Genomic DNA, 51,581 nt, shown 5'->3' on the forward strand with positions numbered 1-51,581 from the left:
ACATGGTGAATTGTGGTCTACACTAAAGTCGCACTCCTGTTTATTGGGTAAATGTCAGTATCTATAGTAGTCTGCACTTCTATTTTTCTATTTTTGCAAAATTATAAACAAATGGACATTTTGTGGAGTAAGGGTCAGAATTTAGCCATTTACTTAAAACTTCCTAAAATAAAGTAATTTAATAGCTTTACAATGGGCGGCCAACTTCTAATGCTTTAGGGAATCTGGCCCAATTTTAGTCTAGACTTCTCATAAATTTTTTTTTATTGGGAAATTCTGAGTAATGGCTACGTACCTGACACATGAAAAATGATCAAAGACTTTATAATTTATACAGATGGTCGAATTTGGATTTTTGAAAATTATGGAAGGTGTAATTTCATCCATTGTCCCTGGGCTCATGCTACTTGCATCATTTGACAATTTTATCTCTCCATGTCTAATTAGGATTTAACTCTTTTGCCAATCAATCTTATTTGCCGTCATCCTATCTTACTAATCTTCTATTCCATTGCATGGATCTTCTAGCTAATCTTCGTCGTGCATCAATCTTGTTTTTCATGGAAATTCCTCTAAAATGAGTTAAATCCTAATCAATGCTGAGTAAGGCGGTGTTGACCTTACCTGAAGTTACAAAGTATCACATTAGAGTGAATTTGATGGCGGTGAGTGAGAATGAGCAGAAGAAGGATAATGTCGGTTGTTGATCAGTCCTTCCGACCATGACGTAACACCGATAAATAATACCGTTGGCCACTATGTAGAAGACAAATAGTGTACCAATGATCTCCAATATCTAGGCTATGCGCAGTCCGCTCTTTTTTAAAAAGCAGATCTACTTTTGATTTTCTTCCTACTGCAAAGTGTGTATGTCACTCAAATCATGCGGATGCAAATTCACAAACTCTGTAGTAACTCTGTAATGGGGAGCATAAACCCATTCTAGATGCACCAACATATGTGTTCTTCAAAAAAATGGAAAAAGCATAAGAGAGTGACAGTCTTTGTAAACTCAACAGAGATACTATAATTGGACGCACATTCGATTGATGCTATTTGTAATGACCATAGGCAAGCGACAACAAACAATGATAAGTAAATGTAAGAAAACAATATTAAGCATGAACAACAGGAGATATCGTAGTCCACATGACATAATTGATTACATTTCGAAGAAGCATGAAATCACTCATTAAGGGAGTCACCTGAACAGTCGTATGCTCTCATCCCATCTTTTGCAGTCAGGTTGATCAAGAAAAATCTAGATACTTACTCTATCTTATCCCATCTTTTGCAGTCAGTTTGATCAAGAAAAATCAAATACTTACCTATCTTTATTCTTTATTCTGCCTTTTTCCATCCTATTTTTTTTTTTACTCATTTTCTATTTTTAAAGTATTCATTTAACATATTTTATTTTTGAAAATTTAAAATTCTGCCTTTTCCCATCCTATTTTTTTTTTACTCATTGCCTTTTTTAAAGTATTCATTTAACATATTTTATTTTTGACAATTTAATATATTTTATTTTTGAAATTTTAAAATCAACATGGGTGGGATGAAATTTGAACCCATTTTAAAGTATTCATTTAACCTATTTTATTTTTGAAAATTTAACGTATTTTATTTTTGAAATTTTAAAATCAACCTGTGGACTTTGGCACATGTAATTTGAACCCACGACTTTGGCACGGACATAAGTGACTTTCCCCGATCCAGTTCTGCTTTTTATATATAGTTCTGCCTTATATATATATATATATATATATTTTTTAATATGACATATGAGAGAGAAATTCAAATTCACATCTTTTGGCTAAACATAAATGTGTTAAGCTGTATTATTGGCTGTATTATTGATTCGATGAACGTAAATGCATTAACTCGTTGAACTGTATTATTGATGTAATGAATCCTGTTTAGTGATGCGAAGTTGGAAGTAGCCAAATTCTAAGGTCGACCATCAGTTTACGTTCAATATTTTGACTGATGGACGACGTGAAGTAAAACATTGATGAACAAGAACAAGCATTCGAAAAACTAGATCAAAGATTTCTATGTTAAAAGCCGACTCGAACTGCTAAGAAACCTCCTAGACTTGTTTAACTTCATAAAACCAAAGCTCTTCCAAAATGGTGAGAAACGAAACCAGAGCAGATGTGGGCATTTCCTAAGAATAGGAACTCTTTTATTGAGGCATAGTGATAATACAGTGTTTTATTTAGGCATAGGAAAATAGCAACCAAATTCCCATGCTTAGGATTTGTAAGCCCCCAGTATTTTCATAACTTGGGATCAAAACATCTCCTGCTTCAGTTCAAGCAGCATTCACCTTCAGCGCCCACCCAGCAATTACATGTTCCGGGGCAGCCTTCGTCTTCACGAAGGATTCTCGTGCGAAAAGCAACTGCAAAATCAACATTCACCCTTCACTGTCATTGAACAAATATGGATCCTGATTCGTCTCCTAACTAGATGAACTCATGTCCCACTCGTCGGGGTGACGATGAACCCATCTACACTTAAAAAAGAACAAATTTTATCCTGGCATTCTCCATCAGTTAACCCCGTTATCGGAGATTTGAGTTTAGCTGAGCAGAAACCAACCAGCACATTAGATTTCAAACTGCAAGTAATCTAAGAAGCCAGCAAAGTCTAAGCAGATAGAGAGCAACGAAAATGAAACTGATAACAAATAGAAACCTCATACTGGCTTAAAAAGATCTGATTGAACTAAAAGATGCAACTGCAAGCTATACAACGTCGGTGCAACTACATCGTACCTTTTTGTAGGCAGACAAACTGGCTAAGTTTTCAGGGAAAGTCCACTTCTTGAAGTGGCCAAGAGCAACATCAATTTGGTACAACTTTGGTGCCAGACTCAAATCAGCAGCAGTTACCTTCTCTCCAGCAACATAAGGACCCTAGGCACCATGAGACATTGCCAAAAATGAGGAGAGCAAAATCATAAACACTTTAAAATCGCTGTTCGATACATTATGCACGGCGCACATACATGAGCCTTAAGATGCTCGTCCAACGCCTTCAACTCTTCAAGCAATGCCTGCTCCGAACCATCATTCGAGTCTTTGCTCATCAAGAATTTTACAAAAGCACCGTTTATCTTTGATCCCCTATGAACCAAAGTACAGAGAGGACAGTTTTATTCAGAACCAAAGCATAGTTTATAATTTGAGGAAAGCCGAGGCAATTACAATCTTGGATGATGCCTAACGAGAGTACTGAACTAGACCAAATTAAGACACTTTCTCCGTGGATTAAAAGGTAGAGAAACAAGAAGTTTGTACAACTCGTAGAAGGAATAATTATGAAATTAATTCTTTATCCAAACCAGTAAAGAGATCAAGTTGTCTTCATCTAGATCTAATGCCTTAAATGCAATACAATCAATATTCAGCCACCATCACAAGACAAACTTAGCTACAACAGAACCAAACATCTTGCCAAACTAGAAGTCAGTGAGACTTGAAAACAATGGACACATCAAACAAACACAAAGACATGTGGTTACAATTCATGCAATCATCCCAACTCCACAGTAATAGTCACACAACTCAAGAAATAGAAACTTCAAGTCTGAACTGTTGAAAACATTGATCAACGAAGAAGAACAGCAAACAGTGAATAGAAAAATTCAGGAGGTAAAGGAGCTTACACAGAAGAAAATTCAGGAGGAGTAACGAGAGAAGGCTCTGGATACTTCTCCTCAAGAATCCCCACAATTACATCGGAGTCAGGAACCCATTTGTCATCGAACTTCACCACCGGAACTTTCCCTTCTGGGCTCACTTCCAAGAACCTGCCAAAATCATTAACAATCCACACAACCCCATTTGCTTAAAAACCCTCTTAAAGTAGCACAACCCGAAATGAAACTGAAATAGAAGCAAAATTTCGAGATATTACCAACTGGGTTTGTCGGAGAGATTGATTAGATGCAGTTTGTAAGGAATTTTCTTCTCCTCCAAAGTTAAGAGAACCCTCTGGGTGAAAGGGCCTGCAGGAGAGAGAGAGAAAAAACACCCCAAAGTCAAAATTAAGAGAAACTCAAACAAATTTCCGGTGGGAAAGAAGAACATACAGTCTCCGATAACATCGGGTGCACCAACGGCAGCCTTGGCAGCAACCTCGAGGTCCATTTTCCGATAACGTTGAAGCTGGGAATCACGGAAGAAACTGAGGATGCGAACGGCGAGGGCGCGTGGAATTGTGGGGTATATATTGAAGTTCTGTGCTGTGCTGTGCTGTTGATTTTCATGACGGGTGGATGAAATTACTGGAAGAGGACAAGAAGGTCCAGAACATTCAGGCGAGGATTTGGTATCTCGAGAGAGGTCAGAGCATTTCTGACATCGATTGAGATTCTTTTTCAGGAAAAAGAATACAAAAAAGAAAGTTTCGATATGGGTAATTGAATATGAATATGATCCGAATATTTGCCCACATCCATAAAGCTTAATTAAAGTGGAGATCACCGATGAGTGATGGGTGGGATGACAAGATGGCTTCAGTTAAATAACATTTCGAGCGATATCTGAAAAAAAGTGGAAAATCCAATTGACTAAAAAAAAAACAAAAAGAATTCAAGTGATTTCGTTGATCCCTCCTGATCCTTTTGATTTGAGAATCAAGTTTTTCTTTGTAAGAATGAAAATTTGAAAGGAAAATCACGTCTTGGATATTTATGTGAAAAAAGTCGAATTCTTGCAGACCTTAAGAAAACAAAATTTTCTGAACACATTTATTTAACTTCACTGGCAATGTACATTGGGCAGTTCCCACCTACTGTTGTACATTTTTAAGAATTTTTTTTATTGATTTCTTTTTAAATTATATCGAAAAGTTTGTTAAAAATTTAATACAATCCCTTTCAAATTTAAATCTTGAATTGCATCCATTTGAGTATGGACATTTCAGGGAAAAATATAAGGTTTGGAAAGTCATTTTAATGTCAATATAAACCTAATTCAGCGATAATTAACATATATCTCTGGTCAAAATCATTCTCTAGCAAGAAGATGGTAAGGAAGTCGCTTTTAGTTCCACTTGTCGTAAAAGAAAAAAAAAATCGTTTTCAGTGATATAAGTATGTTGGAGTTGCCAACTCTGAGTATAACATATATTCTCAAGAAGATTATAAATGCGAACATCCACCTTAACGTATTATTTAACTGAAAAAACAGAGTGGTTTCAAAAATCGGCAAACAAGAATGAGCATCAGAGAAACTAGATCAAAGAATTCTAGAGCTGAATGCAGACTCGAAAATTCCATCAAAACCTGGTAAAAATTGGGTCAGTGCTTTGTCTTACATTCATATAACCAAAGCTCTGCAAAAATGGTGGGAAAATAAACAGAGAAGAAGAAGAAGAAGAAACACAGCTTTTCTAAACATTGGCATTCTTAAAGATGTGGCATAGTGATATACACTAATTTATTGATGCCAAATGAAAATACAAGACACAGGAAAGTAGCTCCTGGCAACCAGTCTCATTCTTAGGAATAAACCCCCAATACTTCATAACTTGGGAAGAAAACAAATCCTGATTCAGGCTGGAGGATTCACCTTGGGCTCCCATCCAGCAATTACATTCTCCGGGGAAGCCTTCGTCTTCACGAAAGATTCTCGAGCGAAAAGCAACTGCAAAATCAACAATCCGACGGCCAACAATTCATCAGAGCATCATATAATAAAACACCCTTCATTACCATTGAACAAACATCAATCCCGATCGTTTCGACTCTAAGTAAATAGATGAACCAACATGACTTGTGCATAACAAGCTAAATTGAATGAGATGATAACATTGAACCCGTCTACTCTTAAAGGAAGAACAAAGTTTATCCTAGGATTCCCCATCCGTTAGACGCACACGCCCGATTACTGCAGGTTCGAGTTTAGTTGAGCAGAAATCAACCAGAACAGAAGATTTCAAACGGCAGGCATTCTAAGAAGCTAGCAAGATCTGATTGATTTTAAAAGTTACAGCAATATAATGCCTTTGCAACTACATCGTACCTCTTTGTAGGCGGTTAAACTGGCTAAGTTTTTGGGGATGGCCCACTTCTTGAAATGGCCAAGAGCAACATCAAGATGGTACAACTTTGGAGCCAGACTCAAATCAACAGCAGTTACCTTCTTTCCAGCAACATAAGGACCCTGCACCATGTGACATTGCCAAAAAATGAGAACGGAAAATCATACACTTTAAAATAGCTGTTTGATATATTTCACACACATACGTGAGCCTTAAGATGCTCGTCCAACGTCTTCAACTCGACAAGCAAAGCCTGCTCTGAACCATCATTCGGATCCTTGCTCTTCAAAAACTTGACAAAAGCACCAAATATATTTGATCCCCTATGAGAGAGGACAACTATTTTTTCAGAACCAAAACATGGCTTATGATTTAGTTAAAGATGCGTTTGGGAGTGCATGCTTATAATAAGTCACAAGTGTTTCTCCAATAGTATTTTAATTAAGATGTGTTTGGAAGTGCTAATAATAATTGTTTCTTGCAATAGTACTTTAACGATAAGTATTATAGTAAAATTTGCTTTGAAGTTCTTTCCAATCAAACACTTTTTTAAATAACCCACAACCGAGGGCCCCACACTATCTGGAGTACTCGTGCTTGTCCCAAGATTTGGACTTATGTCAAAAATTTTCTTTATTAAACTCACTTGGGGATTCAAATACATGACTTCTGGGTAGGTGTTATTAAGTGACTACATGCCTTTGCTAGTGAACAAGCACTTTGACCAAGAAAACACAAGGTGCTTACTTACCCACTATTTTAAAGTATTTTGGACTTTTCAAAAGAAACTTTTATCTTATATGATGATTTTGAGTGGGAAATGTTTTTGGTGCCTAAGTTGTTTTCATTTGGATTATGTTTATCTATATTTTAAACCTACAATCACAACCCTCCAAAAGAAAATATTCAGCTAACTCAGAAAAAAAGACACTATTGGTTTAGATCATCGGATGAAAGAAACAACTGGATCTTTCAAGATGAGGCTAGGGGCAGGGATATGGAAACAATTTTTGGAATTTGGTGTTTTGGCACACTTTTCCTCCAGGTGGATTTTTTTAAAATATATTTTTTTAATCCTTGGAACCCTCTGTACATAGTGTTTCTATCAATGAAGTTATAGTTCCCTTATCCCAACCAAAAAACAAAAGAAATTCAGCTGCCTAACTGGCTGACCCCATAAGAAACATAGCTTTCACAAATCACAAGACAAAATTAGCTGCAACAGAACCAAACATTCAGCTAAAATAAGGGTCAAACCAGAAGTCAGTGAGACATGGAACATGGCTTTCACAAATCACAGGACAAAATCAGCTACAACAAAACCAAACATTCTGCTACAACAAAGTCAAACTACAAGTCAGCGGAGACATGGAAAAAATGGACCCATAAAGCAAACACAAAGACATATGGTTACAATCCTCCCAACTCCACAAACAGAAACATCAAATCTGAAATGTTGAAAACATAAGTCAACAAAAAAGCACAGCAAACAGTGAATAGAAAGAAAACCCAAAAAGGTAGAGAAAGTAAAGAAGGCTCACACAGAAGAAAATTCAGGAGTAACAAGAGAAGGCTCAGGGTGCTTCTCCTCTAGAATCCCCACAATGACATCGGAATCAGGAACCCATTTGTCATCAAACTTCACCACCGGCACCTTCCCTTCCGGGCTCACTTCCAAGAACCTGCAGCAGATCACCAACAAGAACCCACATAACCCCATTTCCCCAAAACCCCTCTTTCTCTTGCAACTGAAATAGAACCCAAATCTCGAGATATTACCAACTGGGTTTGTCGGAGAGGTTGATGAGATGCAATTTGTACGAAAGCTTCTTCTCCTCCAAAGTTAAGAGAGCCCTCTGGCTGAAAGGACCTGCAAACGCAAAATCGACAAAAGATCAAAAAAATTTCTGCTGAGGAGATGAGAGGGAAAGAAGAACATACAGTCTCCGATGACATCGGGGGCGCCAACGGCAGCCTTGACCGCAGCCTCGAGAACCATTTTGTGATCGAGTGGGCAGTGGATGAAGGGGAGTGAAATTGCAGAAGAAACTCAGGATGCGAATGGCGAGAGAGAGTGGGAATGGTGGGTATATATTGAAATTCTGTGAGAGTAGGTGAAATTATTGGAGGGGGCCAGCCACGGATTTGATACGTGAAGAGAAATTAAAGCATTTCTGAGATCGATCAGTACGATAGAAATTATTTCTCGAAAAGAAAAGGCAGAGAAAATGAAAAAGTTTCTTTCATCTGCAAAAGAAAAAGATACTGAATATAATCCGTCCATTTGTCCACATTCGTCAAGCTTAAGGTCTTCTTCAATTTATGAAGCTCGTTTCCCCCTCGCCTGATATTTTGAGGGACACATCTCTCAGAAGTTGTCCACAATTTTCTCAACAAAAATTAAAAGTAGTTTGGACTGTCGTTCAAATTCTGTTTCTTATTTTCCAATTTACTATTCAATCAATATGGACAAACTTTAATATATATATATATATGTTACAGACTCATTTCGTTTTTGTTAAATTACCATAACTACACTAATTTACAAAAATAAATAAATAAATAACTTTCTACAATTCAAATTCACAACTAGATATATTCCAATTACCGCTGAGTTATACTTGTTCGCGAAAAAAATAATACCTGATTTGTATTTATTATGGAAAAATTTTGTATTTTTATGTAAGCTTTGTGAAATATATTGGTATCTTTTTCTAATAAAAATTTCCGAGGCCTTTCAAAGTCCTATTAGCATCATTTAAAGATGATACGTAACAATATCTAAGAATTGTTTATCAATAATTGATGAAATATAGAATATGTATGCTATAGTACTATAAATATTTTTGGTTAAAAAATATTTTTAATCTAACTACTTTTGCTGAAGTAATAATTTAATTCATGAAATTTAATTTGTAACGATTTAGTCCCTGTATTTTCAAATTGATAACAATTTAGTCCTTGTAATTTAAAGTTGGTAACGATTTTGTCCTTATCATGATTTTTTTTATTAAGTTTCTTATATATATAGATTATTGATAAACTATAGAGGGACCAAACATGTTTATAACTTAAAAGATTAAATTGTAATATGATAAAATTTGACACTTAATTTTAATAAAAATTTTTACGATATGAACTAAATCATTACAAACTAAAATTTAAGAACTAGATTGTTATTTTAGTGAAAGTACGTTGGACTAAATTATTATGTATGGAGACTAATGTGTTTTTTAACCTTAAATTTATTTATATAACTTAGACCTATGAATTTGAATCCCGATTTACATTACACCGTTTTAAAATTTTTTTAATTGATAAAAAATGTATTTATTAATATTCAATTATTTGTGTGGATAGATAATACAGTATCATCTGTTTTGGAATTTAATTGAAGGTGACGATGGAAGTTTTAACCAAAATAATAAATAGAATTACAAGAGAAGATTTTGAGTAAATAAAAGTATCTCTGGAGTCACTGCCATAATGTGATAAAAGAAAACAAATATTTTTCGTTAATTATTATTGACAATAGTCAAATCCATGTTTAAAAAATGAATGAAAATGTAAATAATAATTGAGAAGGACCCAACCAATAAATTAAATATCAATAACAAAGACAAAAAACATGTCAAAATCTCGTTTATAATAATACTAATAATAATAAAGTATTATGAACAACTTTACACGTTGATAATTTTATTTAGACTAAGAGATAAAAAAGGATAGGTAAAGATGTCACAAACTAGTAAATTTTTATCATTAATATCTTATTTATGTGGATCGCATTTGTATAAAACTTTTTAATATATCTCTTAATATTTTTATATTTTAAAAGTCTTACAAAACTATTGACGTTGATATTGATTTTTCACTAATCAGCTTATAAAAAGATCTTATACGCAAGTAGATATTTTTATTTTGTGGTTAAAATTGGAAGGAAATTAAACAGATAAATTAAGGAATTAAAATATTTTAAAAGATAATATCTTACGTCTTGCTATAGTACTCGAACCTACCTTACACGTCATTCTTCCATTTGTACCATTGGCCTGAGGATGAGGCTTGGCTCCAACTAAGGTGGCTTATGATTGGGCTAATAAAATTACTTTTTACCTTCATTTGATTGTATCACTATGATGTAACATCATGATGTCGTCTTGTAACAATAAGATGTATGGTCGATAAAAAGATACATGCAGTGTTAATTAAGTATGATCACATAAATCTGGTTACATTATCAAATACGAGTCTAAGGACTTTTTTTTTTCTTTTTTTGCAGGTGTTTAATTTTTCAGAATTAATTTTGTTTGATCTATCCAAAAAAAAATTACTTTGTTGGTATATATTCAAATTGCCCATTAGTAAAAAGTTATAACAATTAACAATATAACTTATTTCTCAAAAATAAATAAATAAATAAAACAACTAACGACCTAACTTTGAGGATTTCATAATTTTATGCGAATAATTAAAGTTCAAGAATGTGATTACAAGAATTTCATATATTCTCAAAATAAAAAATCGAAGTTTTATAGTTTTAGTTTGTTTTATGGTACAGTTTTGTTTTTATTTTTTATTTTTTAAAGTAAGAGAAACCAATAGAAAAAAGGTTATGAAATAAATCTTATAAAAATAGATTTTTGAAATAACAGTTTTTAGGTATGGTTTGCCCAACACTAATTTCAGTGTTGATCATCATTTTAATTATTTTTATAAATAATTCTCTATTTTAACATTTAAGTTTCTTATTTATCAACAATTTAATGAAGTATTTTCCTTTTTAAAATGATGAGTTTTGAAAATGGCAGTAGTGTAAAACTTTGTGAAGAGTAGTTATGAACTATTTCATTATAATGTTTGAAATTTAAGAGCCTTGTATAAATATTGATTTTGAACCGATCAATCAATGAAAATTAAGTAGATATTTTTATTTAGTAGGTTAAAATTGGGGAAGAATTAAAAAGGTATATTAAAGTAATAAAAAATAATACCATCCTTTAGTCTTCATTACTTTGTTTACATCAAGAACAAATTTGAAGCTCCTTTTACATGTTTAATGTTTTGAAGATTGATTTTGTTCATAATAACATAATATCAACGATTTCATGAATTTATTTCATATCAATCTTTATAGTTAATTGAGGATTTTTGCAGGGTACCCTTTTTTTTAATATATATATATATATATATAGCTTGAAACTTGAAACGTAAAACAAACTTAAAAAGAAAAAAACAAATAAAAAAATAAAAGGAAAATATATTCATATTTTTTTAATGATGGAATTTTGAAAAGTGCACGTGTGAAAATTCATGAAGAATAATTATGGACCATTTCATATCATAATGTTTTGGAATAGTCTTGTCCTTAGTGCCCAAACAGTTAACCACAAATGTGATAATTCATATGATACCAACCCTCTTGTCCACATCTCCAAAAAAGTTTGGTTTTTTTTCCCTCCACTTTTGCATTATTATTATTATTATTATTTTAATAAGATAATTAAACAGCATGGAAAGATTCGAATTTATGACATCTTGATTATCGCTCGATTACCATTGGACTAAACTTATGTTGGACACTTTTACTTTTATATTGTAGTAGCACGGTGTATCATTTATTTTTCGTAAATAAGTTAAATATATGTTTTAGTTCATAATATATAAATATTTTTCTAAATCTAGTTCATGCCATTTGAAAAGCTTTTATGTTTCAACATTTTTCGATTTAGTTCTTTATAATTGGTAAATGTTAAAATTGATTAATGATGAAATTAATTGAGGGTTAACCTTTTCAAAAATTTAGAGTAGAAAAATGATCATCAGGAGAAGAAAATTTGAACTTTTTATCAATATTTGAAGGGTTTGAAATTTTGGAGGAAGAATAAGAAACTCCCTCTCTAGATTATCTTCTTTCTCCTATAAATGTATGTTAATTTACTAAGCATCATGCTATATAAGTTTATACTATTTAATGATGAGAGACTAAATTTAAAACGTAAATAACTTAGTTGAAACTTTTTAAGAACTAAATTTTAAAAAACATTCAAACAAAACATATATTTAGTCTTTTAGACCTCATCATGGGTGACTCATTGGTCTAAAAAAACTAGGATTAATTAAGAGTGAATAAGTTCGAGCCTTATAATGAGTACCTACTTTAGAAATTAGTAATTCTTATGTATTTCTCGACACGTTGTCTCGTGAGATTAGTCGAGATGCACGTAAGCTAAAACGTAGGTTGGTACTAAATTTGTGTCGTAAAATTGGAAATAAGTAATCACTATTTGTTTTTATTATCCATACGATCATTTTCTTAAAAAAAAAAATCATGGTTTTTATCTCTCTACATTTGTCCTTTTAAATCGATTGAAGTTTTAATATCTTTTTATTTATATTTATTTAAATTTTAGACAGAAATATCCTTTTTCATCATTAATTTAAATTTTATATAGTTTTCACCATAGCTAAACTTTGATTAAATTTTCTCATTATTTGGTATTCAATAGAAAAATCTGATTATTTTACCATCCGACAAGCGCATCTGAGGAAAGATTTTGTCTCCTGTCAAAATTCGAAAATAATGTTATTTGGAATAAAGTCGGACACGTGCACAAGAGGGAGATAATTGCTTTTATTATTACTTTTCTCATTTTTATGTTTTGAAAAAGTAAATAAAAATAAAAATAAATAATAAAAATGGTAGGTCAAGTAATATAAATCTAATACACATCGTATTTGCTTAATCTCATAATTTTAAAAATTATAGTTTAGCCTTTATAGTTTTAAGTTTAGTTTCAACCTAGAATTTTTTAATATGTTTTTATGTTTTAAGCATTATTCTTTAAATTTGAAAGGTTAATATTAAGCTTGATACTATGTGAATAATATTTCAACGTTGTTGCAAACAAGTTTGATGTCCTCACGATCACATGTCTTGGTTTTTTTTATTTTTTCTCAAATCAAAGGGATAGAAAAGGAGGGAGGGCTGGTCAAAAATTAAAAAAAAAAAAAGAAAAAAGAAAAACGAGGTTAAACCAAACCGAACCAACCTTTTTTTCACCCCTAGGTAAATCAAACAAATTATTCATAAACCATTTTTTTACCGACTACAAAATCTACTTATTTTTTTTTCCATTCTTTACCCAAATTTAATTTAAATCAGAATGCAGATAGCTAGATAGTTAACTGAATTAGAAAACATGTTTTATATTCAATATAATTACAATAGAAAAAATTCATGAAGTTGACCAAATTATTGGAAATAAATTAAAATTTTTAAAACTACTAAAAATTCAACCGAACCAATCAAGTGAAAACTTTTGAAACTATAAAAATTCAAATTTTAATACAACATGTTGGGGAAGGAATTCGAACTCAAAATCTTATGCTTACAAGTATATGTCAATTACTATTGAGCTATGCTCGCTTTGACAACAGATTTGTAATTTAACTATAAATGTTTCACTTTAATTTTAAAAACACATACATTTTTTTCCTTTTGCTTTTGATTTTAATATATGTTCTTAAATTATGAATATATAGAGTGAAGTGTCTCTCGTTACGAATCTATCTCTCCACCATTGTAATGGTGTATACTTTAAAGAAATTATCTCATCATTTTTATTTATTTATCAACTAAATAATATTCAAACGGCGAACTTCAACCTAACAACGGATCAAGATATATATTTAATAGTCGTGAGCTCGAATTCCTATCACACGAGAGGTACTTAAAAATATATATATAATCTACACTCATTTATCATTTTCAAATATTAGATTATGTGAAACATTTTTTTAAAACAAATTTCTATATTTTCAACATTCACGATGTATCCAATACAAATTCTTTATTTCTACTTTTCAAATTAAATATTATATTAAATTAGTGGTTGCATAACAACAATTTTAAGTAATATATTTTCAACTTTGGTTTATTTTTGTTCTTATAATACTCAAAAGGTTTATTTTTTTCTTTTTTACTTTTTAGAAGAGGTCATTTTGGCCTATTTATTTTATTATTTATCTCACTTTTTCAATCATCATTTCAACTTATACATTTAACAAGTTTATGCAATATTAATATTATTGGTCATATATTAAAATATTTCTATGGCTTATAAAATTTGTGTGATGATTTTACCAACAAAGACTAAAAGTGCCATCTACTTTTTTTCAAGCACAAAGATCATAATAGACGTTTTGAGATATAAAGACCAAATAGACAAAAACATAAAAGTAAAGGCACCATATTTACACTTTATTTGGGGGTTGACATTTAAGTTTTCCTTTTCATCACTAATTTAAAAATTTATAATTTTCACTATAATTAAAAATCGTGAATTAATATTTCTCATTATTTTATGATCATATTTCACAAAGCGTATCTAGAGATGAATAGATGAAGCTAAAAAATCGATTTGGTCGATCGAACTAATGTCGATTGGTAGGTTTTGTTAGAATTCATATAAATGAATTAAATTTATCTAATCCATCAGCTTAAGTTTTTGGCTTGAGTGATGGTTTATTTATTCTTAAGATGGTATTAGAGCGGGAGGTCCTACTCAATTCCTATATATATTTTTTAATCTCTTCCACTCAACATCGAAATGGTATATGCTTTAATTTAACGAAATTATTTTATTATTTTTATCTATTTGTTAATAAGAAAATTATATTAATTCAAGTATATTAGTTTCTATCAGAGAGAGATCTTTTATTTTCTATATTTTCAAAATTCACTACCAAGCTCAGCTTTTTCCTAAGTTCTGATTTTAAGATTTAGCTTTCAAATTTTTGTTACTTAAATGTATATTTAAATAACAAAAAAATTATATATATTCTCATTTTCTTATATTATATATAATTTTTCTAACATGAACATAATTCAGTGACGTCCTCCTGCCAATCTGAACATATAATTCTTTAACCGTTTTAATCATATATTTTTTTCAATGAAAAAAATCAGAGAATCTCACCCCACAGACCAAAAAGAAAAAGAAAAAAAAAGCATCCACCCTTACTTTCAATTTGGATTGTTTCTATATCGGGTCAAATTGAGGCGGGTCCGTTGCTTCAACTTCACCCGTCATTCGTGAAGGAATCACTAACGAAATACCACATCGAGAAGCCCAGTTACTCCTTAACTTAGATAAAAATGGAATTGTGATGTTGGGATTGTGAGTGGAGACGGCTGTCGAGCGACAAGAACAAACCGGAGTCGTCGTATCTGTCTAGAAAGATTCCCGAAGACTTTCTAATATCATCAAAATCAAGGCCCAACCAACTTTGACTTATACTATCCTCTTTATTGAGACCAGCCACCTCTTTTTGAAATTGGAGAGTTGGCTGTAGTTGAGACACGTTTTTCGTCTTGACGAGATTGATGAATTTATTCGATATGGTTAACCACGTTTTTGGTCGAGAACAACAGCAGCTAAATGTCCTAATACTACTACTTGGATATGGAATCTTCATGTTGATGCTCATGGTTTTCATAGTCATACTAGTAATTTGGAGGAGTACTCGGCTAAGTCTTGAACCTTCACGCTGACTTGTTTGCTTTCTCATTAGTAAAAACGCTTCTCTTTGCCCCTTACGAATGTAAGCCTTAAGCGAGAGATTTGTAAGGTAAAAATATTACTAGAATTTTTCATTGATATGACATATATATATATATATATATATTTTGCTTTTCCCATTCATTCCTTTTAGGATTAGTCGTGGTCTTACAAACTCTATCGTTCATGGTATGGACGAATCTATTACTTCATACAAATGTGTAAAAGATGTTAGCCGCACTTAAAAGCTGAGTATCTGATAGAAGCTTGACTAGAAGCGGCTAGTTGCTTCCCGAATGCCTCCTAACTTTAGTGTGTCAAGTCTTCCCAATGTCTCCAAAGAGATGAAAAGATGAAGCAATTAACAAGGCTAGCCCACGGAAGAAAGGCTTGCGACTACGTTTTTATATTGATATTTTGATCAGGCTCGAAGATCCCTAATCTTGGAAGGCACATGAGTCAGAACACCGATTATGACGATAAGGACATCCGATTCTGACGACAAGGATCTCTCTAACAAGACTTACTCCTCGGCGTGTGTGTGTATATATAGTGTGAGATAATTTTTCTGAGAATTTTTCTTAAAACTTAACTTTGTCATTAAATTTCATATTAAAACAGCAGAACATTGATAATCACAGAGATACGTAAAGAAACACGAAACTTTCAATACAAATCACAAAGCTTATAAACCCAAATAACTCCTTAAATTAATTTAGGAGAGATAAACTGTGAAATGAACAATGGTGTCCACACCGTCCGTCGTGTGCTGATCCTCCTGATGATGAAGCGTCTCCACCGTCGCATAACCTTTAGCATTCTCATACTTCCCCGTCCCTCCGATCACCGCAATCTGCGACTCCGGCGTCGCCGTCCGATGAACCCCAAAAAAGCTTATACTATCCTCAACAACTCCATGCTCGTGCCCACCGCCGCCGCCGCCGTGGAACAACGCCGTCAGCGCCACCGTCTGGCTCGTCCCGTCCAACGAGCTCGCCAAGTAGAACCCCTGCGCCCGCCCCATCACCGCCGACCCGAGCTCGTGGCCTTCCGTCAGCTCGTCGTCGACCACCGTCACGGAGCCGAACATGAGCTGCTGGAGAGTGACTCTGGAGGGGAGCTGGCCGGCGGTGACGAAGGGCTGGTTGTCGTCGCCGCCGTTGAGGACGCCGTTGTTGGCGCTGTTCTGGAGGAGGAGGTTGCTGCTGCCGCCGCCGGCGCCGTTGAAGCCGGCGAGAAAAGGGAGGTTGTTGTTGTTGTTGATGATGTTGTTGAGGTTGTCGTTGTTGAGCAACGGGAGAGTTCCTTGGATCGGGAAGAAGTTGTCGTTCGGTTTTGAAAATGCGATGCCGCTGCTGTCGGAGTTCGCCACGATTCCGGTCACCACTCTTGCCGATGGGTGGGACCCTCCGAGGATGTCGTGCATGAAGAATGAGAATGGTTCGGCGCCGCCCGCCGTCGTTGCCGGAGATGGGCCGGTTGGGGATGGTGTGATAGGTGCGACGGCGGCGGCCGGAGTGGCTGTTGTTGTTGTGGGAATAATGTTGTCATCTTCGTCGTCTTCTGCAGCTGCATTGGGGGCTACGACTGGTGGGTTGGTTTGGGGTATTATTGGTGTTGGTGAAATATCGTCGTCGGCACCGGCGGTGGCCGGAGAAGGAGTGGTCGTCGGAATCTGGGTGTTGATTGAGGGTGTTATACCTGGGCCAACCTGTTAATAACCAATGGACTCAAAACCAACTTTATATGTATGTTTAATCTTTGGTGTAATTCAAAACAATAGTCTCTAGGTTTGATCCTCCACGCAGGTGTTGTATTAAAAAATATTGAATAATCTTGAGATCAAGATTCATCTAGCAAAATATTTTTTTATTATATATATTTTTTTGGAAAAAACTTACCCCCAAAAGATTTAGATCATGTTCCTTCTGATTATGGCATAACCCAATTGTAAATTGACATATATGTTACTTTCAGATTTTTCTATTATTTTATTAAAATTCACATCTTATTCGTATCACTTCAATATCTTTTCTACTTTTTCTTTACTGTTTTTCAAAAGACATTTGACTTTTCTCCTCCATCCTCTCCCTCCCTAAAATTTCTCATATTTCATTTTTTTCTCTCTTATCTCATCCACTCTTGTTACCCAAGTTAAACAATGACAATTTAAAGGCAAACAATCTTGATTTTCTTTTTATTTTTCTTTTATGACTTTTTTCCATCTTTAAAATGAAATACTACATATGTTTGGAGTAGTTTGATTACATTGGGAGGTCCGTAGCAATAACGTGAGAAACACACATAAAACAAGTTCTAATAATGGAGGATATAGAACAAATGAGCTAGTGAGAGAGAAAAAGTGAAGGACATGCAGAAAAAAATGGAAGGTAAGAGATTTTAGGAAGAGAGAAGAGGGAGGAGAAAAGTTAAATGCCTTTTGAAAAAAAAGTAAAAGAAAAAAAATAAAAGAGATATGGATGAAATGTGAATTTTAATAAAATAATAGAAAAATCTGAAAAGCAACCTATTTCAATTTACTACGGAGTCAATGTGGTTAAATGTGGTCCTGAAACTCATAAGACAAATTTTTTCCCTTTTTTTACCTTGTTTCAAACATGTGACTATTTATCTTCCTTAATTTAAAATATCTTTATTTTTAAGAAAAACAAAATATATGTTTTCTTCTCTTCTATTTAACAACAATTGACAAAATAGGAGTGCTCACTGGTCTATATTTATATTGAGTACAGTATTTTTAATCTTTTTATTTATATTATATTAACAATACAATTTAGAACTCCCAAACCGATCTAAACTATAGGAAGAAATTAAATATGAGTATAGTTATCCAAACCTGAGGCGCCGGAAAAGTGGCCGGCGATGGGACGGTGGCGAGAGGAGGAGTAACCGCCGCTTGGGGCTGAGACTCGGCGACGTCAGCGTCATCCTCATCGAGCAGAATTCTGGCAGAAATGGCAGATCTGAGACCAGTAGAAGCCACCAAGAAGAAGAATATCAAGAACAGAGGCGTTTTAGCCATTTTTTTTCGAATTTGATTGAAGTTTGAGAGATATTTGGATGAAGAAGAAGGTGAAGCCTCGTGTGGGTTTATATAATTTTTCAATCAGAGAGAAGTTGGAGCTGATAATGGAGTTGGTAATTTTGAAGAAACCTAAACCTCCATTTTTGTATAAATATATGAAGGTCTGGTGAGAAATTGAAAGTTGGATTGGTTGAGGTTTTTCATAAACTGTAACACTTACAATAATATAAAGTTTCGTTTAGTGTATTTAGTAATCTATTTTATATACATTTGATCCTATTTTATGTGTTTCCTTATTCTTTTATCAAAAGACTGGTGGTTTGGTGATCTTATTGGTTACGTTCGAAACTAAATTATTTAAATTCAATGAGTTTTTTAGTTCATCTGAACATTGGAGATTAGGATTTAGTAAGTAACCTTCTTTAAAAGATATATACAAAATTTGATTGGCTTCTGGGTTTGAATTGTAATACTCTAAAAGGAAGCAAATGAGTTTTAAATCCAATAAAAGAGTTTTAAGTCAATTTCAACAAAACTTATAAATTGGACGTTATATTAGTAAATAAACTTTTAAAAATAGATTTTATAACCGATAGAATCAGAGTCTGCCACGTTGCAGTCTAGACTCATGGTGAAGAAGAGAAGGGCTAAGTAAAGGCTGCCTATGATTGATCTTGGTTAAAGCCCGACACCACACCTTTCCAAGGATGTCAAGAGTATAAAATTCGTTGACTGTTAGGTAGGACAAAGCGATGATATATGATAGGTAGTGGTTCTCATCTCTATGAGTCAGTGCAAGGAATGTAATTTATACAAAATCTTACTATAAACTTAATTTAAGCACTAAACCAAAACTTTATATATGGTGCCAAATACCATGTCAGTATAAGATTTTTATTTGTAATTCATCATACCTTAGTTAAATTAGGTGTCCACCTCAGATCAATAGGCGACTTGTCACTTCCATCGTCCATAATCGAACTGATCTTATGTTTGAATTATCACATTTCGTTTGGATCGTAATGTTTTAGAAAAATGCGAGTGAAGATTAAAATTGATATTTTAGAGCCATGTATATATTAAAATTTCTGCTAAATTGTATTTCTTTAGCCATATATTTTATGTCTTGCTGTAGTTTTGTGCCTAGTTCCCTATATTTAGTTAGATCTTATCAATTAGTTTCTATCATTAGTCAATGGTTTTTTTTTCTTTTATTGAATTCGATAAGGAGGGGTAGATTTAAATCTTCAACTTTTAGAAAAGAGTAATTAATACATTAATTAATTAAGCGATACTATGGTTGACATTAGTGAATAATCTTTAGTTTTTAGAAGATATTTTGACTCAACTTTTTAAAGCCTATACTAAATATATATATCATCCATATATCAATTGTCGTGATGTATTATTAAATACCCATATTTTAAATCTTACAACTTATTCAATAGGATGTCCCTTGAGGATGGTGCAGTAGTATGAGGTCGGGGTGATTTCTCACCTTCCAAGTTAGAACGGGTCCGAGTCCTTGCTTTACCTAGGAAAGAGCTCCAATTATCCCTTCAATCATAGCAAAAACAACTCATTCAGCAGGAAAGTTACTAGCATCCTACCTTTTTTTTTTGAAACATATAATGCTTCGAGCTTGCAAGTTTTTGTATGATCAAGCCAGCTGCAACACACATCCTCTCAAAAGTTCACAAGCCATATAGATCTATAGTCATTTCATAGGCATAAAGGTGCGAAAGTGTATACAACTTAACGAAAAATACTTGACTTGTTAACAGAATCTTGTCCTTACCACTATTAATTAATGTTTAACAATTAAGAGAGAAAAATTAAAAAATATAGATTTTTTTTTAAATCCTTGAGTTGTCAATTTTTCTCAAGGGTGGTAAGCCAAATTCCTCCTCACTGCTACAGAGTCAATATTTTTCTAGCTTAACAATATGAATGGACGTGTTTCCCTTGCCAGTTAATAAAATATTGGTAGAAATCTATCGTTATATTTGGCAACATAGCCAATATAGCATGTTTATTATATGGTTACATCACCCTTTGCTCTTAATTAAAACAAATGAATTATACTCAAATACAATACCCACACGTCTAATTTCATAGTCAACTTTAAGGTTGTGAACATATTACAAAAACATGATCAAATTGCTTAGTTCAAATTCATAATATTAGTTTAATTTTTTAAATATACTATCGTTCAAAATTATCAAAATATATCCCAATACAAACTTTGGGATAGGCATCTTTATTTGCTCAAATAAACATCAAACTCTATGAACTTGTTGTAATTGACTCCAAGCTTTGCCCTAACTAATTTCTTCAAAGTTGCATAGCCGTTAGCACCAAGGTACTTGCCAATGCCACCAATTATAGCAACGTGAGACTCCTTCACATGATCACCCCTATAAACTCCAAACAACCTCAGCCCATCTTTTGCCTCGCCCTTACCAAAATACACTGTCATAGCCATCATATGTCCACCACTATCTTCGCCATTTTCTACATAAAACCCTTCAATTCTCCCTACGACAACTTGTAATTTATGCCTTGAAGTCTCGAACAGCTCCTCGTTAATCTCTCTCACCGCTCCATACTCCAGCTCTTGGAGTGTTGCTCTGACTGGAAACGATATCCCAATTGTCGATAGATCGAGCGTCTGACCAGACAAATTGGTAACAGGCGATGTTGTCGTCGTGGCGTAGGTTTCGGGTATGGGGATTCCCCCGTTGGGAGGGAAAAGACCTAAGGGTTTTGAAAATGGCAATTCACTGGTGGCCTTGGTGGTTGGTGATTTGGATGAAGGGTGAAGAGTTGTTACATTGAGCACATCTCTCATTAGAAATGAAAGCTTGCGACGGTTACGGTGGCGATTTCGAGTCGGGTTTTCGAAGGTTCGAGCGGAGGAGGAGAGGTTGATGATGGTGGTGAAGATCAAGAGAACGTAGATTGTGAGGTTGAGCAAAGAATGAAAATGGAGGTTGGCCATTTTTCTCAAAGGGGAGAGGATGCATATATGAGAGTTTTCTCATTTGCTAGTTTGATTCTTTTATAGAAAAAGCTAACAGGCAAATGGGTTTGTTGGTGATGGATTGGTTTGAGAGTGGATTGATTAATGGAAGTGATTAAATAAATATTGTTAATGGATTTAGTGTACCATTCATAATATTCCTAAAATAAATAGATCACGAGTAAAAAATAATCAGTTTGTTTTTTTTTAATTATCACTAAAATCTAAAAATCAAAGTAAAAAAAAAACTAAAATCTAAAAATCTAAGTGGATGATATATTTAATAAATTATACCTAATTCTTAACACATATTGGAAAAAATATGTCATTAATTTGGTGTTATATTATTTTTCAATTTTGATCCTATTGTTAACTTTCAGCTTTTATCTCTGAGTGATAAAAAAATTTGACTCCTACCAATGTTGCTTATACAGATTAAAGGAGTAATAATGCAGCATGAATTGTCAATTTCAGTGTAGCTCAACTAGATACCTATTTTTTGTCAAAAGATCGAAAATTTGAATCCTCACTCTCAGGTTCGATTAAAAAAAATCTAAAATTCTAACCTTATTATTTGAATGGTAACAATTCTAAAATTAAATTATAAATAAAAATTGAAATTTTGACAAAAAAGAAACACAACTTTTTTTTTTCCTTCAACCCAAGATTAACAATACTGGTGGTTACGGGTCATCATCAACAAAAATTTGATAACTTTTAAAAATATGTATTTTTCCTATATTTCTCTCTTATATTTGTTATAAATTTAATGGTGGTTAGTGTTGTAGTATTCATTTTGATTTGGTGATAAATTAAGAATCTACACTTCTTTTTAACTCTCATAAAATTTTCGACCCTAGTGAGAGATCCACACGACTGATTATTAGCTTAGTGGTAGAGCAGAATAGTTAGAAATAGATAGAAAATGAAATATTTTGAACCGAACCGAACCGATTTCGGGTTTTCCCTCACTATTCGAAAACCGAATCGAACCGGATACTTTCACCCATAACTTTTCATCTAAGATCTAGAAATTGAAACTGGAGAATCGCCACGTCACAGCTAAACCCGTGGGCCCCTCTGTTATCCTGTGCATCACGCATTCTTAAGCTCGGATCGTTTGTTCAGAATCTCAGCCGTTAGATTTGAACGAAGTCGTCAATTGGGCAACATCTTTGCCGCGCTCATCGTCTGCTTTAATCCCAGCTAGGGTTTATACCGCACTCGAATTATCGCAACTTTGACGCATTTTCAGGGGTTTACAACAAGTCCGGGAAAACCCCATCTCTTCACCTTCGTCTTCGTGACGAAGTTCTTCTGAAACCTTTCAGAACCTCCATTTCTCTCCACATTTTTCCCGGGGAAGTAGAGTTCAGCCACTCACAGTTTGTGCTATCTTGTGTTCGAGCTATGTACCTTTACAGCCTCACTTTGCAACGAGCTACCGGGATTGTCTCTGCTATAAATGGAAATTTCTCCGGTGGGAAGACGCAGGAGATAGTCGTGGCCAGAGGGAAGGTCCTGGATCTTATTCGTCCCGATGATAGTGGTAAGATCCAAACTCTTCTTTCGGTTGAAATCTTTGGTGCGATTCGGTCTTTAGCTCAATTCAGGCTTACTGGGTCTCAGAAAGATTATATCGTTGTTGGGTCCGATTCGGGTCGGATTGTTATTCTCGAGTATAATAAGGATAAAAATGTGTTTGACAAGATACACCAGGAGACTTTTGGGAAGTCTGGTTGTCGCCGGATAGTTCCGGGCCAGTATTTGGCTATTGATCCCAAAGGAAGGGCTGTTATGATTGGGGCTTGTGAGAAGCAGAAGCTTGTTTACGTGTTGAACAGGGACACGGCAGCGAGGCTAACTATTTCGTCGCCGCTTGAGGCTCACAAATCACATACGATTGTCTATTCAATTTGTGGAGTTGATTGTGGATTTGACAATCCTATATTTGCTGCAATTGAGTTGGATTACTCGGAGGCAGATCAGGATTCTACTGGGTTGGCGGCAACCGAGGCCCAGAAGAATTTGACCTTTTATGAACTTGATCTTGGTCTCAATCATGTCTCTAGGAAGTGGTCGGAACCTGTTGATAATGGTGCTAATATGCTTGTTACTGTTCCGGGGGGTGGGGATGGCCCCAGTGGAGTGTTGGTTTGTGCTGAAAACTTTGTCATTTATAAGAATCAGGGGCATCCGGATGTGAGAGCTGTGATTCCTAGGCGTGTGGATTTACCTGCTGAACGTGGTGTGCTTATAGTTTCAGCAGCTATGCATAAGCAAAAGACGATGTTTTTCTTTCTTTTACAGACAGAATATGGAGATATTTTTAAGGTTACTTTGGAACATAACAATGACAGCGTCAAAGAACTGAAGATCAAGTATTTTGATACAATTCCAGTTACATCTTCAATGTGTGTATTGAAATCAGGATTTCTATTTGCTGCTTCAGAATTTGGAAATCACTCACTATACCAGTTCCAAGCTATAGGGGAAGATGCTGACGTTGAGTCTTCCTCGGCTACTCTGATGGAAACTGAAGAAGGTTTTCAGCCCGTCTTTTTCCAGCCTAGGAGGCTTAAGAACCTTGTTAGGATTGATCAAGTTGAGAGCTTAATGCCTATAATGGACATGAAAGTCATAAATCTTTTTGAGGAAGAAACACCACAGATATTTACTCTCTGTGGGCGTGGTCCTCGATCATCTCTGCGAATATTGAGACCTGGTTTGGCCATCAGTGAAATGGCTGTGTCAGAACTTCCTGGTGTTCCTAGTGCTGTTTGGACTGTGAAAAAGAACATCAATGATGAGTTTGACGCATACATTGTTGTGTCATTTGCCAATGCAACGCTTGTTCTTTCTATTGGTGAGACAGTTGAAGAAGTTAGTGATAGTGGGTTTCTTGACACTACACCTTCCCTTTCTGTTTCTTTGATAGGTGATGATTCACTTATGCAAGTCCATCCAAATGGCATTAGGCATATTAGGGAAGATGGGCGTATTAATGAGTGGAGAACTCCTGGTAAAAGGACCATTGTTAAGGTTGGTTCTAATAGGCTTCAAGTGGTGATTGCCTTGAGTGGGGGAGAACTTATTTATTTCGAGGTGGACATGACTGGTCAGCTAATGGAGGTGGAGAAGCATGAAATGTCTGGAGATGTGGCTTGCTTGGACATTGCCCCAGTACCTGAAGGGAGACAACGTTCCCGTTTCCTAGCAGTTGGTTCTTATGACAACACTATACGAATTCTATCATTGGATCCTGATGACTGTATGCAGATTTTAAGTGTGCAGAGTGTTTCTTCAGCTCCAGAATCTCTCCTATTTCTTGAAGTTCTGGCATCAGTAGGTGGGGAGGATGGTGCAGATCATCCTGCTAGCCTTTTCCTAAATGCTGCATTGCACTCTGGGGTTTTGTTCAGAACAGTAGTGGATATGGTGACAGGTCAACTTTCTGATTCTCGATCCCGGTTCTTAGGATTAAGAGCACCCAAACTATTTTCTGTAATTTTGAGGGGGAGGCGTGCAATTCTTTGCCTCTCAAGTAGACCTTGGCTTGGTTATATTCATCAAGGGCATTTTCTATTGACACCACTATCATATGAAACTCTTGAATATGCAAGCTCATTTTCATCGGATCAGTGTGCGGAAGGTGTTGTTGCTGTAGCTGGAAATTTCTTGAGGGTTTTTACCATTGAGAGATTGGGAGAAACATTAAATGAAACAGTTATTCCACTTAGGTACACTCCAAGGAAGTTTGTGCTTCAACCTAGGAGAAAACTACTGGTTGTTATCGAGAGTGATCAAGGAGCATTCACAGCAGAAGAGCGAGAAGCCGCTAGAAAGGAGTGCTTTGAGGCTGCAGGGGCTGGGGAAAATGGCGCAATGGAGCAAATGGAGAATGGTGGAGATGATGAGGATAAGGATGATCCTTTATCTGATGAGCATTACGGTTACCCGAAGTCAGAGGCTGAAAAATGGGTTTCTTGCATCCGAGTTCTTGACCCTAGGTCAGCCACTACAACTTGTCTGCTGGAGCTTCAGGACAATGAAGCTGCATTCAGTGTTTGCACTGTGAATTTCCACGACAAGGAATATGGAACCCTTTTAGCTGTTGGTACTGCTAAGGGGCTGCAGTTTTTCCCCAAAAGGAGTTTAATTGCTGGATATATTCATATTTATCGTTTTCTAGAGGACGGAAAATCCCTTGAGCTTTTGCACAAGACACAAGTTGAAGGTGTTCCTCTCGCTTTAGCTCAGTTCCAGGGGAGATTACTTGCGGGAATAGGATCTGTTCTCAGACTGTATGATTTGGGTAAAAGAAGATTGCTTCGAAAATGTGAAAATAAGTTGTTCCCGAATACAATTGTGTCTATTCAGACATATCGTGATCGGATTTATGTTGGTGACATTCAGGAGGTATGCCACCATATTACTATATTAATATTTGCTTCAATTTTCTAACTGCTGTGATAAGATCCCTTCCTTATTAGCCTTTTCCGGCACAATACAGTATAGCAAAGGTGTTAAAAAAATTTTATTTTCATTTAAAAACTGGATCATTTAAACCACCACCAAAAACATATCAACCTTCTCAGATTTGTTCCATGTATGATGTGTCCTGTGCTGTTGTGGACTACATTAATTTCATCATTCTGGTCAGACAAATTGTTAACTGTAAAACCTTATCCAATACTATCTTTAATGGTAATGATTTAGTATTTGATCGAGAAATTTTTTATTTTTTGTCATACCTATTATTGATTTGTTTCATCGCTGAAATTGTATTTCTTGTAAGAAAAACTGCAATACTCAGGAAAGCTTATGACCTGCATTTAAGATTTTGTTTATTTTGTGTCAAGTTTGTGCTAACTCAACACTGTCTTTTTCTCATTTGCTTTTGCAGTCATTCCATTATTGCAAGTATAGACGGGATGAGAATCAACTATACATATTTGCTGATGATTCTGTTCCTAGATGGCTTACAGCATCATATCATGTAGATTTTGACACAATGGCAGGTGCTGACAAGTTTGGAAATATCTATTTTGTGCGGCTACCACAAGATGTCTCAGATGAGATTGAAGAAGATCCAACAGGTGGAAAGATAAAATGGGAGCAGGGGAAGCTTAATGGGGCTCCTAACAAAGTTGAGGAGATCATACAGTTTCATATCGGTGATGTGGTCACATCATTGCAAAAGGCATCCTTGATTCCAGGAGGTGGAGAATGCATTTTGTACGGTACAGTGATGGGAAGCTTGGGAGCATTGCATGCTTTCACCTCCCGTGATGATGTTGATTTCTTTTCTCACTTGGAGATGCACATGAGACAGGAACATCCACCTTTGTGTGGAAGAGATCATATGGGTTATAGATCAGCTTATTTTCCTGTTAAGGTAAATTCGTTGCTGCTCCTCATTATTGTTTGTTTTATTTCGTGTTTATCGATCTTTTGAGATGTGCCTTTGATGGATTCCTGAATGATTCGACTGTTCTTCTGCTCTTAATGAAATTTAATGTCCTCTTTTCCCTTACATGTTATATATGTTGAAACCGAAATTTCTGCAGTCACTTAATCTTGGGCTGCAGTGCCATCACTCAACTGCTGCTTATTTTCCTTACATTAATGTCTAATCATACGTGCCATTCAAAAGTCAATATTGTTCATTTGAGAACTTAACTAATTTTCTTCCAAATCTTGATGGATCTTTCCAGGATGTGATTGATGGGGATCTGTGTGAGCAGTTCCCGACCCTTCCCCTAGATATGCAGAGAAAGATTGCAGACGAATTGGATCGAACTCCCGGTGAGATACTGAAGAAACTTGAAGAAGTACGAAATAAGATTATTTGAGGGACTAATTGCCAAAGGTGATGAGTTTTTCCTTGGCGTTTTGAAAACTAATTCCCTCATGTTTCAGTGGTGGAAATTTGTGTTAATTCAACGGTTGCTCTTGTTGTCTACTCTGCAGATCAGAGTTGCAGCAGCTAGCTTTAGATGGGGTTTTAATGGCTTTGAAGCTGACATTAGTGAAGTGACTAAACTACCCTTGTACTTGCCACTCTTTGAGGGGCAGATGATGGAAATGACCGTCTTGATTTGAGAAATTGGAGGTTTGACAGAGTGGAACGGATACTGGTATTTGAGATATGTTCTTCAGTGTACTTAATCAAGGAAGTGGGCGTTTTTTTGGTTATTTTTTTTTTCATTTCAACAGAAAACAGACACTTTGATTAAGATCAAGCAAGTGGGGTTCTTGCAAAATGTAGAATGTAATGCCTTAGAATGTAGTTGTTTATAAATTTAGCTTTAATTGTAATTGATGTTGTTGAGTTGATGTTACACTTGCCCTTCCTTTCTCTAGGGTTCTGCCTGAAAATGTGAAATCCTTTGAAATTTGAGTATTCCATGAGCATGAGTAGTGCTTAACTTGCTTCATGATGGAGAACCTCTTTTTTTTTTTTTTAATAAAGAATAATATTTAAGTGTTGAGTTCATTTGTAACTAATTGTGTGGGAGATTTTAGTTCATTATTAAGGATTTTAGGTCTTTATTGGAGAATGGGGTACTAGTGGTTTGGTGTTCGAGCCAATTGGCAGATGACGATGACTTCACATGTTAGATTAGTGTTAGTCGTCTATCCCAAAATCAAATGGGAATGGGATAATTGGGGTTTTATACTGGAGATTTTTTCTTATTATTTCTTTCTACCGAGGTTGGTCACTATAGTTGACGATGGCGGTCAGTGAGAGATACTATAGACCATCTTTCAAGTTTATTGTTTTGCTGATTAATTTTTTATTTTATGTAGTAGAAATTTACGTGTACATATATTAACGTAATATCAATTTAATATTATGTCTATTTTAGTGATATTTTGTTAATGTTTTTTACATTTTGTCAATTTTTTTTATAATATCTAATTCATGACCATAGATGATTCAATATTCCAAGAATTTAAAATCCAAATATTAACGTAATATCAATTTAATATTATGTCTATTTTAGTGATATTTTGTTAATGTTTTTTACATTTTGTCAATTTTTTTTATAATATCTAATTCATGACCATAGATGATTCAATATTCCAAGAATTTAAAATCCAAAAATTTGATGGATCAGAGAGAAAAATTGATAATGTAATTTATAAAAATTAACTTGTAAACAATTATTCTAATTGGTTGGGTAAAACTTTAACTAATTTTTTTAAAAAAGTTATCAAATGAATGTTTTTATTTAGTATTGATCAACTAAACCCACTAAATTATTGAAGTTAAATTATAATTTTAAATTTTTAATGTTACTTGGACCTCTCTATATATGCATAATTAAATGAATTTTCGTGTGGGGTGGGTCTTTAAAATGCCTCCAAACCAATCCGTATACACCCCTATTTACAAGTACAATAAATAATATCATAATTTTATTTTACAATAAACCAAAGGAAAAAAACATAATATAACTAAAAAAGGCAATGAAAAAGGATGTAATTAATTAACAAGAGAATATATATATATGTTTTTAATTAATCTGAACTTTCTTGCTGTTGTTTGGCTTCCAATAAACCATCATTTTCCCTCTTAATCTCATGTTCCGACCTAGAATCACCATTGGCAACACTCCTCTCCTCCAACCAGCTGGTGATGTCTGCAAAAACAATGTCGATGTTCTCCGGCGTCTCACCGTACAACAAACCGTGCCACATTCCCGGGTACATCTTCAACGTCTTGTCGTCGCTCGACGCTTCGTCGTAGAGTTGTTTGCTAACCAATTTATCCGTGACTCGGTCGTCTTCGCCGTGGAGAACGAGGAACGGTAGACAAACCTAAAAACAGACACAAACACAATGAGCAATAGCAAAAAAGAAAAACCAGACAACAAATGAAACAGCAGACACAACAAATATATATATATATATATATATATATATATATATATATATATTACCTCTTTGAGATTACGTTCAAGTTCTGAACTTGTCCGCAAGAGTTCATAGCCAGTTTTCAACCGAGGCCGGCCTTTGTAGCAGTATGAATTTTCCCTAATCTGCCAACAACATATCACAAAAATTTTAATCTCTTTTTTATTTTCAATTGAAAATATTTTGTATCTTGTTTTGTATGTTTGTTCCATCAACTTAGTTTTTTTTTCTCTAAAATATGATTATGTTGAGTTTAAGTAAAATGTAATACAAAAAGTCAACAACAAAGAAAAAAAACTTTATGCAGATTTTAAATTTTCATTGCCATCGAGGTGAGAGGTTAATCAATATTTTTATAATATAGAAAAAGAAAATTTACAAGATATATTTATATCAATAAAATATCATTAATATAGACATGATATTAACATTAATAACGTTTAACTTGTTTAAAAGAGTAAAATGTTTATTTGATAATTTAAAATTTATTAAAAAGATTTTATTTGTATAATTTTTTAAGAAATAGTCACGGACATCTGCCTTTTAATCATTTAATTTAAGTGAAATGAAATACAAAAAGTCAACAAAACAAAGACGAAAAAAGCTTTAAAATTTTAGCACAAAATTAGAATTTTGACCTGATTTTGATGACACCTTTGATTTTATTCTTTTCAGACGGTATTATTATTCAGCATTATATTCAAATAGAAACACAATTCTTGCTTTTGATGAGAGAATTACATTACAAATTTTAGGCCAAGAAGATAAATTTTAAAACATATACTTTTTTAGGCCTCAAATGATTTGATAAATCTAATTTTTTTTATTGTTTTTTTTAGTATTTATTACCCAAAGGAACATTTTTAGAACCATTTAAACAAAATGAAAAATGAAATGAATTTTATCCCTAAAACGACAGCAAGGACCTTGGATCTTGTGATATCATCTATACTATGAGGTCTTCGATTCAAGTTCAAGCAACGAGCATTGGTTATAGGAATCCACATCTAAGCCACACGGCATCCATTCCGGAAAATTAAAAAGAAAAAGAAAAGGGAAGAGGATTTTGGATTGAATAATACCTGTTTTCTAACCTCAGGGACTTTGAAGGCAATATCAATAATGTCTTCTGTTGGAATAAGTTTCCAAGTAGGGATTAGTTTGCTAAGCTTTGTCAACATACTTATCATCATTGGATTTGGCCTCATGTCTTTAGCAATCTGTCAGCACCCACAAAATCAGATACTATTTAATGTTAAATGTTTATGCTTACTTTCAACTTGGTCCTCGTAACTTTTAAATTTTCATTTTTCAATTTGGTCCCTATTAGTCTGGTTAAATCTCTCTTACCTTACACTCTCACTCTCATTAAAGTCAATTTTTTAAATTGAAAAATTTTAAAATTATAAGGACTAAATTACAAAATTACAAATTATAGGGACTAAATGGTAATTTAACTTAAATTTAGTAATATTAACTTTAAAATAACACAGCTCTTCGAGATTCGAACCCATGGAAAAGTTTACGCTGGGTTGGATCTAAAACTGCTTTTTTTCTAATTTAATATATAAAGATTTTGAGTTGGTCAATTAAAATAAGCTTATTTATAATTTTATTTTTTTAAAAATATATTTCAGTGCAATAATTCAACAGGCCCTCGCATCACGCATGCACATCACATCATATATTATTTAATTGCTCCATTTGCTTAATTATTTCAAGGTTTAACAAGTCATCAATTCTATAGTTTTCTGTCAACATATAACTTATAGTTAACTTAAAATAACAATATATTTTTTTTTTAATGGAGGGGAAGTTCAAATCCCACCCCTATATTTGTTGAATTAAAAAAATATATTACAAAATTAAACCTACCATTCATAATGGAAAATACAAATACAAAATACACACATCAATAAATGCTAAAATGTAAAATTTTAAAAAGTTGGATTGCTTTAAAATCTATGTTTGAGACAGAGGAAAAGGGAAAAACATACCGGATTGATAAACCATTTTCAAAACATGACTCTTTTTGGTTTTCAAATCAGATACGTTTGATAATCATTTTTATTTCTCTTGGTTCGTTTTCAAAACATGATTCATTTATTAATCACGTATCGAAACTTGTTTGGTAATCATTTATCTCTTTTCTAAAATAGGCTTCATTTGGTAACAACTATTTGGTAAACACATTTGGTAACATGTTTAGAAGTTTTGAAAACATACAACTTCTTTTGTTTCTTATTTCCTTATTTTTAATTTTTTCTAAAATATAGACAAAACTACCAAATATATTCTTCTGTTTTTTCTCCTATCTTTTTATTGAAAAAAAAAAAGAAAAATTCATAATAAGAAATATAAAAAAAAAAAAAGGAAAACTGACCCAGAATTACCTTACACATAGGTGCAACCAAGATGGCACCATCCCAATAATCAGGCTGTTTTCTATGTATCAACAGAGCCACTGCTCCTCCCATTGACTCTCCCAACAAATACCTCTTCTTCTTTCCATTCTCCTTCTTTTCTGCTCAATCAACCAATTATATAATTCCCAACCAAAAAAAAAGTCAATAATGGAAGATCAACTTGCTTTTTTATACCAACAAAATAAGCCAATCAAACTAGAATTATAAACTAGACAATATCATAATGGAAAGTAATGTGTTCGAAATCCCATGACTCTCCCGTCCATTAATACTCATTTTTACCTGTTGGGTATTGTGCAAATTTTCAAACTGACGAGGGGCTTGAAAATCACAATTCTCAAATCCACAGAAATGGAACAAGAGAACAGATGAGGAATGGGGTTTCTTGGATTGGAGATTCTACAAAATGGGTATAAAATAACTAGAAATTTAGAGAGAGGAGAGAAATTGCTGACCAGTTATGGAAGTGAAAAAAGTGGAGCAATCTTCCACCACATTATCAAAGCTTGAAACAAAGCCTTGCAGGCCAGATGACTTCCCATGCCCTTCATAATCCATTCCATAGATTCCATAGCCCTCCTTTGCCAGTCTCCTTGCAGTACCTATTATATTCCCAAACAACAAAAACAAAATCATTTTAAATCTCCAAAATAAAGAGAGAAAAAAAGTTAATTAATGAGAAATATTGAAGAAAATTAACAAACTGTTCATGGTGATGCTACATTCCATGGCGTAGCCATGGCAGATAAAAATCAGAGCTTTAGGTTCTTCCTTCACCGGAATCCAACTGCACGTGAACAGCTTCAACCCACGTGCGCTTTCCACGAATTCCTGCAAAAATTTTCTCCTTCGTTTCATTTTCTCGGGAAAATAATGTTAGATCAAACAACAAAATCTTACCTCTTCGTATTTCACATTCTCCTCCTCGATTGCCTGCAAACACACAGATCATAAGAATTAAAGACAGAAAAAGAAAAACCCAATATCTGAAATTGTCGATAACAGAGAGAAAATCACCATGAGAATAAGATCTGAGATGCAAACAAACGAGAGGGGATTTCTTCAGATTCTGATTGGTTTGTGGGAAAATTTAGAAAGAAAAAAAAACCCAGAAACAGAGTTGAGCAGATGAATGGAGGAGGGGATTTAATGAGAGGTTATATATACTAGGAAAAGAGGGAGAAGGAAGATTAATGCATGGGATTTTGTGGGGTAATTAAATAAATAGGATTCTATTTTATGAATAATAATTGCGAAAAGGAATGGGAATGGGAATAGGAATAGGAATGGGATAAGGATAGAATTCGATTTGGGAAGAGGTTTAATTTTGAATTTTTTGAACTTCTAAAACTATTTATAGACTTTACTTGAGGATCAATCCTAATTTAACCCTAAAATTCCTTTTTCTTTTTCATAATTTATCTAGTTTGTTTTTTATTTCAATTTTTAAAATTTGATTTCTTCTTTAATACAATACGTGGGGCCCAGAATATTTGCATTTTGAATTTTTATTTGACTGTCAATGTCTAAAATTATTGTCTAATTTATCTCAAATTAAAATAGTTCAAAACAAGGTTTTAAATGTGTGAATCTTTGACAATTTTTTTTTTTGAAAATTTTACAAAATAAAACATTCTAAAATTTATTTAAATTAAAAAATAAGCATTTTACCTTCTTAAATAAATTTAAACTTATTGTTATTAATATTATGGATATATTAATGATATTTTGTTGATGTTTTCTAATACATAGTCGATTTTTTTGTGATATAATGAACATTAGAAATATCGATGGAAATGTTGACACGTTGATTGGAAATTTAATACTCTAGTTCGAAAGAAAAAGAAGGATCTATATCTTTATAATTGTAAGATGAGGATGATAATAAATAATAATTTCTATTTTTAAAGATAATAATAATAAATAATGATGTCATATCATTTTCTTCCCTGACTGAAAAATGATGTTGATGAGACTCAATTAAAAATTTAATGTAACTTCGATTGGAAAAAAAATGATGGTTTCAAAATCTAGAAATTAAAATAAGAGAGAAACAAAAACTTAGGTACTATGATTGATGGCATTTTTAGATTTCGTATACTGTTTTTATTACATGAAAATTAAGTTTCCTTATTAATTGTTAACATAAAATTTCAACAAAAATATAAAAAAACAAAATTTCGATAAAATATGTCACAAAGATTTCAGCGATTTGAATTTCTATGTATTTGAAAATCTTAATTATTTAAAATTTAAACTTGATCTCGTCAATAATTTGATGCCCGACTTACATATTAAGTTATTATCTTTCCTTTTTATATTTTATTTTACTAAATTGTTCATCAGATATGCTACCAAATCAAATTCAAATGTCATAATTGGATAAGATTCCAAAATCCTATTTTAGAAATTCATTAGTTTTCACAAAGAAATTTAAAATAAAAGACAGAAAGAAAAAAAAAATAAAAATAACGTGTTGCCGTGTTCTAATTTCTAAAGTCGTTATTTGATTTTATATATCAAAAAAGGTTGTTATTTGATTTTACCATTTCAGATGATCTTACGTATTCTTCATTATTATATTAAATTTAAAAAAAAATTAAAAATCATGTCGTAATTATTTTATTTTATTTATTTGTATGGATATGATACTATTTGCATTCAAAGTTATGTCATTAATAGTCTTGTTCATTTTCTCAAAAAATAAATAAAAATAATATAGTCTTCTTCATATTATTTTTATGGTCATTTTGTCCAAAAAAAAGGGGGAAAAAAAGACATGATAATTTTGTATCCAATATGGATATGAAAACTAGAGATTCTTTTTTTTTTAATTAATATTAATGTATCCAATTTCATATAATTAGTTTGTTATTATATGAATGTATGTGAAATTTATAGATTCATTTTAAAAAATAAAATTGAAATAGTTTGATGAGTATATTATTAATTGATTGATTAAAAGTAGAATACATTGCATTTAATAATTTTCTTTAAAATATTGAATAATTTTTATTTTTTCTTCACTTTTAGCAACAAATATTTAATTAAATACAAGTTTCCTGAGGCATATTAATTAAAAGACTAAAGTACCCAACATAAATTATTTAAAAACTTAAAAGCTTGTAGTCTATTTGTAAAAAAATAAATTTTCAATACATAAATACATATTTTATAAAATGATTTTTACAAATAGTTTCCAGAAAATAAAACTGAAAACTGAAAACAGAAATAGTATGTTGTTATTTTCACATGGGTTTCAATTAATTGTTCATTTATGATTATTGATTAATTTTAATTATTTTTTATAAACAACTTTTTAAGTATAATTTAATTTATATGTGTTGTATCTTTTAATTAATACTTAAAAGAAAGAAAAAAAAACACACAATAATAACAAACATATACTTTGCCCATTAGTGAAAAGGAAATAATTTGGAGAGAAGCTTAATTAATGCTTGAAAACTAGAATATTGAAAATTGATTGTTAGGTGTCAAATTGATTGATTGCCTAAATGTGACGTTAATAGATACTCTTGTCCTATCATGTGGTTTGGTTTGTTTGGTTGTATCCACGAATATTCATTTTTAGTTGGTTGGTTATTTGTGATCATCTGTTGATCTCCAATATCGTGTCCGTTCTTTGATGTTTGTATAATCTAATTTTATATGTGTACTCTGTTTTTGATGAGATTGAGACTCGAGACCACCTATTTGAATATATGTTTAACAAAATCATTTAGGATGTATCAATAGGTTCCTCACATCGTATTTGTCTATGGTGTATAGAGCTAGAGTGGATATGTATATCGTATGTATTAGCAAAGATCAGTCACCTAGATATAGAGTTAGGAAGCAGTCTTGCTTCTATATCTCGTATTTGGAGAGAATGTAATTCTAGAACTTATGGTAGTGCTTTTGATCTTCATTTCGATTAATTCTCATTACAATTGCGGGTAAGTAAATTCGACCTTATTCTTTTAATCCCGGCCCAATTTTCCATTTTGAAAAATCGAGATCAAATTGTAACATGTAATCAAATTAAGAATTAAAATATTGATGAAGTTGAAAATTTAAAGTACAAAATTGACTCACCTATTTGAGGTAAGAGTTTCTTATTTTCCTTTAAAATTATGTATATCTTTACGAAGAGTTGGAGAGGATTGGATTGGGATAGATAATTTTATCACTAATAATCTCGACTTCTTAACTTGAAATTTTTAGTCTCGTATGGAATGGACAAATCACAACCTCTAAGGACTCGACCACAAGACATTGTCGTTGTCTATCGGTAATCTTGTTGTAGATTTAAATCCTCTCTTCATACACGTACTATACCTTATCATTCTTACTGTTTGATTCTTCTTCTATATATAATGTTAAAATGATAGCAGCAGGATCCTAATTTGATTTTTCTTAAACCAAAACTTTAGAATTGGTCATGGGACATGATTTTTTAAAAATATGTAAATATCCATTCTAATAAAATTTAAGCTTAGGTAACAAATATAGTCTCGAGTTAACTTTATTGTACACAACCTAACTTCATGAACCAAACACATCTTCAAACATATATCTTAACAATAATGTTATTCTTTCTTCTGTCTCAAATGTTGTCCATTTGTCATTGTAAGGTTATGCTTCAAACCCTATATTCATTTTTTTTTTGGAAGATATTATGAAGGTTGGCCCTTAAGATGGGGAGTTTTTGTTTGTTTTGCATAAAAATAATTTGGTTTTTGTTTCTTTCTTTAGAATGAGATATGGCTAAGTCCCTTTCATGATGGATCAGCTTGGAAGAGAGGGACTATTCTATATTCTTCCATTGCCCAATAATTTTCCCTTTTTAGTGTATAATTTTACCTTCTCTCTTATCTACCTATATACATTATTGCATTAGCTATGAAAATGTAAATAATTCACTCTTTTTCTTCACCAATGCGCAATTATTAAACTAACCCTTTTAGTTATATTATCTCTAATATGGTAAATTGTTACTTAACTTGAGAATTAGGTTTCTATAAATTCAATCATTTAATTTATTCAACGAATGGTATGCTATTAATCCACTAGAAATCTTCGTGATTTTGCTTTTTGGTTTCACCTATAAAGTCTTGTACCAATAGAGACGATTATCCTTTAACTTAGTCAATATATGAGATTTTAGGTCACATTTCTAACATGAGTGGATTCAAACCTCAATTATATTTTAGTTGTTAACGTTGAATGATATTTTCAATTATATATACAAAATTTGTCTATATTTATCTCATATACTTCTCTCTTAAAGTGATTAATAAGTTGAGATTTAATCACCCATCAAACAATCAATTAGCAAAATATATTGGTTGAACTATGTTTTGGATTGGAATATAGCTCCAAATTTTGATGAAGATGATTAAATAATTGTTTATATTGTCGATCAGAATATAGTTTAGTGGATAAGACACATTTTACCATCTCAAAAGTCAATATTTCAATCTCCCAATTCTATTCTATAATTGTTGAAAAAATAAATATATATACATTATAAAATGGGGTGGTTATATATATTATTATATGTAGAAAACATACTCTTAATAATTGGTCTTGTATAATTAATTACCATCTGTCTTTAAAAGCAAACAAAATTTATTTGACCTTAAATTTACATTAATAATATATTAGATTATAACTAAACAAATTTTAATGTTTTAAAACTCATTTTGTTTAAGAAAAATATGATTGGCATTATTAGAGTTCATGATCTCTTTGATCATTATGTGAGTTTGATGCCTTTAAGAAAACCACCACAACATAAATAAATAAAATGGAAGCTTCATGTGGCTAGGCAATTGAAAAGGATTATTAATTTAATTTATTAACAATGATTTTAACACTTGAAGTTATGGATTACTTTCAGTTCAAGAAATATTCAATTTGTTGATTAAATAATCAAAAGAGATAATATAACATTTAAAAAGAACAAGAAGAATACCCTAAAAAAGTCAAATCTTTTAATTATATAAAGATTGTAAGTTGGATCAAATAATTAAAGGAGATATTAAATCCTTTTACCTTAATGTTTTTTCTATCTCAAATCTTATGTTTAAATTATATTATATAAATTTATAAATTACACGCAAGTTACCATTATTATTTTTCTAATTTATCGAGTTAAAATATTGACTAGAACATAGATCCATTGGTTAAGATATTATTAAAAAAATTTATAGTCTAAGATTTAAATTCTTAAATATATTCTCAAAAAATAAATTTCTAAATAGAATTTTAAAATGGCATAAAGTAAAGAAAATTTTTTGAAATTTTAAAAAATTAGTATTATCCCATTTAAACTCTTGAAATGTAATATAAAACAAACTATAAAAATTTAAAATCCATGCTATATTTGAAAACATCTTCTGATCCTGTGTCTGTTGAAGAATGAGCCTACGAGTTTTAGATGTCTTTTCTCCTGTAACTCATGACTTCTTAGTCAGAGATAGGTGCCTTAACCATTTGAGCTATGTTCGGTTTGACATACCTAATTAACTCAGTTAATATACGTAAATGAATTATAAATATAACCTATATTTTTAAATGCATATAATATCACTATTTTATGTAATATAAAAGAATCAAAGCACTAATTATTATGATAGGTAAATACCAAATTCGTATCATAGGATTAGTAAAATCAGTGAATCAAAATATTCATTTCATACGTGGCATTCTCGAGATAGCATAAATTGAAAAAGGATGAATCAATAATTATTTAAATTATTATCAAACTTTGATATTGCATTGAGATTATGGGCAAAGAGAATATAGTTATAAAAAAGTTCAAATTATACCTATAAAAAATTTTCAATTATATTGTTATTTTAGTTTCTATATTTTGACTTTGGCTCATATTGATCAATGGCACCTTAGAAAATATTTATATGGGACAATATACCTTTATTTTGTTTATTTTAATCATTATACTTTTAGAATGTTCATTTTGGTCATCGTACTCTAAAAAAAGTGACAACATTTAGAACATTTAAAGCAATGTTTTTTTTACTACTAAATACAAGAGGGTTCGAACCTGGATCTTGCGTATCAACACCCAAGTCTCTCACCACTGCACCAACATCCGAGGGTAACATTTAAAGCAATGTTGAAATGGACGAAAAATACCGAAACTTTAATTTACATAAACATTGGAGAGAACATCAATATTAAGAAAATTTTCAGACCCCTAAGAAAAATAAAGAAAAATACCAGACAGTTGATACCCTACATAAATTGTGGAAATTTATGAAATCTTTTATTTTATGGTTCAGTGTTTCAGTCATTGTTTAAAAATTTGTAATCTAAATCTTTTACGATTTTATATTTTAATTTTTTAATCTAATCGTTTACGATTTTATATTTTATAATTATGTTATTTCCGTTAATAGATGTTAAATGCGTTTTATAATAATCATGATACTTAGTAGGTTAGACATAAATTTGAAACATAAATGAAGTCACCTAAAAGGTAGAAGATGGAAATTTCTACTTAATTCTAATATTTTTTATGAGAAATTAAAATTTTCCCTCACGTAATGGTATAATTCATCATCTAAATTTATACAAACTCGCCGAGTATCCTGATAGGTAAGTTTATCATCTACTATATTTAAAATCCAATGATGAAAACGTATGGTTGTGAAATAATAAAACACAAAGATACTAAATAATAAAAAAAAATCTTAATATGAGTGAATAATATATATATTTAGCTTAAGATTAATTATTAATACGAACTAAACAACAGTGGGCCAAACAGTGAAAGCCCAACCCATTCTCATACTGGGCCAAGCGGTACAGGCCCAATCGGCATCGAGAAAAAGCCCACCCAATTGAAAGGAATGAAATTACGGGCGTCTTAAATAGGTTCGATTCGAACTTCTCCTTCAGTTTCTTGAACCTAGGGTTTTGCAAGTTGCAGACCTCCGCCGAATCCCCAACAGAGCAGCCGGCTTCTCCTCACCAGATTCTAATGGGTAATCTTACGAATTAGTGGATATGGAAGCTTTTTCTTAAGAATTTCTTTGTTGCTGATGAACATTTATCGATCGGGATTGATTTGTTTCTCCTTTCTCTGCGTTTTTGTTTCTTGCTTTCCTGGATGTTTTCGATTGAGAGCAGCGAGAATTAAGGTTCACGAGCTTAGACAGAAGTCGAAGGCAGATCTTTTGGGCCAGCTTAAGGACCTTAAGGCGGAGCTTGCTCTTCTACGTGTTGCTAAGGTCACCGGTGGTGCTCCCAACAAGCTCTCCAAAATGTGCGATATTCAATCTTTCTCTTGATTTTTGTGTTTTGGGGGGGTTTTTTTTTGTGATGTTTTTTTCTTGGCGTTTGTTTGGGTGTTCTTGACTGCAGTAAGGTGGTGAGGTTGTCAATCGCTCAGGTGTTGACAGTGATTTCTCAGAAACAGAAGGCCGCGCTTAGGGAAGCTTACAAGAAGAAGAAGCTTTTGCCTCTTGATTTGCGCCCCAAGAAGACCAGGGCCATTCGTAGAAGACTCACCAAGCACCAAGTAAGCGCTTTCTTCCTTCGAAGTATTTTCGTATCTCTGTGCTTAAATTTCTGCTAAATATTTGGTTCCTCGTCGAATGAATGGTGCAGTATGCTGTATAAGTTTGAATTTGATTTCTTAGATTAATGGTCGAGGATTATGTTGTGTAGTGTGATTTTATTTTGAATGTTGTTTTTCCAATGGAGCTTCGTGTTTGGTATGGTATGTGAAAATTGATTTACCACCTTGGCCATTATTAAATTTACGCTGCGCTTCTTACTCTGTGTTTGACATCGCTTTTAATTGCTTATTGGTTTTGCTAGTGTTTGGTTTAAATTTTAAATAGTGCTTATTAATCAATTAAAATTAAAAGCATTTTATAATCTTCTTGATACTTTGCTGTACTAGTTACAGGAATTTTAAAAACAAGTAAATATACTTCTAGATGAAACATTGAATTAGTTTATCAAACAACTTTTTTAGAATGATTCTGAATTCACCCTTAGTCTAGCAATTTTAAAAAGAGTTTGTTTCTCAGAGATATTGAACACAATGGTGCCGGAAGGATCCTTTATTAACCTGAATAATGCTCAAGTATTCAGAGCCTGTAACTATTTTCAACGTCTTCGTTTTTATTATTGAGACAACCCTCAGTTTTATGCTTTATGTAGAATGCTGAATGTATACAATTTCGAGGTTCTTTATCACTCAACTTTTTGGGCATTGAACATTTGATGTTTAGAATACTAATTTTCTTGTCTTGTATGTCATGTTAAAGCTATTGCTATCCAGCCTTAAAATAATGAGTAAGTAAAGTGTTGACTGTCTTTCTTCATCTTTCTAATTCCATGTTATTGTATTGTGTTTTACAGGCATCTCTAAAGACCGAGCGACAGAAGAAGAAAGAGATGTACTACCCATTGAGGAAGTATGCCATTAAGGTGTAGGCATAGGGTGAATTGATCGATCATCGTTGGTATCATGCATCTTTTACTCATGTTGGCTTTTGATTTATATCTATAACGTTATTTGGACTTGAGTACCCATTTTGAATCTTATTCTTAGATCTATGAACTTTCAAGTGCTTTCTTTTTCATGTAATACTTTAGTGTCCTGAGTTATAATGAAATGGTTTTGGTTAATGACTCTTTAAGCAACGAAATCTTTTGCCAATATGAATGTGGTCTGATTTTAGATCACCCCTTGCTGCCTCGCTCTCTCTGTGTTCATTTGTGTCAGAATGTTCTTCTCTTTGATAGATTCGAAAAGTCTAGAACTAAATCAAGGTTTCATTTCCTCTTTGCACTTGAAACATAAAAACTAGAATCTACCGAGCAAAATTAGCTTATTTTTGTCCTTTCTCCAACCTGAATGGTGGTGAGGCAGATTTGGGATGAGTTCATCCAGGCATGGGTGGGTAAGGGTGGAAGCAGAGGTGAGTTCATCCGGTGCGGATGCGGTTTGTGTCGAAGAATTGAATAATGTTTTGCATATCTAGGGGAGTTTATTTGGCCATGGTGTTGTGGTTCTTGAAAGAAGAAAGGAGAAAGGAAGGATGAAGAAGAAAGATGCTGAGTTTGGTTAGTTGATGGTTTAGTTTTTGTTTCAGTTGAAGGAGTGAAATGTGAAATGAAATCCAATTTTACTTCAGGAAGTCTATTAAAGAGGATGAATAGCTTTTTGTTATTAAATTTTGAACAAATTACTGCTTTGATCCCTGCCTCGAGTTTCGAAGGAGATTTTTATGGTGTGTTTGAGTGTGATTTGGGTATGTCAAAATCATTTTTGTTAGCGTCATAACCCCTCTTTTTTTTATTAATTATGTTCGGTAAATTAAAAAATTTATTTCAAGAAAGCTTAAAACCACCTTAAATTAATTTTTTAAATATCATTTGATTTTTTAAATATCATTCGAGGGTTATTTTGAAAAATTAATTATACTTAAATTATTTTTTTTTTTAAATCAATCTTATTATTACTCCTAAACACATTTTTTTTTATAATCGTAAATTTTTTCAGTCCATGAGATTTTGAAAAATGTTTTTAATATTTGATTGACGATTGTGTGGTTTGTTAGTTTGCTAAACTTAAGTTTAAGGACCAAAGTGTCTCTTTCGAGATTAAATATATGTATAGTGTATTTTGTTCTTAATTTTTTTTAGAAAGAAATCTTCATCCAACCACCCCATAAACTGTAAACCTAAAACCCAAAGAGGATTAAAATTATTTTTAATTAGGAAAAATACATTTTTGGTACCTAAGGTTTGAGGTAGGTATGTATTTGGTCCCTGAAGTTTCAAAGCGAACACTTTTGGTCAACTAACGGTCAAAGGACCATTTACAATTATTTTTCAAACTCTAAGGACAAAAAATGTCTATTTTGAAACATTGAGGACTAAATAGACACCTACATCAAACCTTCGTTTTGAAATTTCAGAGACCAAATAGACACTTACCTCAAAGATCAAAAAGTATATTTTCCCCTTTTAATTATTAACTTTACCATCAAGTATGTTACTGTTATTTTTTAGTATAGCAACAAATGATCAAGCTTTCTAGTAGAACATAAATACCTTAACTCGTTGCCTTACCTATTGACTTATGTTTAGATTAACCTGTTGCATTTTTAGCACGTGACATGAAATAAATTGAGTACATACTTTCTTTTTAGTTTTGACAAATGCAATAATGAGAATGTCATAAATATTACAGTTTCATGACTCTTACTCACTCCCCATAGATGAAGATGCCATCGTACTAGTAGCACCATACATTTGATTTATATATATATATATTATGGTGTGGCCACAATTAAATCTTTAGATGAGAGTGAGTTGGTCACAACAAAGACACAAAAAAAAAAAAAAGAAAAAAAAATTCTAAATTAAGTTTGGGCCACATTATTATCTTTTAGAACTCACTTATTTCTAAACTTTTGCCTTTTAGTGTCTACAATAAGTGTTCATTTTCTTTGTTGGTGCAACACTTTCTTTTCCTCACTTGCCCAATTTTAAATGAATGAATAATTACTACGGCCTATTTTCGTCTTCGACCCAAGGAAATTCGGTTGACTTATTAATTGAGTGAGTTAATTCTCTTTTATCAATTCATAAAAATAGTTTTTGAAATAGTAAAATAATGTTAACCTAAGTATAACTCAATTAGTTAAGACACCTATCGACCACCAAAAAAACGTTGCTAAAGATAAAGTTAAAATGATAAATAGTTATATAATTTTACTAATGTATTACATTTTTCTATTTAAAAAAATTGTAAATAATTTTGAGCCTTTCTAATCTAAATAGTTGTGGTTTCTCTAATTGTTCAAAATGTTGATGTTAATCACTATCTTATCGATTTATCTTATTTATGGATATATGTTGTACCCAAAAAAGTCAAATAAATAGTGTAAAATTTCCAAATATTTATTTTTCAAAACAATAATATTGAGCTTTAAGTGAATTTTTTATATACATATATAAATTTTAGAAAACAAAAAATAATAAATGTATAAGTAAAAGAAATAACAATAAACCGAAATGATTTACTTTAATAAATATATGTTTATATTAATAATAAATAAAAAAACAATCTAACTCGAAGTAGAGTAGAGAAGATACCTTAATTAACACCATTGCAAAGGTCGATGGTTTGATCGCCACCTGCAATTCTTGAACTAAAAATAAAAATAAATAAAAGTGTTACCAAACATGACTAACATGTCGAAAACGAACGTGATTGAGAAGCAATGTGGATTAGAAAATTATAAGATCGCATCGTGTAATTTAATTCTTAAATTTTTTAGTATTTTCAAAATGTCTATTTTAGTGACATTTATTATTTTGGCATTTATCTACGTGCATACACAAGCATGCACACAAACATATATATAGGGGAAGAAATTCAAACCTCCAACATTTTAGTCGAAAATGTATGTTCTAATCTGTTGAACTATCTTCAGATTAGCAATTATTTTGTTTTAACAAATGAATATCCTAACTTCATGTTCATGTATGATAATTAAGTAAATCAATGAGCATTAAGACGCTAAATTAGGATTGAGACAATTATATGGTGAGACAAAAATAATTATTTTTTAAAAGTTCAGAGACTAAAGTAAAATAAATCTAAAAGTTCACCGACCAACGGACCGTAAACCTTTTCTTTATAATTAATTTTCAAAGAGATTTTTGGTGGTTTTATTAATGGGAATTTATTGGTGTGCAACAAAAAAGAAAGAGAAAGAGGACCAATATATAAATGCTTTGGGATGGAAAGTTGGTGAAAGTGTTAAAGAAGAAGCTCCAACCATGTATTTATCACATGAGAGTGACTCTACATTGTGTTTTCTATTTGCCTCATAATTATTCATCATTTCCAAATTTCCAATGTTTTCACAATTTCATGTCAAATATGTATTTCTCAATTTGCTTATGCTTTTCTATTTACTGAAAAAAAAAGAATGATATTTTAATTAATAAATTACGAAAAATTGAATGGCTCCGATTTAATCTGGTGGATAAGACGCATATTATTATTTTAAAAAACTTTTGAAAATATAAGACAAAGAGGATAATATAAAATAAGATTATTGTCGACATTAGATTTATATTCATTACATCTATTATTGTTCATTGACCACAGGTTTTGTTAGCTTTAATGAACTAAAAACAAAATCTCAAAACCTAAATTTGTAAAGTTTGTATTTTCATTTTTACATCAAATCTCTCTCTTCTTCACTTCATTCCCTTTTTTAGTAGAACCCAAATAGAAATTAGGAGTATTCCCATCTCGGTTAAATTCGATTTTATAAATGAACCCAAACTGAACTGCAAATATTACAAAAAAAAAAATAATAAATAAGTAAATTCTGCTCGGTTTGACGATTTCCCAAATGCAGTGAGGTGAGTCAATTTTTCGATTTCTCGTCTTCTCTTCTACGAACTAACCAAACAGTTTTGATTCGACACAGTTTCGACTTGAACCCCGATAGAAATCTGAGGTCTCATGTCCATGAATATTTGTGAGATAGAAAGTAGTTGTCTATGAACTGCAATGGCTCTCCCTCCACATGTTTCACTCAACAGTGTTTTTCTCAATAACTATGTACAAATTTTATGCCATAAAATACTGATTTCACCAGCTACAAACTTTAATGCACTCTCACAGCACATTCTCATAGTAGGAGAAATTATAACACCATAATTCAACACCATAATTACAAATATATATATATATATATATATATATATACTTCTTCACAAATATAACATTCAACAACTATTTAGTCTTTGCTAGTAGATTATTAAGTCTTAAAGTGCACATATTATTAACATAATGTATTTTGTGATTTCTCAAAATGACATGACTTACCAAATATGATAGGAGAAGATCACCGTTCACTAAGCTTAATTCATTAATTCAGTAGAAAATTTTGAAGTTAGAAAAGTTGGAAGCTGCAGGAAAACACCTTGTGATTGCCATTTCTAGCATTTTTCATCGCTCAAGTAAATAAAGCAGCAACAAAAACAACCAATCTTTTACAAGCAAAACATATAGTAGTCATAAAACCTCTAAAACCAGAAACTTCAGCTCACTAAATTTGTAGAAACGGAGAAAGATGAAGTGCAGAGGAAAACAGACCTTTTCTTCTTCAAAGAATTTGTTGCTGTAGATTTCGTTTTATGTCGTCGAACTTGACAAATGATAGACGCTCGTCATTGATCCAACCACACTTCTCTGCAAGCGGATTCACAGTGGTTTTTGCAGGGTAGCTCTGGATGCAGTCTTTCCAGACATTTTCATCTTTCAAGTTGCTCATAACCTCCCACACACAGCTGTTGCATTCGTAGCCTGCTCCAAAGCTTATCATCATAATCTTGTTACCCTTTTTGAGCCTTTTTTTGGCTTCCATATAGCCCAAAACATACCAGAGGCCACCAGTGGATGTGTTTCCAAATCTATGGAGTGCCATTCTAGCAGGCTCTAGGTCATAATCACTCAGACCCAAGCTCCTACCGAGCCCATCGATGACTGCCCTTTCAGTCGGCGGTATCCCGAAGTGGTCAACTCCACTCTTGAGATTCAAGCGCACTTTTTTTGCCTCGATGTTGGGGTTGATGACTTTGCAGAGCGGATGAGTTAGGATGGTATAGCGAAGTAGTTCCCTCAGTGGTAAGATTCTAGGCAGTAGCCTTTGGAGGTTGATGGTGAGAGCTTGAGTTGCAACAGCTTTTATGTGTTTGGTGAGACGAAAACCTCGATGGCCATGGTCATCTTCCACTTGTATGGAACATCCATATGCTTCGTTACTTGATCCTAGATGCGTTCGAAGAATGCATTTCAGTTTCAGCAGAGCAGAATGCTTCAAAGCTGCATTGTTTGTCAGGAGCATCGAACAGCCCCCTGAACGGTACAAACAGTTCGTGAGCATCATCGGCTGTTCCTTCCCGCTATACCAGTTTGGTCCTATAGATTCTGTACTTACAACAACAGCATAAGCATTCCTGTTTGTCTTGAACAAGTGTTTCACAAGATCAATAGCAACAATACTTGCACTGCAACCCATCCCAGAGAGATTGAATGCTTTGATGTCTTCCTTCATCTTGTAACGGTTTATTACCCAAGCAGTCAACGAGGGTACTGGGGAGAACAAAGACACATTCACAATGAGTATGTCTATGTCAGATGGGGAAACTCCCGTCTTGGCAAACAGTTCGTCGAGTGTGCTTGAAAACACGTCATCCATCTCAGAAATAGCATCTGACAGAGAAGGGCATTCTTCTCTGCCTGCAATTACATTTCTTGGGCCATAGGTTTCGCTGCCTAATCCCGAGTTGACCATGCTTCTGAGCAGGTATCGGTATTCTTCAAGTCCCAGATTCTTGTTCCTCAAGATGATATTTACACAGGACTCCATCCTCAACTTCCTGTCTTCAGTAGCTTTATAGCACTCATACCCCAACAGATAGCAGCACTGATCTCTCCTTCGCAGAATCAGCTTCCAAATGCAGAAGAAAGCATAGAAAACAGAAAGTAAACATATTGCCATGAAAACCTCCATGGCTAGAGACAGAGTGAGAAGATCTAGTTTCAGTTGGCTCCACTCATTCTCTGTAGTGTGCATATATTCTAGTTCTCTACCAACTAAGACAGCCATGTAATTTACTTTGCTCGTAAAGAAATGAGAATTCCAGCCTGTAAACACAGTTTGGTAGATCAAAAGTGCCATTAATTTTGATGGGCCAATAAAGAAAATCTCTACTCTAGACAATAGAAGCCAACCAACCCACTTCATACAGTTCAAACAAGGTACATACACCTATTCTATTGTAACAATAAAACATAATACTTAGCCAATAGTATGCTCTTCTTAGAAAATTACACCGTTGGTTTTCACTTTTCAACTCATAACACACAAGTAATAAATTTCAGTTTAATTATTATATTATAAAGGGCATGCTTGTTATTTCATTAGGAAACATGATATGAAATTCTGTTTATATGGCTAGTTGGGGTAGTTGGAAACTGAATAACCAATGTCCCATCAAGACAAATACATTAAGAGAGAGAGAGAGAGAAAGCATTCCCAAAATTATGATTATATGCTCTTGAAGTGAAGGCCATAGAAGTAGAGAGAGAAAGAAAGCATTCCCAAAATTATGATTATATGCTCTTGAAGTGAAGGCCATAGAAGTATAGAGAGAGAGTGATGAAATGAGTATTCTAATTTATACCAAGGTACTAATCAATAACAATGAAATGGATAATGGCAGTGTAGATTCAACAAGGTAAGAATCAAGAATCAAAATGAAGCCATTAAAAAAGAAATAAGAAGTAAATGAGAGAAGCAACACAGATTGCTCATGAGAAATTTCATGGTAAGAAATCACAGAACCAGTAACCATTTCCAATTCAAATATGCAATTCATGACATGGCTATATAATCAGTTTTCTCACCATTGCTCCACTCAAACCGCATGGATTAGCGTTAGGGAAATCTCTAATTAGATAGAAATTCCGTCTGAAACATCCATTGACGAATGCATTCAAGACATTCGAAAAGTTTACAGTCATTATCAATTTCGTCTCTTCGTGAAGCGACTGTGCGGTATGGCTATCGTGTTCTACGATTGCGCCGATAAGGAGAACGGATCCTCGCGGTGGCAGCATCTGAAACGGCGCGGAATTAGAGGGCCAGGTGGCGGCTCGTACGTATAGGGTTTCAGAAACAGGAAGACTCCGCGAGATGGGGTGGGACCCTTGGTGGTTGGGGAGAGACGATGATGATGAGATCGAAGGAAAACGACGGCAGAATTGAAGGCTCTCGCTCTGTCGTGGCGACGGGTGTGTTTCTGAACTTTTGAGATGTGGCAAGCGGCGGCCGAAGCTTTGAAACGGTGGCGCGTGGGTCAGCGCCGTCGCAGTCCGACGGCGATGCCTGTGCCTCCGGTGAGCTGCCGAAGGAGGAAGCAAGTCTATGGCAGAGGTGACGGATTTTAGCGGACTCTCGCCGAGCGTGCATTTTTTTCCTCCCTCTTTTTCTTTTTTTGTTAGGACAACAAATGAAGATTCAAACCCACGAGGTGTCTCGGAGATCTGTCACGGGTAATCTTACCATAATCCTCTATTTGGTAGATGAAATGATTTTAAATTTCGTGGTTTTAACTCCGAAAAATGATTTTAAATTCTTTCCCTCGTTTGAAATGATTTGAAACGAATTAAATTAGATTTCTTTGTTTGGATATTCACTGAAAATGAAAAAAAATAGAAATTTTATTGATTTAGGCTTTTATTCTAAATCTATTAATTAAAAATTAAAATATGACGAGGTTAAATATGTAATTTACTTTGAAAGTCTATCAAATCCGGCAAGATCCACCATTTTGATCTGGAAAATTTTTTACTTAAAAATATGATTTGAAATCTTTATTCAAAATCATATGTGGAATTCATTTGAAATCTGTCATGATTTTGAATTCCTTCAAAATCCGAGGTACTAAACAGAGCATAAAAGATTTTGGAATACAAATTTCAATTATTAACTCGATCTTAAGAGTCTAAAAGATGAATTATTGGCAAATCAAAGATTGTGAACAGTCGAACTAATGAAAATTGTCCTTCGATTGCCCATTCATTACTCTCAATTTTGCGCCGCACGTTACAAAACGTGCTTTGCGACCGATCAACTGTCTCAACTACACGACACCTGTAAATACTAGAACTTATTCTACCTTCATGTACGTAGGAATCTAATTGCAAATTTACGCCAAATAGATCGACTTAAGACTAACTTAAGTTTCGGAGTGTTCACCTTAGTTTTAAGTCTCATCTCAATTCATCTCTCCATAATCCTTCTAGCAATCAGAATTCGACTAAAACATGCTTTAACTAGCTAAACGGCAAATGTTCAATTTGGTTCCGTAGTTTCTGATTTTATCTATTTTGTAAATTTAATCGTCCTAATATCTTTAAAATATTTAAAAAATATATGATTTTATCAATCCAGTAAACAACACATTTATTGCCATTTAACTCTGTATTTTTTTATTGTTTTTAGTATAAGTAATGAGATACATATTTGAACCTCTTACTAAGAAAGAATAAAACATTTTTAATGAATTATGTTGCAAACAAATTCCACATTGGTTAGGAAAGGAAGGATCATGAACATATAAGAGATGACAATTATATCCTTGGGAAGGAGCAGTATATAATTTTTGTGTAAATTTTGGATAAAGTAACCAAAAAAAATAGTCTGTCTTTTAGAATTAATTAATCATAATCAACATTTTGAAAGTAATATAACTCAGATAAAGAAAAGTTTAAAACTATGTCAATTAAAACATAAATTAAACCCTTTTTTTTTCTTAACAAAATTTCCTCTTTCTTTTAAACCTTAGCACATTTCAGAAAAATTGTAATTTTTTTTTTTTTTTTTGCCTTTTTCATGGGAGAAGTTGGGATATTTTTCCCAAACTGTTTATTCTGGTCATTGACTAAATTATAGTTTGGAATTATTTTTTTACCCTAATTGATTCTCACCGTTTTTATTTTATTATTAACTTCTCTCCCCTAACAAAAATTTCAATTCTCACCTTTTTCATTTTTTAGCATCTTCCTAACAAAAACTTCAACATCTCTCTGGATTTAAAATAAAATTAAAAAAATAAATCTGTAAAACAAATGACGGAAGTTGATTACGAAATTAAGCAAATTCAAAACTTTTAGATCAAGGTTGGCTACGAATTCGGATTTATTGATTTTGATTTTATATTGTACACTTCGAAAATATATATATATTACGTCAATTTCTCAATAAATTTAAGCCATATATTTTTTTTAATTTATGTTTAAATTGTTAAATATTAGATTTAAATGAGAGAAGTTATGAATATTTACCCAAAAATTTTGGAAAAAAAATGTTTCAATAACTGAATTTAGGGACCTCTATTTTACAACTTCATGAACTAAATAGATACCCAGTGTTCGTTTGAGTCCCAAAGGAATAGCTTGGGTGGCTTGAGGTTTCAAAGAATAACTTTGAGGTCTTAGGTTAAAGCCACATGGGACGCAACTCCCACCAAGTAATGACTTTTAAGTATGTATGAGTATGGGGACAATGCGCATACCACATGTATAGGGACATACAGATCAAAGGGTCGGTCACATTTATGTAGTTAAGAAACATGTACTTTTATAAAGTTGAATGCTTCATTTCCAAATGGAGCTGAAAAATACTTTCTTTTGCTTTAGTCATATCATTAAATTTTAAATTTGACTAAAAGAATTTAATGATTTGAAAAATGGGATGATCTGTAAAATTCAATGATTTAGAAAATTCCATCAGTACATTGAATTACTTGAAGACAAGGTTAGATTATAATATGAAATGTTTGATTGAATATTATTCAAAACAAGTTTGAAACTTTTTTTTTCATTTAATTCAATTGAGGGAGGAAAGACGGGAAGGTAGAGATTCAAATATTTTATCTTAGCTTCAAATATTTTATCTTTA

General features: G+C 32.8%; 8 protein-coding genes across 9 annotated transcripts; 2 read left to right on the top strand and 6 right to left on the bottom strand.

Moving 5' to 3' along the window:
* Window positions 1–2,158: 2,158 nt before the first annotated feature.
* Window positions 2,159–4,462, bottom strand: LOC111010278 (glutathione S-transferase DHAR2). 2 transcript variants are annotated; one of them, XM_022283646.2, is made up of 6 exons: window positions 4,103–4,442; window positions 3,928–4,018; window positions 3,677–3,820; window positions 3,017–3,134; window positions 2,784–2,924; window positions 2,159–2,407 (listed from the first exon to the last, which is right to left on the bottom strand). In XM_022283646.2, exons 1-6 carry the CDS (start codon window positions 4,158–4,160, stop codon window positions 2,318–2,320), a joined length of 642 nt encoding a protein of 213 aa, XP_022139338.1. In that variant the 5' UTR covers window positions 4,161–4,442; the 3' UTR covers window positions 2,159–2,317. The 2 variants fall into 2 exon arrangements, with proteins under 2 accessions (XP_022139338.1, XP_087973307.1); XM_088117181.1 differs by lacking the exon at window positions 2,159–2,407 and adding an exon at window positions 2,457–2,516 and having other exon boundaries at window positions 4,103–4,462.
* Window positions 4,463–5,387: 925 nt separating this feature from the next.
* LOC111010279 (glutathione S-transferase DHAR2) lies at window positions 5,388–8,158 on the bottom strand. Its single transcript, XM_022283647.2, has 6 exons — window positions 7,999–8,158; window positions 7,837–7,927; window positions 7,599–7,739; window positions 6,263–6,380; window positions 6,039–6,179; window positions 5,388–5,660 (listed from the first exon to the last, which is right to left on the bottom strand). The coding sequence occupies exons 1-6, from the start codon at window positions 8,054–8,056 to the stop codon at window positions 5,568–5,570; spliced, it is 642 nt and encodes a 213-aa protein (XP_022139339.1). The 5' UTR covers window positions 8,057–8,158; the 3' UTR covers window positions 5,388–5,567.
* Window positions 8,159–16,225: 8,067 nt separating this feature from the next.
* On the bottom strand, window positions 16,226–18,716 carry LOC111010194 (dirigent protein 9-like). The gene is made up of 2 exons (XM_022283535.2): window positions 18,478–18,716; window positions 16,226–17,331 (listed from the first exon to the last, which is right to left on the bottom strand). The coding sequence occupies exons 1-2, from the start codon at window positions 18,661–18,663 to the stop codon at window positions 16,336–16,338; spliced, it is 1,182 nt and encodes a 393-aa protein (XP_022139227.1). The 5' UTR covers window positions 18,664–18,716; the 3' UTR covers window positions 16,226–16,335.
* Window positions 18,717–20,746: 2,030 nt separating this feature from the next.
* On the bottom strand, window positions 20,747–21,682 carry LOC111010220 (dirigent protein 10-like). Its single transcript, XM_022283572.2, has one exon. It carries the CDS (start codon window positions 21,665–21,667, stop codon window positions 20,927–20,929), a length of 741 nt encoding a protein of 246 aa, XP_022139264.1. The 5' UTR covers window positions 21,668–21,682; the 3' UTR covers window positions 20,747–20,926.
* Window positions 21,683–22,887: 1,205 nt separating this feature from the next.
* On the top strand, window positions 22,888–28,094 carry SAP130B (Cleavage and polyadenylation specificity factor (CPSF) A subunit protein). Its single transcript, XM_022283307.2, has 4 exons — window positions 22,888–26,107; window positions 26,595–27,086; window positions 27,406–27,560; window positions 27,662–28,094. Exons 1-3 carry the CDS (start codon window positions 23,099–23,101, stop codon window positions 27,541–27,543), a joined length of 3,639 nt encoding a protein of 1,212 aa, XP_022138999.1. The 5' UTR covers window positions 22,888–23,098; the 3' UTR covers window positions 27,544–27,560; window positions 27,662–28,094.
* Window positions 28,095–29,009: 915 nt separating this feature from the next.
* Window positions 29,010–33,351, bottom strand: LOC111010007 (caffeoylshikimate esterase). The gene is made up of 8 exons (XM_022283265.2): window positions 33,055–33,351; window positions 32,938–32,970; window positions 32,742–32,868; window positions 32,493–32,639; window positions 32,005–32,135; window positions 30,694–30,831; window positions 29,638–29,736; window positions 29,010–29,515 (listed from the first exon to the last, which is right to left on the bottom strand). Exons 1-8 carry the CDS (start codon window positions 33,055–33,057, stop codon window positions 29,216–29,218), a joined length of 978 nt encoding a protein of 325 aa, XP_022138957.1. The 5' UTR covers window positions 33,058–33,351; the 3' UTR covers window positions 29,010–29,215.
* Window positions 33,352–39,912: 6,561 nt separating this feature from the next.
* Window positions 39,913–41,706, top strand: LOC111010277 (large ribosomal subunit protein uL29y). Its single transcript, XM_022283645.2, has 4 exons — window positions 39,913–40,049; window positions 40,195–40,330; window positions 40,429–40,585; window positions 41,437–41,706. Exons 1-4 carry the CDS (start codon window positions 40,046–40,048, stop codon window positions 41,509–41,511), a joined length of 372 nt encoding a protein of 123 aa, XP_022139337.1. The 5' UTR covers window positions 39,913–40,045; the 3' UTR covers window positions 41,512–41,706.
* A 4,256-nt stretch (window positions 41,707–45,962) lies between these two features.
* LOC111010111 (3-ketoacyl-CoA synthase 19) lies at window positions 45,963–49,147 on the bottom strand. Its single transcript, XM_022283435.2, has 2 exons — window positions 48,524–49,147; window positions 45,963–47,761 (listed from the first exon to the last, which is right to left on the bottom strand). Exons 1-2 carry the CDS (start codon window positions 48,543–48,545, stop codon window positions 46,218–46,220), a joined length of 1,566 nt encoding a protein of 521 aa, XP_022139127.1. The 5' UTR covers window positions 48,546–49,147; the 3' UTR covers window positions 45,963–46,217.
* Between the last annotated feature and the right edge of the window lie 2,434 nt (window positions 49,148–51,581).

This window comes from Momordica charantia, assembly GCF_013281855.1.
Source record: "Momordica charantia cultivar OHB3-1 chromosome 9 unlocalized genomic scaffold, Mcharantia_2.0 BLBB01000009.1, whole genome shotgun sequence".
Classification (NCBI taxonomy): domain Eukaryota; kingdom Viridiplantae; phylum Streptophyta; class Magnoliopsida; order Cucurbitales; family Cucurbitaceae; genus Momordica; species Momordica charantia.

Excerpts from the sequence above, each read along its gene's own strand:
- LOC111010007 (XM_022283265.2), bottom strand. Across the intron at positions 32,136-32,492 it reads TTTTTTCACTTCCATAACTG|AAAAGAAGGAGAATGGAAAG; the intron begins GTCAGCAATTTC and ends TTGATTGAGCAG. Across the intron at positions 29,516-29,637 it reads TTGAACGTAATCTCAAAGAG|GTTTGTCTACCGTTCCTCGT; the intron begins GTAATATATATA and ends GTCTGTTTTTAG.
- LOC111010278 (XM_022283646.2), bottom strand. The coding sequence starts at position 4,160 with ATGGACCTCGAGGTTGCTGCCAAGGCTGCCGTTGGTGCACCCGATGTT. Across the intron at positions 4,019-4,102 it reads ACCCGATGTTATCGGAGACT|GCCCTTTCACCCAGAGGGTT; the intron begins GTATGTTCTTCT and ends TCTCTCCTGCAG. Across the intron at positions 3,135-3,676 it reads CCTCCTGAATTTTCTTCTGT|GGGATCAAAGATAAACGGTG; the intron begins GTAAGCTCCTTT and ends TTTGGTTCATAG.
- SAP130B (XM_022283307.2), top strand. The coding sequence starts at position 23,099 with ATGTACCTTTACAGCCTCACTTTGCAACGAGCTACCGGGATTGTCTCT. Across the intron at positions 26,108-26,594 it reads ATGTTGGTGACATTCAGGAG|TCATTCCATTATTGCAAGTA; the intron begins GTATGCCACCAT and ends TTGCTTTTGCAG. Across the intron at positions 27,087-27,405 it reads CAGCTTATTTTCCTGTTAAG|GATGTGATTGATGGGGATCT; the intron begins GTAAATTCGTTG and ends GGATCTTTCCAG.
- LOC111010220 (XM_022283572.2), bottom strand. The coding sequence starts at position 21,667 with ATGGCCAACCTCCATTTTCATTCTTTGCTCAACCTCACAATCTACGTT.
- LOC111010279 (XM_022283647.2), bottom strand. The coding sequence starts at position 8,056 with ATGGTTCTCGAGGCTGCGGTCAAGGCTGCCGTTGGCGCCCCCGATGTC. Across the intron at positions 7,928-7,998 it reads CCCCGATGTCATCGGAGACT|GTCCTTTCAGCCAGAGGGCT; the intron begins GTATGTTCTTCT and ends TTGCGTTTGCAG. Across the intron at positions 6,381-7,598 it reads ACTCCTGAATTTTCTTCTGT|GGGATCAAATATATTTGGTG; the intron begins GTGAGCCTTCTT and ends CCTCTCTCATAG.
- LOC111010111 (XM_022283435.2), bottom strand. The coding sequence starts at position 48,545 with ATGCGGTTTGAGTGGAGCAATG. Across the intron at positions 47,762-48,523 it reads GCGGTTTGAGTGGAGCAATG|GCTGGAATTCTCATTTCTTT; the intron begins GTGAGAAAACTG and ends CTGTGTTTACAG.
- LOC111010277 (XM_022283645.2), top strand. Across the intron at positions 40,331-40,428 it reads CCCAACAAGCTCTCCAAAAT|TAAGGTGGTGAGGTTGTCAA; the intron begins GTGCGATATTCA and ends TCTTGACTGCAG. Across the intron at positions 40,586-41,436 it reads GAAGACTCACCAAGCACCAA|GCATCTCTAAAGACCGAGCG; the intron begins GTAAGCGCTTTC and ends TGTGTTTTACAG.
- LOC111010194 (XM_022283535.2), bottom strand. The coding sequence starts at position 18,663 with ATGGCTAAAACGCCTCTGTTCTTGATATTCTTCTTCTTGGTGGCTTCT. Across the intron at positions 17,332-18,477 it reads CCACTTTTCCGGCGCCTCAG|GTTGGCCCAGGTATAACACC; the intron begins GTTTGGATAACT and ends GGTTATTAACAG.